Source organism: Capsicum annuum, chromosome 1 (assembly GCF_002878395.1).
Source record: "Capsicum annuum cultivar UCD-10X-F1 chromosome 1, UCD10Xv1.1, whole genome shotgun sequence".
Taxonomy (NCBI): Eukaryota; Viridiplantae; Streptophyta; class Magnoliopsida; order Solanales; family Solanaceae; genus Capsicum; species Capsicum annuum.
The window spans coordinates 51,051,241-51,123,329 of NC_061111.1; the positions used below are offsets into that span (position 1 = coordinate 51,051,241).

The window sequence follows — 72,089 nt, forward strand, 5'->3', positions numbered from 1 at the left end:
ACCTTTCTTTATGTTCTAGATCATACCATTGTGTTTTCCATTTGAAAGTTATCTAGATTCCTTCTTACTCTAATTTTATTAACTATGTCTCATTGTCGAGTCGATTCAACTGCAGAATCTTAGAGTCTAAATAAGGTGGTCCCTCTAATTGAGTTATAAAAGATAATGAAATTTCACAAGGACTTGAAAGAAGTCCATCAATGCTTTAAAGTGTATTGGTTTAATCTTATACCCGTATCTTCATCAATTGGTCATTTGAGCCTGAGGCATGAAGTGTATTCATCCCATTCAAAATTCTTATTGCAGATGTCAAGCTTTAGGGTAGTGATATATGTCAGAATATTGGAATAGTATTTCCACCTGATTAGTAGTATGTGATAAGATGTCATACCCTATTGGTAGTAATATTATCTCGAAGTTAGTGACATGACGTCACAAGCTTAGAAGTCTGAATGAGGGTAATTTTATTTAAAGGAGCTAGTTTAGTTGTATAATCATTGATTGAGAGATGGTTTGCCATTTTATAGTGATAGACGAATATGGAAGCAATGTATGTAGATTGTACGGTAGTCTGTGGAGGAAGTATTTGCTATGATTATTATCTATTCAAAATAGGAAAGAAGCCAAGCGTGGATAATGATGATGGTTATAGAAATCCCTTATAGGCTGTGAATGGAAACGCTTAAATTAGCCAATAAGTTATAAGTATAGACACATTGTTGTATATGGAATTTTGAAGGTAGTTGTGATGTATGCATGGGTAAGTACTATGATGTGAGAAAGTGGAATATGTTGATAAGATCATAATGGGTTATAATATACGATTATGATCGACTATCCCTATTATGTGACTTTACCCCCTTGATTGTCTTTTCTCTAGTCGTTGTAAATTAGTACTATATGTGAGAAGGTATGTAGTAGATTTTAAGGAGTAGTAGTAATGTCATGGAGAGGATAAACTTATGGGCCATAGTTAAGTGAACTATGAGACTTAGGTTGACATTTCTATTCGATTGATTAGTATAGTATATGGCATGCTCCATATGATTGGTGTTGTTAGACAATAGGCTTGAACTTTAGACGTGGAGTGTAGTAGAGAAAATAGTAGCTCGAGAATGATAATACATGTTTATTGGGAATGAATTAGTTGGTTTTGTGGAATGTTCAAAATAGCCTAGGTTAGCAACTTGCGGAATAAGGAGTAGATAATTGACATATGTATATAGTCATGAGGACTAGTGTTAAAAATGGTGAATTGTGATTAAATCATTAAGTGGATAAGGGCGTAAGTATATAAGAATAAGTTGTCTCCCAGTAGCATGTTGTTAGATAAGGTTTTATGTGTATGAGTGTCATGTACACCCAGTCTATGTTTTGAAGTTTCTTAGTGTGGAAAAGTCTAGGGAGTTGTTGTATAGTGATACGTAGAGTTGAATTGAGGGAATATAAGTAGGCATTAGGCGCGTTTGGTATAGTTTTAAAAATTTTGTTAAGTTGTAAGTTATGTGATTAGAGGTGTAATCTTAAGTATTCTAAGGAGTTAAAGATGAAGTGTTAAGTGTTTAGAAGCATAAATGTCTATGCCCATGATAATGTTAGTCGTAAGTCGATGACTTTGGGGGTTAGAGAAAGCTATGATTAGTGTCCCCGAAGGGGGATGTCCTTAAAAGAAATTAGTGTGTTTTTATTAAAATTATTGTGGAGAGTTGTGATTATAGATTTTATAAGGGGATATGTCCGCAAGGCTAGAATTGTGACATTGATCTAAGGGGTGATTTTGAGTTAAGGTAGTTCTCAAATTTTCTCAATGTGGCAAGTTGTGGGGAGGATTCATGACAAACCTATTCCTACTCAAGCATGCTCCCCCTACTTCAATTTAAGAGATTATTCTTCTAATGTCTTACGTCATGTGTTCAATTCATGCCTATGGTTCAAGTTCTCTATGGACTTATGTTTATGAATCGACCTCTAAACCAGAAGCAATAATGTCTCTCATTAATCCAGTTTTTCATATATTCAAGCTCTGTGTTATGATGCTCATTATCCATAAAGAAATCTACGTCTTATATCATGCTTAGTTCTAAGGGAACTATGCTTTCTATATGTTACTAATTTATTTTATGCCGGGATAAGCCAAAGTGATAAAAATTTATGCAAACTCATGGCAAATTTCAGTTCTTTAAATGAGGAGTAATTGCGTCAAGTGGCAATCTTTGTCTTAGTTGTTAACTACATAAATTCCGACTTCATGCTAGCTAACTCTTGATATATGCATCAATGTTTTCTCGATGTGCTCTGTCTTAAGAACTCATGTTGTATTGTGTTTCTGCCGAACGACTCTCTACTTATGATCCTGACACTTGATATAGGAAGCACATCGTAATGGTATCGTATCTTTACCTCATGCCCACCTTGAGTGGATCAAAAGATATGGGTTATAATTGAGTAGTGTTTCTCCCATTCATGATGCTTGTGCTCGAGTCCCTTAATGACCCTCCATATGTTAGTATGATGGTGGTTATGGAAGCGTAGTAATGTGTTAGGAAGGAGAATAGATGTTCTTGAAGGTAAAATTTTTTTAATGTTATTTTGTGAGTTATGGATATAGGACAAGGGGGAAGAAGAAGATGAACTTTCCTTATGTGAAATAGTTAGGAAGGAGATATATGGAAAAAATCTTTATAAGAATGATTAAATTTGGTGGTTTTAGTGAGGGAATCCATGAAGTGGGTGCAGTAATGATAGGCTTGAATATTGTGGTTGATGAAAACACAAACCAATATGCTATGTGGTTAGTACTCCCTGAATTTAAAATTCGAGTGTGTTTGATAGTAGTGATAAGGTGCAATAATATTCTTAATGGAATGTAGAGTACAGGGTCCCGTAGCTTAAGCTAGCACCTCTTTTCTATGGGTTAGTTTAAAAAATAGAAAAATATGCAGTGGGACTCAAACTCTTGTGGGTAGATGTATGATGGTAGAAATTTAAGATGGAAAGGACGAAGAATGTTATTTAATGTTGGGGCATAGACGAGTAGTGCCTTTAAGTTTAAGTCTATTCATTGTATCATTGAAGGTGGAGAATACTTCTATCCCTATCTTCCATTAAATCTTATTTCATGATTATTACCAATGTAAATTAGGTCTATTATCACCAAATAAACTCATACACTATGTTGTTATAATTATGATCCCTAGAACTCATGTGCAAGGTTACCTCTATGTCAATTCTTAGTATCTCACATTTCGTGCTCACATGTTTCACTATGGGTTATCATGAAGCTCATTTCCTTTGGATATTTTGTTGAGGAAAAATAATCAATGCGAGGTTACATTCTTTATTTTACACTTTTAGAGCTTCAACAAGTCCCTACCCATTATTCAGGAATGAATTATTTTAAGGGGGAGATAATGTAACACCCCACATTTTTGAGCTAGAAGTTGAACCGTCATTCCTATGGGTGTAGAATCTAATCCCGAGATTTATATTTAAATTCATGTGTCATGATCTTTATCCTCATATTTGAAGTGCTTTCGAGGTGATAAATGTTCATAGGAATCACTTAGAGCAAAGTTGAGCTAAGAGCCTTTGATTTGGCTAAATCTTTGTATTCAATTCTACAAGGGTCTACTTTGAACGTGTATAATTTTCTATACACATAGAATTTTTCATCTCAAGACCCTCCAAATTGCAGATAATTGAGTTATCTTTCAAACAATACCTATTTTGCCTTCATCCGGCACCCGAGTAAAAAGTTATGACATTTTTTGTGAGAGACAGTTAGCCGATGAGATTAAGACGCGGCGCGCAGGTCTCTCAATGCGATAAGCGACACAACACGTTTCTCTCCCCAACGCAATATTTGATGCGACCTGAAGTTGTTTCACGTGTTGTTTGAATTCCTCAAGGGTCTAGGGGTACTTTGGTCATATTGCCTCACCCAAAATCTGTCCGTACCATAAGATTTCAGCCCCAAGGAGCATGAGTTGCCTCTTTATTAAATTTTCTCTCAAAGAAAAACCCTAGCTACCTCCCAAGAACAAGATTTAACTCATCCTCTCCTAAACAAGAATTCAAGCCAATTAACTTCAAGAATTTGAAGGAACTAGTCAAGATTCAAGTTTCATTCTTCGAGCTAAGTAGTCTAAGGTATGTGGGGTTTTTATACACTAGATGGGCATGGTGAAATTATTTTTAATAATGTTTGAATGTTAAGAAACTATGTATTTACAAAGGGTTTTGATTTTACATTGAAAATTATGCATTATGAACCCTTTTGATGATAATATTTTGGTCTTGAGTCCTTCTCCTTGAAATTGATTGTTACTCGTATGTATATATGTATGAATTTGATGTTAGGAAATTTGAATTGAGATCATTAATATTTATACTCCCTCTCTTGTTATGAAGCATCTTGATTTCATATGTTATGAATTATTCAATTGCATATTGAGAAGCATGATACAAATGTCTTTACTATTGTTTAAGACTTGATTTTTGTTACAATATGAAGAAAGGGTGTTTCTTATAAATATAAATAAAAAGAGATGATCTAAAGAGTTGCATGTTTTGCTACAAAGTAATGGACCACCATATGTTTAAGAATTAAAAGAGAGAATCTTTGCATAAGTTTCACGTATTTCGATATACAAATCTTATTGCACTGTTTGGATGACTTGGTGGTCTAAACCTTATTTTGAATGAAAGAGTGGTAACATGATAATGTATGGCTTAGAGATATGACTTGCAAGTATTGGTATAACGATACCAAATAGAAGAGTTCCATAATAGAACTAGATTTCTCTTCAGATTTTGATTTCAAAGAATGCATGTGTTAAAGAGTTAAAAAAATAGGCTTAAAGAGAGTTAGGTGGTTACCTAAAAAAGGCATTTGAGTGTAATGGCTCATTGTTGGAAATCGTGTTTTGCCAATACAGGTTTATTACGTCCCCAAGAGGGACCATACACTTGCCTAGTTCCCTTTGGCGTACTGGAGGCAGAGACTCCAACCCTTGCGGAAAACTTGGGTTGGGTTCTTGCGGCTTAGTTAAGGGTGGATTCCATATAGATCGTGGGATTGTAGAGTTATCGGGTGTACCACCTAGCTCAAAAGTAAGATAAAAAGTGAGTCTTGGTTTCAAAGAAATGTTTCAAAGTCTTTTAAGTATGCTCATGTGTTTTCATACATAGTATGTAAAATATTTTATGAATTGCTCTCACTTATGTTGTATAAAAGTTTGTTATTTTGGATTACTCTACGTGCTGGTACATTTGTATTGACCCCCTATATTTCAGGATCGGAGGCAATGTCCCAGGGTCCTGCTAAGTAGAAGACCAGTTTATCAGACGTTTTAAGTTGGTGAGCCTCCTTATTTTGGAAGGCCTAATTTCATGTGTTGTTTTTATTTGGACATGGTTTATGATCCCACTGGGGGCCTTGTCCCAGTTTTCAGACAAATGTTGTTTTTAGTTGTTAGCAGAGATTTCGCAGACTTATGTTAAACGATTCTTGGGTTTTATCAAACTTGAGCCTGTATTATTTAGTTAATGAAATCAGATGAACATGTTTCCATTTTGTATTTCCACATTATATATTTTTATGAATTATGCATATGATTGCCAGTTAGAAAGGCTCTTGGGCCTTTGTGGTTTGGGATACCCGTCGTAGCCAGGTCCTCGACTTGGGTCATGATAAACTTGGTATTAGTGCACGGTTCATGGTTCCAAGGTATCTACAAAATCGCATTGGGTAGATTCCTGTTTATGGGTGTGTAGCATGCCACACTTCTAAGGAGGAAGTTACTAGGTGTTTAGGAATGTTTTACCTTTCTTCATGTTCTAAATCGTGCCATTGTGTTTTCCATTTTGGAAGTTATCCAGATTCCTTCTTTACTCTAATTTTATTAATTATGTCTCTTTGTCGAGTCGATTCAAGTGCCGAATCTTAGAGTCTAAATAAGGTGGTCCCTTCTAATTGAGTCATAAAGATTATGAAATTTCATAAGGACTTGAGAGGAGTCCATCAGTGCTTTAAGTGTATTGATTTAAGCTTATGCCCTTATCTTCATCAATTGTGCATTTGAGCCTGAGGTATGAAGTGTATTCAGCCTCTTTCAAAATTCTTGTTGCAGATGTCATGCTTAAGGTAGTGATATGTGTCAGAAAGTTGGAATAATATTTCTACCCGAGTAGTAGTATGTGCTAAGGTGTCATACCCTATTGGAAGTAAGATGATCTCAAAGTTAATGATATGACATCACAATCTTAGAAGTTAGAATGAGGGTGACTTTTGTGTAAAGAAGCTAGTTTAGTTGTATAATCGTTGATTAAGGGATGGGTTGCCATTTTATAGTGATAGACTAATATGACAGCAATATTTGTAGATCGTATGGTAGTCTGTGGAGGAAGTGTTTGGCTATGATTATTATCTATTCAAAATAGGACGGAGCCTAGAGTAGATAGTGATGATAGTTATGGAAATCCCCTATAAGCTGTGAATGGAAATGATTAGATTAGCCAATAAGTTATAAGTATAGACAGATTGTTGTATATGGAATTTTAAAGGTAGTTGTGATGTATGCATGGGTAAGTATTATGTGAAAAAGTGGAATGTGTTGATAAGATCGTAATGGGTTATAATATAAGATTATGATCGACTATCCCTATTATGTGACTTTACCCCCTTGGTTGTCTTTTCTCTAGTCGTTGTAAATTAATACTACATGTGAGAAGGTATTTAGTAGATTTTGAGGTGTAGTAAATTTTGAGGTGTAGTAGTAATGTCGTGGAGAGGATGAACTTATGGTCCATAGTTAAGTGAAATATGAGACTTAGGTTGACATTTCTATTTGATTAATTAGTATAATATATGGCATGCTCCATATGATTGGTGTTGTTAGACAATAAGCTTGAACTATAGATGTGGAGTATAGTGGTGAAAATAGTAGCTCGATATTGATAATGAATGTTTTATGGGAATGAATTAGATGGTTTGGTGTAATGTTTGAAATAGCCTAGGTTGGCAACTTGTCGAATAAGGAGTGGATAAATATGATATGTATATAGTCATGAGGACTAGTGTTAAAAATGATGAATTGTGATTGAGTCATTATGTGGATAAGGCATAAGTATATAAGAATAAGTTGTCCACCAATAGCATGTTGTTAGATAAGGTTTTATGTGTAAGAGTGTCATGTACACCCAGTTATGTTTTCAAGTTTCTTAGTGTGGAGAAGTCTAGGGAGTTATTGTATGGTGTTATGTAGAGTTGAATTTAGGGAATATAGGTAGTCAATAGGCACCTTCGGTATAGTTTTACAAATTTTGTTAAGTTGTAAGTTATGTGATTAGAGGTGTAATATTAAGTATTCTAAGGAGTTGAAGATGAAGTGTTAAGTGTTTAGAAGCATGGATGTCTATGCCCATGATAATGTTAGTCGTAAGTCGATGACTTTGGGGGTTAGAGAAAGCTATAATTAATGTCCCCGAAAGGGGATGTCCTAGAATGAAATTAGTGTGTTTTTATTAAAATTACTGTGGAGAGTTGTAGTTATAGATTTAATGAGGGGATATGTCCGTAACTCTAGGATTTTGACTTTGATCTAAGGGGGAGATGGTGAATTAAGGTAGTTCTCAAATTTTCTCAGTGTGGCAAGTAATGGGGAGGAGTCATGTATAATACCCCGTATGCTTCCTAGTTCAATTCAGATCATAAAGTATACATGAGAGGCCTAAGACCTTAAAAATTTAGCCAAGTGTTGAAGACTTAATCTCATTTTTGGCCTCTAACTTTGATGATTTTATTCCCGACCTTCCTGACCCCGAAAAGTTGGTTTATATGTTAATTCATGATCAAGGTTGTTGATAGTTCATTTCGGGTGAGTTTTGAATTTTTTGCACAAGGTTTGAGGTTTTTTTGGATGTTCAAAACAGCAAGTCAATGTGATAAGGTTGTATCGCATCGAGAAATGCATTGGCCAGCAACACAATGCGTTGCCCATTACATCGGGTTGAGCGACGCGGCGCGTATCGCGTCTCTAGGCATTTTTAGCTCATTAAATCCTGAGTCCAGGAGGGTATTTTAGTCTTTTTCCTTCACTTTAACATGGGATTTAGGTCCCAAAAGAGCATCTTTGCCTCATTTTTCATAATTCCCTCAAATTGAAATCATCCTCTCTCAAGAACACAAACCCTAGCCCTTCAAGCTTCAAGTTCAATTCTTAAGAAAACCCTCAATAACTTCCAAGAATTCATCAATTACGGTATGTTAAATGTTCATCCATGGATCCTTTTAACCCATGGAGTCCACGAATCCAAGTTTAAGTTTAAAGTTATGATTTCTTCATTTTCCAATGAATTTTGCCTATAGATTTCCATGAATTTCAAGTTTATATCATATTTCCATGAAATAGTTATTGTTACTAAACCCTACATGTTTGAATGTTGTTGTTCGTTGATTTAAGCCTTATTTTGGGGATTTAGTATCAAAATCATGCTATTACTACATGTTTTAAAAACTACTTCCATGCTTAAACCATGCATTGTAAGTGTTTGACGAAATGCCTAAGAGATGAATTTTGTGCAATAACTATCTATTATGCTTCCAGAGTTTTGTTATACTTTTACTGTAAATATTATCGAGTCCTGGGGTTTATGAATACCCGAAACTTAGTTGTTTATATAGTCTTAGCATTGTCAGTATGTTTTCAGGCATAGCATTGACAGTTCAATCAGTACATCAATCAGTAAGCTCAGTTCAGTTCAGTAATTAGAGTCAGTTCAGTTGGGAGTAGGATTTAGCACCGAGCGAACCATGGATAGGGCCTCACCTTTCAGTTAAGGATGTGACCTTTAGTAGCAGTCCCTGTGTTCAAGAACTACTTAGCCAGCGTAGGTTGAGATGTTAACTTACCAGTTGATGGTTGACATATATCTCACTAGAGCACCTGCCAGTTGAGGGTGACTCTTTAGTCCTTCAGGACTTCACTTTAATGGATCCACACATCCAGTGTTAGTACCTATGGCATGATACTAACACCCTTCCAACAGGGGTTATAGGTTGGACCCCATTTAAATTATTTTAGGGCATGTCAGGTAGATGATAGCTTCCACAGTTTTAGTCCAGTACTCAGCTTCAGGTTTGTTTGACCATGGCATATAGTCACTAGTTGTACAGTATCAGTATTTCACTATGTCAGTTTATAGGAGATTCCAGTTTCATGTCATATTCTTGGTCATGCATTCTTAGATTTTACAGTTTTCATGCATGCTATACGTCAGTTATCTCATATCATACTTACAGTCAGTTCGTATTCATGCACATGAACCTATGTATATCAGCCTAACCTATTTAGCATACCAGTACATTAAAAGTACTGACCGTATACTCATTTCTTGTGCTATGATGTCTCATATCATAGGTTCGTACGCTCAGGTTCCCAACCACACCTAGACCTCCCAGGGCATCAGCAACAGTAGCAGTGGTGAGTCCTCATGTTTCGAGGACAATTTATGTTAATTTTAGTTCAGATCAGTAGTCAGTTAGAGTTAGTTAGGGACTTATCCTATCAACTCCATAGTCAGTCAGTTAGAGGCTTTCGGACACTTTCAGTCAATTATTCAGTTGTCAGATATTATTGAAAATCTTACAGTATTGTTTTCAGATAGATATTTTTAGTATTTCAATTTAGTATTTTTTTTGTATTTAAAACCTTATGGAATTTTCAGTTAAGTTCTGCACATGTTCTTCGTTATTTTATTTAGTGCTCACAGCAGGTACCAGCATGGGTTAGCTTATAATCCTTCGGTTAGCTTATAATCCTTCAGGGTTGTAGGCACAGTGTGGCATCCAAGGTGTACTCTCAAGGTGTTACAAACTTGGTATCAGAGTCTAAGGTTTTAAAGTTTCCTAAGGAGTCTAAAAGCTACATTGAGTAGAGTCTTGTGCATGGGTGTGAAGCGCGCCATACTTATGAGCAAGAAGCTACAAGACGTTTTAGGAAAAGATTTCCTTCTTTCAGTCTTCAGGTTATGCAATTGAGCATGAGCTCAATTCAAACTCTCTTTCTAATCTAATTTCTTTTCTATTTACAAAACATGCCTCCCAGGAAGACCAACGAAAGAAGAAACATAAATCAGCCCGCACCTCCACCTGTTCAAGAAGATACCCTAAATGAGTTTGTCTCTTACGCCAAATTTAGGAAGGTATTCACTACCTTAGCTCACTCAGTAGTGGCCCAAAATAATTATCCGGATACTGTACCAGCCATTTCGATAGCTAATACTATCGCAGCTAGGATTCGAGATATCGCCCGAATGAACCGTCCTTTGTTTTTGGGATCTAAGTTTGATGAGGATTCGCGGGAATTACTCGACATAGTTCAGAAGGTAACTGATATTATGGGTATGACTTCTAGTAAGAGTGTAAAGTTGGGTACTTACTAGTTGCAAGATGTTGCTCACGCCTGGTATAAGTAGTGGAAGAGAGATAGAGGGTCAGATGCAGGACCTGTTGAATAGGAGGAGTTTGCTATAGATTTTCTAGACCGATTCTTAATCTTAGAGTTGAGGGAATCTAGGGTATAGGAGTTTGTTTATCTGAGGCAAGAAAACATAATTGTGAAGGAGTATTCTCTTAAGTATACTTGGTTAGCTAGGTATGCTCCTAATGTTCTGTCTGATGATAGGTCTAGGATGAGTAAGTTTGTCTCTGGTATAGCTGATATCATGATTAAGGAGTGTAGGACCACGATGTTGATTAAGGAGATGGACTTGTCTAGGTTGATGGTCCATGCTCAACAGATTAAAGAGTAGAAGTGTAAGGAAAGAGAGAGGGAAAATAAGAGGACCAGAACAGGTAGCTTCAATTTTGCTCAGCTAAGGTCGGAGGGTGGTAACCATCCTTAATTTTGTCAGAAATCTTCAACCCCAGCTTCATCTTCAGCTAATGGACAACACCAAAGCCTAGAAATGATAATTGGGATAGGGCGCTAGGCCCTAAACCCCAGGGATGTGTGAATAGTGGTCGCACAAATCATCTTTGCTAGAAGGGCAGTAGAAACCATTGGGGTGTGGTTAGAGCTGAAGGTGATATATGTTTTAGGTGTGGAGAGTTAGGCCACAGGATCAGGGATTGCCCACAGAGTGGTCAACAGGGTTAGTCTAGTCGGTCCCCAGTTTTATTTGGTCGCCTGACTCAACAGGGTGCCATTTTTAGTGCCACCAGTGGTCAGCACCCAAACAGATTATATTCACTTCAGTCCTGATAGGATCAAGAAAATTCCCCTAATGTGGTTACTGGTACGTTACAGGTCTTTCATTTACATATTTATGCTTTATTAGACCCCGAAGCTTCTTTTTTTTGTAACTCCTTACATAGGTGTTTATTTCGGCGCCAGTCCTGAAACTTAAGCAAAACCCTTCTCATTTTCTACCCCAGTAGGTGTCTCTATTATAGCCAGGCAGGTATACAGGAATTTTTCGATCCCAGAAAGTCACTTTACTTGATCTTATGGAATTAGATGTGTCTGATTTTGATGTCATTCTCAGCATGAAGGAGTTATGATAAACCTATTCCCTCTCAAGCATACTCCTCCTACTTTAATTTAGGAGATTATTCTGCTAATGTCTTACATCATGTTTTCAAGTCATACTTATGCCTATGGTTCGAGTTCTCTATTGACTTATGTTCATGAATCAACGTCCAAACTAGAAGTAATAATGTCTCTCAGTAATCCAGTCTTTCATTTATTCAAGCTCTATGTTATGATGCTCATTATCCATAAAGAAATCTATGTCTTATATCATGCTTAGTTCTAAGGAAACTATGTTTTCTATATGTTACCAATTTATTTTATGTCGAGATAAGCCAAAGTGATAAAAATTTATGCAAACTCATGGCAAATTTCAGTTCTTTAAATGAGGAGCAATCACTTCAAGTAGAAATATTTGTCTTAGTTGTTAACTACATAAATTCTGGCTTCATGTTATATAACTCTTGATATATGCATCAATATTTTCTTATTGTGCTCTGTCCTAATAACTAATGTTGTATTGTGTTTCTACCGAATGACTCTCTACTTATGATCCTGACACTTGATATAGGAAGCACTTCGTGATGGTATCGTATCTTCACCTCATGTCCCACCTTGAGTAGATTAATAGATAAAGGTTATAATTGAGTAGTGTTTCTCTCATTCATGATGTATGTGCTCGGGTCCCTTAATGACCCTCCATATGTTAGTATGATGGTGGTTGTGGAAGCATAGTAATGTGTTAGGTAGAAGAGTAAATGTTCTTGAAGGTGAATTTTTTTATGTGATTTATTGAGCTAATGCTATAGGAGAAGGGGGAAGAAGGAGATGAACTTTCGTTATGTGAAATAGTTAGGATGGAGATATATGGCGAAGATCTTTGTGAGAATGATTGAATTTGTTGGTCTTAGTTAGGGAATTCATGAAGTAGGTGTAGTAATGATAAGTTTGAATGTTGTGGTTGATGAAAGCACAAACCATTGTGCTACATGGTTAGTACTCCTTGAATTTAAAACTCGAGTGTGTTTGATGGTAGTGATAAGGTGAAATAATATTCTTAATGAAATATAGAGTATAGGGTCCCTTAGCTTAAGCTAGCACCTATTTTCTAAAGGTTAGGCTTCAACATAGAAGAACCATGCAGTGAGACTCAAACTCTTGTGGTTAGATGTGTGATGGTAGAAATGTAAGATGGAAATGACGAAGTATGCTATTTAATGAGGTTGCATAACTGAGTAGTGCCTTTGAGTTTAAGTGTATTTGTTGTATCATTAAAGGTGGAGAATACTTCTATCCGTATCTTCCATGAAATCTTATTTCATGTTTATTACCAAGGTAAATCAGGCCTATGATAACCAAATAAATTTATACCCTATGTTGTGATGATTATGATCCCTAGAACTCATGTGCAAGGTCATCTCTATGTCAATTCTTATTATCTCACGTTTCGTGCTCACACGTTTCACTAGGGATTATCCTGAAGCTCTTTTGATTCTTTTTGATATTTTATTAAAGAAAAATGTTCAATGTGAGGTAACGTTCTTTATTTTACACTTTTAGAGCTTCAACAAGTCCCTACCCATCATTCGGGGATGAATTATCCCAAAGGGGAGATAATGTAACACTCCGCATTTTCGAGCTAGAAATCAAACCGGTGTTCCTACGGGTGTGAAATCTAATCCCATGATTTATATTTAAATTCATGTGTTATGATCTTTATCCATGTATTTGAAGTGCTTTCGAGGTGATAAACGTTCACAAGAATCACTTAGAGCGAAGTTGAGCTAAGAGCCTTTGATTCGGCTAAATTTTTGTTGTCGCTTCTACAAGGGTCTACTTTAAACATTTATACCTTTCGATACACGAAGAATTTTGCAGCTCAAGACACACTAAATTATAGATAATTGAGTTAGGTTACCAACGATACCAATTTTGCCTTAATCCAATACCCAAGGAAAAAGTTATGACATTTTTTGTGAGAGGCAGTAAGACGATGAGATTGGGACGCGGCACATCATTCTCTCGATACGATGCGTTGCTCTCCCCAATGCGATATCTGACATGACCTAAAGCTATTTCATGCGTTGTTTCAATTCCTCAAGGGTCTAGGGGCACTTTGGTCATATTTTCTTATCCAAAATCTGCCCATAACACAAAATTTCAGCCCCAAGAAGCATGAGTTGCCTCTTTATTCAATTTTCTCTCCAATAAAAACCCTAGCCACCTCCCAAGAACAAGATTCAACTTTTCCTCTCTTAAACAAGAATGCAAGACATTTAACTTCAAGAATTCCAAGGAACTAGTCAAGATTCGAGTTCCATTCTTCGAGCTAAGTTGTCTAAGGTACGTGGGATTTTTCTAAACTATGTGGGCATGATGAAATCATTTTTAATAATGTTTGAATGTTGAGAAATCATGTATTTACAAAGGGTTTTGAATTTACATTGACAATTATGCACTGTGAACCCTTTTGATGATAATGTTTTGGTCTTGAGGACTTCCCCTTGAAATATATATATATATACATACATATATATATATATATACATACATATATATATATACATACATATATATATATATACACATACATGCATTTGATGTTATGAACTTTGAATTGAGAGCATGAATATTTATACTCCCTCTCTTGTTATGAAAAATCTTGATTTCATATGTTATGAATTATTCAATTGCATATTGAGAAGCATGATACAAATGTCTTTACTATTTTTTAAGCCTTGATTTTCATTATGAACTTAAGAGAGGGTGTTTCTTGTTAATATAAATGAAAAGAGATGATTTAAAGAGTTGCATGTTTTGCTACAAAGTAATAGACCACCGTATGTTTAAGAATTGAAAGAGAGAATCTCTGCATAAGTTTTACGTATTTCGATATACAAATCCTATTGTACTGTTTGAATGACTTAGTGGTCTAAACATTATTTTGAATGAAAGAATAGTAACATGATAATGTATAGCTTAGAGATATGACTTAGAAGTCTTGGTATGACGATACCAAACAGAAGAGTGCCATAATAGAACTCGATTTCTCTTTAGATTTTGATTTCAAAGAATGCATGTCTTAAAGAGTTAAAAATGGGCTTAAAAAGAGTTATATGGTTACCCGAAGAATGCATTTGAGTGTAAGGGCTCATTATTGGAAATTATTTTTTGCCAATACAGGTTTATTATGTCCCCAAGAGGGACTATTCGCTGGCCTAGTGCCCCTTGGAGTATTAGAGATCGAGACTCCAACCCTTGCGGTAAACTTGGGTTGGGGGCTTGGCCACCGAGTTAAGCCAGAAGTAAGATAAAGAGTGAGTCATTGTTTCAAAGAAATGTTTCAAAGGCTTTGAAGTATGCCCATGTGTTTCCATACATCGTATGTAAAATGTTTTATGAATTGCTCTCACTTATGTTATATAAAAGTATGTTATTTTGGATGGATCTGTGTACCAAAACATTTGTATTGACCCCTATATTTCAGGACCGGAGGCACAGTCCCGGGGTCTCGCTAAGCAGTATACCAGTTAATCAGACGTTTGAAGTTGGTGAGCCTCCCTTACTTCGGAAGGCCTTATTTCATGTGTATTTTTATTTGTACATGGTTTATGGTCCGATCGAGGCCTTGTCCAATTTTCAGATAGATGTTGTTTTTAGTTGTTAGTAGAGATTTTGTAGATTTATGTTAGATAGTTCTTGGGTCTTATCTAACTTGAGCCTGTATTATTTAGTTGATGAAATCAGATGATCATTGTTATACCCCATTTTAATATGGGTCAAATCGAGGTACAACATATTTGAAAACTTCTAATTAGAGTTAAGGAAGTCGCCACCTAATTAGTTCTATGGTGAATTAGGACACCTATTATATACTAAGCGATCTAAAAAATAAAGACTTCATTTTAAGGTCTACTTAACTAAGTGATTCTAGGTAAGGGTTCTAATTATCCTACAGAGAAGGGATTAGGCATCCTAAAGTATCCGCTAACTACGGTTAACCAGCCAAACTTAGGTTAATAAAAGAAATTAAAAAGAAAACATGAGATGAGAAAGTAAACGTTGTTGAGAAAAGCTTATTTCATCTGATAAAGGAATAACTATATTTTAAAAGACTTGATAAAATTTGTTTATTTACAAAGTTATTAAAGGGTTGCCAAAAACATCTTTTGATTAAAGAGAGTTCTAAAAATCATTATTTTCTGAATAGCGAAAAATAAATATCAAAAGTATAATAATATCTATTTTGTAATAATATGACACATTTGAAGGATAAGAAGTCTGAAAAGTAATATTTTACCAATTAATTGAAAATCAATGAATCATAGTATAATCTACTAATTTAAAGAGCCACAATTTTTAAGGAAGGAGAATTTTGAATATCGATTCAGGAAGAGTCAAAATCATTAAGAGAAATTACATGGTATCCCTATATTAAAAGTATTTTCATTATGACTTACCACGTAAAATAATTATATATTTTGGAAATAGGTATATACTATGCTAGCAAACTTAATAGCCGAAACTAAAACAAACTTGAAACGATGAACTTCGAGAATAAAATTTATATATCATAAATACTTTATTTTTTGTTTTTGGAAAAAAGATATTGAACGATAAAAGTAATTTGACCTAAAGATGTCATTATGCACGCATGTATAATATATATATATATAAACATAAGAATTCCTTTTAAGAGTTGTTTTATTCTAAAAGGTATTTCGTTGTGTTTCATCATAAAAAAGACTAACGTTAATGCTAAAAAGTCGTTTTAGTTTTCTTACTCTTAACAAATATTTTTGTATGTGTCGAGAAAGCCCATGCTATTAAATACCAAAGATATTCGAAAGCCCATGCTATTAAATACTAAAGATATTCGATTACTTACTAGTTCTAACCTCCTACAGATACGAATTATACATCTTAAGCCTATAATTACGCTAGTTCAATGTCCCAAGAGGGTGGGGAGTAGTAATTAAAAAATTTAACTGTCATACTAAATGGTCTTCACTAATCCAAATGAGAGCAAACAAAGCACAAATTTCACATAATAATAGAACGAAATGTTAAAACAAAAGTAATAGCATGCATATACAGGAAAGGATAATGCTTGGAATAGGGGAAAGAGAGAATTGATTGTTAGTGGGTTTAGTTTAAGGAATAAGAAATTTGACTCCTTGATCGGTTGAGAGGTAGCGTGGGGTCTCATATTGAGACTCGATGCATGCAAGAGAGTGTAGCTTTGAGACTCCCAATTGTTGCTTCAAGTGTATATGCAAAAGGAAAGAAAGATAAGAATTAGAAAAGAGAAATCTGATTCTCCAAAAGTGTATAGAAAAATCAATGAAAGAACTTGCAATAAAATTACATAATCATTTAAATTATAGCAAAAATAAGCCATACAAAAATAGACCATGCTACAACGCACCAGTGTATTCAACAAACAAAGATTTTCCATAGAAAGAAAGGTTAAAAAATTAACAAATATTGATTTTTATGCAAATTTTCACACCCATTTAAAATGTTCATATTCCCAGTGTACATGCTTCATTACACTAAGCCACAAGCTAGTTAACGCCCCAAGGTATTAGTCTTACGATGTGAGAACTTCGTTTTAGAAAAAAAAAAAAAAAAGAAATTCAAGTAAGCTGGGATCTGCTAGCATTGAAAATGTTTAATAAACAGAAACGTAGGGAAGGGCACAAAGTCATAATACTCACGAGATCACAAGTATCTTCCCTAGCTAGTTATAAATTATATGTGGCAACATTTGAAAACTTATTCCTAAGTTACCTATTTTGAAACAAAAGAAAATTTTAAGTCATCCTTTTACCTACTTAAACAGGGGAATTCAATATTCTACATCCTCCGCAAACACACAATAAAGTCGTTCAACAAATAGCATAATGGGTGTAGATAAAGACTAACATGTCGATTTCTAAAAGAACAACTTTAACATCATATTTGGGTGCAAACAAAGGACTGCAATGTTGTTTTAATATAACTCATCAATTAAATTCTGTTTCATATAGGCACATACTCCAAACACAGCTTTAATATTTAGTACATAGTTACCTACTAGCAGAGAGAAGAAAATTGGGATTTACCTCTTGTGGAGCAGTGAACTAAGATTGTCAACGTCGAGTCTATTCGATCTCTCGAACAAATTTAGAAGACCCTAAAACACCTCCGTTTGACAGAAAAAAGAGAGACAACAACTTTCCTCAGAAAATGTAAGTAAATAGTTAGAGCTTGAGGGAGTAAAGTAGCGACTAAAGCCTCTCAAGGCTGCTGCAAGGAAGTGAACTGGACAACTTTGGATCACGAACCCGAACACTGGATTTTACGATTTCAAACTCGAAAGTGCAAAGAACATTGAAACTCAAAGACTGGACGCTTTAGGAGAAAAGTTTTTTTTTTGCTTTGTATTGTAGTTTAGAATTTGTCGCTTTTTTCCACTGCTTCCAAGGCTCACTGATCTCGTGGTATTTATAGATGGAAAACTAGGGTTCTTGGGGTTTCTTTAGGCGGGAATTTAAAAGATGAGATCCGTTTGAAATTCGAAATTGGGGTCAAATTTGTTCATGTGATTTTCATAGCCATGACACAAGAATGGGGAAGCAAACTCCAACCATGGTGAAAGAAGTCTGCAAATTTACCGAAGAGGGAAAAAGAACGTTGAGACCCTTTAGAAGAGAGAAAAATGTGTATTGAATAAGAGAGGGAAACTTAAGCCTAGTTTTTAGGATTTTGAGGGTATTGTTGGTGTTTTGGTTAGAATAAGTGAGGATAAAATAGGAAGTTTGCTATAGTTGGGAATTAAATGAGTTTGACCGGCCTATTGAGATGAGACATGTGGCGAGGGAGGTGCTAAGTGTGTGCAAGGGTGTGTGGGGTGTGTGCTAAGAGGGTGTAAGTGATTGTTAGTGTCCTTTGTGGAGCAAAGGTGGCGTCCACGTCGTGCATGACGTGGACGAGGAGTGAGAGAAGAGTGGGTTGGTGGATTGGACTTGAATTTTGGGCTGAAATTTCATGAAATTTAAAAGATGGGTTGATTTAAAATACATTCTTTCTTATGCTCGTTGGGCTTTCTAAATTAAATTAAATAACAATTTTAACAAGAATATATTATAAATATCCAAATAAAATGACAAAAATCATTTGATGCTAAAAATATAGATGCTTAAACAAGGTTGCACGTTAAAACGATAATTTAATAAAGAAGAAAGTCTCAAAATACTTATTCGATAAAAATGAATGTTCTTTTTTGCGAAAGTTTAGGAAATGTGATGCTGATTTAAAATATGACCAAAATAGTTGTAGTAGATGAGAAATAATAATAACAATAATAATAATAATAATAATAATAATAATAATAATAATAATAATAATAATATCGAGGATTCTTAATTTTAAAAATAATATAAATAGTTGCAGGACTTTTTTAAACTCCTAATTATAGGAATATCATACATATATATATTTTTCAAGCTATCAAAATTATTTAGAAGCTCAGAGGGATGATTTGTAAGAAAGACGGGACAAAATTGGGTGTCAACAACCATGTTTCCATTTTGTATTTTCGTATTTTATAGTTTTATGAATTATGCATATGCTTGCCAGTTAGAAGGGCTCTTGGGACTTTATGGTTCGGGATGTCCGTCGCGGCCAGGGTCTCGGGTCGGGTCGGGTCGTTACATGATTTTTGGCAGTAATAATTAGAGTTCAATTTTTTACTACAAACTATATAACGGCTTGAATTTGAACATATGAAATTACGAGTGTGTTATTTTATTAACAATCTCCAAAAGCCTTGAAATTTTGGATTAGATGTTCAAATGTTTAAGTAGAGCAATCTTTAATTCCATTGAGTTGACATCATAAGGATATTTATGCTAATTAATCACATCATCAAGGACAGTCTTAATAGACAAAACATTTAGCTTGCTATTGAAATTTATTACTTGATATAATGATGAAAAATATAAGATAATTACGCTATATATGTAACAAACACTTCAGAAACATCACAAACTACGAAAGTAAAAGCTATTCTTTGCATCCCAAAAACTCAGCAGAGTTGAATCTTGCAATAAAGTTTAGAGCTTTAAGGATGAAGGAGGTAGAAACGTGATCTTCTGAAGGATAAAGATTAAGTTGAATGCCTGGAAGTTACACACTAATATCTTTTCTTGTGTCTTTTCATTCTCGTAATAATTCCGTGTTCTAATACTACAACCATCCTCGACAACTATTTTGTAGATTATGTTGACAGCATTATGCATATTATGGACAGTCCAATAACTAGACCACAACCGTAACCCATGAGAACCACCTGCCAACTGATCATTGCTGAATCTCCTTCTTCTTCTTGATCTAGCTCAACTGGAGTTGTCACTTGTGGTACCCCAGCATCACCGCAACTATCTTTTGAGAGTGGAAACCCACATAACCCATCATTCCCTTGGTATGAACTGTTCTCAAATGCATCAAACTGTTTACCTTTGGGGATGCATCCAACAAGATGATCATGAGAGAGATTTAACACTTCAAGAAATGTGAGGGATGCGAGTAGTGGTGGAATTCCTTCGCTGATTTTGTTAGATGAGAGATCCAATGATTCAAGTACAGATAAATGTTGCAACGACGCTGATATATTACCTTCCAAGCCATTATGAGATAAGTTCAATGAAGGAAGTCCAACGAGATCTCCAATAATGTTTGGAATGTGACCTTCAAATCTATTCCTTGAGAGATTGATAATACTGGTTTTACTTGTCAAAACTTGAACAAAAGCAAGATCTGATCCCTTCATTGTAATTGTCAAAGAATCATCATATGCTGAAAAATCAACTTGTATCTTCTGCTCGTCAATTACTTTCATGGCACGGAAATTTGGAAAAAGATTTACTAGTAAATTCCCAATAAATCAGTTGGATGAGAGATCAATAATTCGAAGTTGTGCAAACAAGTTTCTAGAACATGAATTTTTAATGGGCCCATGCAACTTAATAGAAGTCAGCTTTAAAATCACCAAACGCGGTAGGATTCCCAACCATCTTAGAAATGTGTCATCCAAGTGATTGTTACCTAAAGTTAGAAGTACCAAATCTTAGCAATTGATCAAAGAAGCTGGAATTTTCCCCTCTAGCTTATTCCCATCCAATTAAATAATGTGGAGTTGGTTTCCAAATATAAAAGTTGTATTAATTATCCACTAAGACTATTGTTGCTTAAATCCAAAACCCAAATTTCACTCATCTCACCCAAACATTGTGGGATTGTTCCGTTGAACCTATTGCTTCCTAAATCTAGCACTGACGGTTTTTTCAGATTGCAGATGGCCGAAGCAATCTGACCACTTAGATTATTTTGAGAAAGAATGAGATAATTAGTCCTTACTGGTCTAGGAGTGACTTTGGAATATCACCATCCAGCTGATTTTGTTTTAGACTAATGTAAAACAAAGTTTTGGACTTGAACTCCTAAATTTTTCCACTGAAATGGTTATCGCTCAAGTCTAAATAAGTTAGTGATGGGAGGGAGAATATCTAGGATGATGTAGTCCCACTCAAGTGGTTTGATGACAAGTAGAGTGTTTGTAGGTTTTGCAGACCACTTACATGGGAAGGAATTGGATCAGTTGGGGAATTGGACGAAAGATCTAAGACTTTAACTTGCGTCCAGCTTCTGTTAAAGGATAAGAGCTCAAGTTTTCCATTGAAGTTGTTCCTTCTTAGGTATAAGTTCCTGAGATTTCAAAATCCGAAGAACAGGGAAATTGGTCCTTCAAGATGATTAATACCAAGGTTCAAACCCTCTATGTTGGTGAGATTACATAGAGGTCTAGGAATGGCCCCTGAAAGATTGGAAGAACTCATGTACAGGTAACACAATAAAATTAGATGGCTAAATGATTTAGGTATCCTACCAGTGGCATTACTTCATGGGCTGGGTATTGAATGATAAATAAAGAGATTCCAAGTTTGAAAGGTGGAAAATGTAAGGATTTAAAAAGATTGTATAACCTAAACAATCTAATATATAATCCTACCAATCATTCTGGAATATGGAACTACATGATTTTCACACAAATAAAAATTACAGTAATTCAGTAAAGAATTACTTACTTGAATTCTGCATAGTCTTCTTGTTGATTAAGATTAACGGAAGCACAAAATAGAAGTGTTGTTTCTCTCTCTTTACCTTACGTTTCAGAATAATATTTGATAGAACTTATTCTTTTTTGGTAGAGAGGAGACCCCTTTTATAATACAGAGAATAGACAGTTATGTTTTAACGTTCCATCAAAGTGATTTGTTGATATAATAATTATCCCACTAACATTCAGTAATTATCCCACTAAGAGTAGTCAGTAGTTTTAATCATACTAGGTAACTTCCCCATACAGATTTAGGATTTAACTTATTCAGTTATTATTAAATAAAAAATAAATTAATTATGTGGGCCATAGAAACTTACATTCTCCCACTTGGCACACACAATGTTAATTTAGTGATTTAATATGTACGTCAATCATGCACACAATTAACATTAAATCCAACATCATTTGTCATTGTTAAATAAATCAACTAAAATAAGTCATGGCAGTTGTACGTCACTTTACTTGGCATAATTCTTTCCATGTACTACAATATTAGTCTATTACCTAACATAATCTTTCAAATACATAATGGGTCCAACAATAATACTTAAAATACTTTATCTAAGTCAGAACCTGTCATCATCATTCATAATATTATGTATACAAGAGAAAACAGGTAATAGCAGAAAGATATATAATTTGAGCTCAAAGTGTCAATTACATAAACATAATAAAGTCTTTACATAAAATTATTCATTGCTATCAATAAAACCCATCCTTTCAACATGTTCAACAAATATTTTAGGCGGTCAACTTTTCGTCAAAGAATCAACAATCATAATCTTGGTGCTAATATGCTCAATTGACACTTTATGTTTCTGGACTTCTTCTTTAAGCAAAAGGTATTTCAATTTCATATGCTTAGCACCTTTTGATTACTTATCATTTTTAGAGAAGAAAATTGTGGCAGTATTATCACGATAAATTTTTAGTGGCCTGGCTATATTGTCGACTAGTCCAAGTCCTGAAATAAAATTCCGTAACCAATTATCCTAGACTATGGCCTCAAAGCATGCCACAAACTCAGCTTCTATAGTGGATGCAGCTATACCAACTGCTTCCCACTCTTCCATGATATTGCTCCTCCAGCTAACAGAAATAAATATCCAAATGTGAATTTTTTTGTATCCACACAGTCAGCATAATCTAAATCTAAATATCTCAACCACATCTAGATGATCAGATCTTCTATAAGGGAGCATATGATCTTTCATTCCTTGAATATCCCAACACTTTCTTTGCAGCCTTCCAATAATCCATTCCAGGATTACTTTGTTATTGACCCAGCATTCTAACAGCAAAACTGATGTCTGGTTTTGTTTATGTTTGGGCATACATTAGACTCCTAACTATTGATGCATAAGGAATATCTTTCATTTTCTTTCGTTCCAAGTCATTCTTTGGAAATTGATTGAGACTAAACTTATCTCCTTTTTGAATTGGAACGGGATTTGATGAGTATTTTTCTATTCTAAATCTCTCAAAACTTTATTAATATAGGTTGACAATCCTAATAATCCTTGTGATCTATCTTGAAATATTTCTATTCCAATTCATAGATGTCTCTCCCATATCTTTTATTTCAAAATTGTTAGAGAGATATTTTTTGGTATCATGCAACAAACCAAGATCATTAGTAGCTAGCAAGATGTCATCAACTTACAAGACTAACATAATAAACTTATTCCCACTTACCTTCAAATATATACACCGATCAATAGTGTTTTCTTTAAATCCAAAGGTCACAATCGTTTCATTAAACTTAAGATACCGAGAAGCTTGCTTAAGTCTGTATATTGACTTTATAAGTTTACACACCATGTGTTCCTTTTCTTTAACAGAAAACCCCTCAGGTTGATCCACATAAAGTTCTTCCTCCAAATTTCCATTCAGAAAGGCTATTTTCACATCTATCTGATGTAGCTCTAAGTCATAATGAGCTACCAAGGCCATTATAATTCTGAGTGAATATTTTCTAGAAACAAATAAAAACGTCTCTTTATAGTTAATTCCATCCTTTGGAGTGAAATCTTTGGTAACAAGTCTGGCCTTGTGACGTTCGATGTTGCTAGTTGAGTTGCATTTGGTCTTAACGACCCATTTACACCCAACTCTTTTGCAACCTTTAGGTAATTCAACAAGGTCCCAAACTTTATTTTGTTCCACAGATGTTAACTAATCTTTCATAGCATTTATCCATCTATCAGAATCAGTGCTTTCAATGGCTTGTGAAAATGAAACTGGATCATTATCAATTTCCAAGTCAGTTTCTGACTAATGTAGATATACCAAATAATTGTTAGAAATAGTAGATCTTCTTTGTCTTTGAGATCTTCTTGATGCTACTTCATGTGGTTCATCAGTTATGGCTTCATTATGATTAGTAGGAGCATTAATTTGTTGTTCCTGTTGATTACTTTATTGTACAACAGCTTCAGGAACAACAAATATAAAAGAAGTACAGCATCGAGGAATTTGTACCCTATCTTCTTTAATTTCCACGTTACATGGTTTTTCGATCCCACTAACTTCTTTATTCTCAAAGAACCTAGCATTTCTAATTTCAACTATTCTCGTACTATAATTAGGACAACAAAATCTATACCCCTTTAATTTTTCTGGATAACCATTGAAGAACCTACTGATTGTTCTTGAATCCACTTTCTTTTCTTGTGGATTGTATACTCTAACTTCTGTCGGGCAACCCCAAACATGCAGGTGCCTCAAACTAGGTTTTCTACCAGTCCACAATTCAAAAAGAGTCTTTGAAACTACTTTACTAGGAACCCTATTTAGCAAGTAAATGATAGTCTTTAAAGCATATATCCATAACAAAGGAGGTAAAGATGAATTACTTAACATACTCCTAACCATATCCATTAATGTATGATTATGCCTTTTTGCCACACCATTTTGTTGTGGTGTGCCAGGCATTGTGTATTGAGCACATATGCCACATTTTTTGAGAAATTTAGCAAATTGACTTGGGTGTCGTCCAGTTTCATCATATCTTCCATAATATTCACCACCTTTATCAAACTTGATTATTTTCACCATTCTATCTAATTGTCTTTCAACCTCAGTAATAAATGCCTCTAAGGTACCGCTTGAGATTTTTCATGCAACAAATAGATATATCCATAACATGAAAAGTCATCAATAAAAATGATAAAATATTTTTTTATTGAAAGATGTGACATCAAAAGGACCACATATATCAGTGTGTATAATTTTAAGAAGTTGTGTGATTTTTGTGGCTTCTTTCTTTGTGTGTCTTTTTTGTTTTCCCTTTATACAATCTACACAAATGTTAAGGTCAGTAAAATCTAAATCTAGAAGAATTTCGTTCTTAACTAATCTTTCCAATCTTTCTTCAGATATGTAATCTAAATGTTTATACCACAAGTAAGAAGATTGCTTATTCACCAAACTTCATTTGTTTCCAATATTATGATGCAGATTTAATAGTGTTTTAAGAAACAGATTATCAAGATTCAGTTTGTATAAGTTATCATAAAGAGTACCAGTACCAATGAGATAATTATGTTTAAACAAACTAAAACATCTATTACTAAAATTAAAGGAATATCCAGTCTTATCTAACTTAGACAAAGAAACTAAATTTCTCGAAAGAAAAGGAACATAAAAAGTTTCAACCAAATCTAAGTGATGCCCGGTATCGAGAATCAAACGATAAGTCCAGACAGCTTCAACTGGAGCCTTCACTCTATTCCCCATGTAAACATATCTTCCATTCTTATTTATGGTTTGGATTGTAAGGAATTCCTGCATAGTATTAGAAACATAAATAGTACAACCATAGTCAATCCACTAAGTATTATAAATAACTTCAGTTAAATTTGATTCGAGACATGTAAAAGCACTAGGCTTACCTTTCTTCTCAAACCATGCCCTACGTTTCAGGCAATCTTTCTGAAAGTGTTTAGTTTTTTCATAGAAATGACACTTACCATTCTTGTTTCCTTTCTTATGTACTTGAGATGAGGACTCATTAACATTAAGTTGTTTTTATTTTCCATTACCATGTTTTTTTTCTTTCTTTTCAGTTCCTTGATGATTTACAAAGTTAATAGAGTGGGTTCCTTGATTCTTCAACTTCGTTTCCTCTTGAACCAGCATACCATAACATTAATGCATGTTTCATTTGTCTTTCATGGTGTTATAGTTTATTTGAAAGGACCATACTCAGACAATAATGAGTTGATGATGAACTGCACGAGGAAATTTTATTCTACTTTTATTCCTAAAGACTTAAGTCTTACTTCTATGTTTGTCATTTCAATGATATGCTCATGTATAGTATGTGAACCATCAAACTTCATGGTGGTCAAAGTGCCCATTAGTGTCCCAGCAAGAGACTTATCAGCAGTTTGGGAAGATTCTTCCACAAGTTTTAGAAGTTCTTTTGCATTTTCAGTTTTAGAAAGAGTAGTTTTAATGTTGCCCACAATATTCATTCACGTGAACATTAAGCCTAATCTGTTAGACCGATCTCAATGCTTATAATAGGACTTTTCTTCATCACTGCTAGTTTCAGTAATAGCAGTTGGCTTCTCAGAGTAAAGTGCAACATCAAGATCTAAAATCCCAAGATGGAATCTAATGTGTTCGGACCAATCTGAAAATTAAGTCCGTTAAAAGTTATAACAGAGGCAGAGTGTGAATGAAGGGCAAGTGTTGCAAGTAGAATATGCTCATTTGTTAATAATTTGAGGTACGAGATTAAACATATTATCAAATTTAGAAGTGACTTATTTTCTTAAATATATATTGATGTTCTCCTTTAGGTGAAACATCAAAATACAACTTTAAATGTAATGATGCTTAAAAGTACATTTAATACAAATTGATAATATTTAATGCATCAATTAATAATACTTACTATCTTTGGATAAATAAATAAAATTAACGATACATCAAAATTATCTCTTTAATATTTATTGGTTATACGAACAAACAATCAACCTTTGGGTGATCCACAAATGTCTTATAACCAAAAACTTTACTTTACCCACAGATCAATTATAAGCATCAAGATTAATGAGTAATTAATTTAAATTTAATATTTATTTTGAAATTAATTTCATAAATATCCGATCCCTTTGGTGATTAACGATTCTTACAAATATAATTTCAAAAATAAATAAATTAAAATAATAATTTTTATTTTTTTAAAATTTAAGCCACTGTATAAAAATTGGGTACAAATGTTTGAAATCCAATGAACGGATTGGCCATAATTTCAACAACTTTGGTAGTCTTAGTTACTTCCAAAGTTTCTTTTCAATTGTTATAAGATTCTGCATTTAAGAATAAAAATTGCAGAGAAAACATGCTCCCTCCAAATTTGATCATAAAAGACAAAATAACCAAAAAAAATTAATTAACAAATAATTGTGTTTATCTCATTCTTATTATATAGTTACAGTAATACACATTTTATGTGATAGACTAAATATAACGTCCCACATTTTTGAGCTAGAAATTGAATCATCGTTTCTACGTGTATAAGCTCTAATTCCATGGTTTATGTTTAGATTCATGTGTCATGATCTTTCTCCTAGTATATTAAGTAATTATGAGGTGAAAAATATTCATAGAAATGGCCCAAAGCAAAGTTGAGCTAAGTACCTTTCATTTATCCAAAATTGGATATTCGATTCTATAAGGGTCTACTTTGAATATATATAACTTTTGATACACATAAAATTTTGCAGATCAAGACCCACCAAATTGTAGATAATTTAATTAGCTTTCCAACGATATCAATTTCTCTAAAATTTGATAAACGAGAAAAAAGTTATGGCATTTTCCATGTGAGGCAGTAAGCCGACGTGATCTTGACGCGTCGCATCGACTGCGCCCTGACATGAAACCTGACGCAAATTTCACCCAAAATCCATTTCTAAATAATAATTTCCAAAGAGGTAAAATTGATAAAACTCTATTTAAACAAAATCTTGACTCAAATCTTCTTATTGTGCAAATTTATATTGATAATATTTTTTTGGTAGTCCTAACATCTCCCTATACGAGAATTTTGCTATTCTGATGAAAGGAGAATTTGAAATGAGTCTTATGGGAGAACTCACATTTTTCTTATGATTACAAATCAATAAGAACATCCAAAGGTACTTTCATCAGTCAAGCTAAGTACACAAAGGAACTCATCAAAAAGTTTGACATGGAAGAAGGAAAGGCCTATGGAACTCTGATGAGCCCATCCACGAGTCTTGATTTAGACTCATCTGGAAAAAATGTTGATGAAAAGACATACAGAGGAATGATTTGATCAAATCACTATATGACCGCTAGTTAACTAGACATTATGTTTAGCGTATGTAAGTGTGGCAGGTTCCAGTCATGAAACACCCCGTATATTTCAAGCTAGAAATCAAACCATCATTCTTACATGTGTAAATCATAATCCCGTGATTTACTTTTGAATTCATGTGTCATGATCATTATCCTAGTGGGGAAAATCTTTTTGAAATAGAAGATGTTTATAGGAATCATATAACACCCTGTGGTTGTAACATTCTTTTGGTACGTACAAAAATAGCCTTTAGGACCCCCGTAGTGATAGTAGATCTGGTGTTGATGATGTGGGAGGTGTTAGGGGTGTTTTCGAACCTCAAAAGTAAGTAGGCATTGCAAAGTAGGGCCTAGGCGATGGCTAGGCATCGTATTGACATCACCTACCATCACTAGCAAGGTTATGCCATGGGTTAGGTGCCTCCCAACCTAGGTTAGGACATGGGATAGTGTAAAGCCCCGATTCCATACCCCAGATGCTACACGGTGCTTACGACCCTGAAGGACCATAAGCTAACCCATGACTGACATCTGCTATGAGCACTGAATAATATTACTGTAATAAATGAGGAATTAGGCTAAATTTCCATAAGGTTCAAAATCTAATTAATGATAAATAATGACATCTAGTAAAAATATTTGAAAACTAAACACTGTCTGAACTGGTCTAGTCTAAAAGCCTCTAACTGAATTGTCTAAATATGGAGTTAATGGAAAAATCCTCCCACTAACTGCATCTACTGAAATACTGCATCTACTGAGAAACTAAAATAATAAAATATCCTTGGTAGATGAGGACTCACTACTAACTCTAACATTGCTGGCTGAATCTGAATCTATCTATACACAGTCGGGAACCTGATCGTCTGAACCTATGATATGAGACATCATAGTTCAAAGAAAAAGGTATCCGTTGGTATATGGAATATACTGGTATGCTAGATGAGGTAAGGATGAATGCAAGGGTTCATATGCACGAACAATAACTGACTGAATGCTGTAGAGCAATCGAATATGAGAGTACATGGATAACTGACACTGTTGTAAATACTGAGTATGTAATACTGTTCACATATATATATATATATATATATATAGATATTGTGTCTGATCTTTTTTGAAGCTAAGTACTGAGTTCTAATAACTGAGTAACTGATATCTGAAGTTACTGATAACTGAATTACTGATACTGAGTGACTGTGTTTGATAGTCATGATTCTATAGAGCTGAACCGAATTCTAAGATGAGACTAAAACAGTGACTGTGGGAGGTAATCATCTAACCGACATACCCCAAATCTAAGCTGATAGGGGTCCAACCTATGACCCCCATTAGAAGGGTGCTAATACTGTGCCACGGGTACTAACACTGGAAAACCAGGATGCCAAGCCTAACTGATAGGTGACACCTGGGTGGAGCCAAGCCTAATCTAACAGGTAACCCCTGGGAGGTAGTCAAGCCTAGTCTAATGGGTGACTCCTCATCCTACGCTGGCTACGCAGTTCTGGAGTACAGGGAATGCTACTAACGACACTGCCTTTCTAATGGGGAAGTTGTCATCCTTACACTCACTTGGTGCTAAATTCTACTCCCAACTGAAAGACACTAAACTGAGTATATGGAACTAGACTGGACTTATACTGAGTTTTTTGAGTATTCTTGAGTTCTGTAACTGACTGAGTTCTACTGAGTTTTGTAGCTGACTAAATTCTCCTAATCATGACATGATTGATACTATTCTATAACTGACACTGGCTCTAGGTAAATAGCTAGATTGTTGGGTATTAAATACCCCCAGGTAGCATAAAAAGAAAGGCATAGCATAACTTTGAATAATATAACAATGTTCACTTAGGAATAATTCATTCATAGAGGCATTTCATCAAACACTTGTAATGCATTAACTTGTACATGAATAGGGAATGCATGCTATCATGTTATAATGACACTATTTAATCTACATAGGCATATTATTCAAACACATGGGGAGCATGATTAGGTTATACAATAATCAACACATGTAATTATCATGGCTACATCAAACAACTTGCAAATTGAAGGGTTTATCATGAAGATCATCTAATTCAACACGTATAATGAGTAATTCCACAAAAGATTTTAATTTAATCATGGACTAAGACCCAACAATAATATAAACATGAATTCAACTCAATTCAAACATGGAAATCATAAATATAATATCTAGAGTATTTAAAAAAGAACTTCATGGTGAAAGGAATCCATGAATGAACACCTAACATATCTGATACGAAGAGTTCTTGAAGGTTCTTAGAGGATTTCTTGAGGATTGACCTTGATTTTTAAAGCTAGAGTTTTTGCCTCTTGAGAGAGAATGATTTATTTCTTGGAGAAAGTGAGAGAATAATGACATAATAGGGTATTTAGGGCATAATTTCATGTTTAAGGTTGATTTGGGTCATGGAAAAAGACCCTAGTACCCCTAGAAAAGATTTTAAAATTGTTACTGAAAACCCAATTTGGGCACCTAGCGCGACACGTCACAATCGTGTCGTGCCACAGGAAAGTGGACAGCTGGGAACTAGTCTTATGGCGTGACGCGACGCCATCATAGTGTCTCACTGGATGGGAAACTAAGCCTTTGCGTGACGCGCCATTATCGCCAGAACAATACTGGAAAAGTGACAATTGAGAAATTGGCTGGTGGTGCGACATGGTGGTATCACGTTAGCTCACTGGAAAATGACCATTGCCATTTGGTTGGTCTCCGTGACGCGCTGGATTCCAATTTGGGATACTGCTTTACAAAATATGTTATAACTCTTCGCCCAGGTATCAAATTTGGGGAAACTTTAAATCGTTGGAAAGCTAACTGAATTTTTTATGCATTGACAGGCTCTAAACTAAAAAATACTGAGTATTTCAAAAATTTTATATAGGATAACTCATGGACCAATATTTAGTTTAAGCTAGGAAAATACAAGGTATTATGATATCTCCCCCTTGGGAATATTCTTCCTTGAATGAGACTGATTTAGCTGAGCAATACTGATAGACTGAGTTTACACACTGAACATGCACGCTGAAACATGACTACATGACTGAACTATTGACAAAATGAGTTCTTATACTGAACATGCATATCTGATGCATGGAATACATGACTGAAGCTATTGATAAGCTGAGTTTCATACTGAACATGCATATCCAATGCATGAGTACATGGCCAATCTGATTCATGAATGAATAATTGAATATGCAATGGTAATGGATAATAAGTTTATAACTGTAACTGGATCATAGAACTGAGTAAATCTAAGGAAGACTGTCACCTTAATCTTAGAATACTATTGAACCTGAGATCATTTACTAAACATGTATGAATGCGAATATGAGAACATGACTGAGTTTGAAACATGCTGGCTATCATAAACAAAACTGAGCCCTTAAATACATGCCATGACTTGGGAATGGTCATACGGTGGAGATTAGAATGGGAGGGTCAACTTATGAGTACCCATTACTCCAAACTGGATTTGTTGTGTGAAGAGAAACTGAAAGGTTTAGGACATAAAAGGTCGGGGGTTATAGTATAGTACATCTCTCCCTTGGGACATTATGTCCCCCCCCCCCCCCCGAAGAATGCTGACTTGGCTGGGACTCTGAGGAAAAACTGAGACGATGCATGAGGCACCTACGAACTTAATTGTGACTGAATATCTAGGATCTGAAACTGAAGCATGATATATGAATTGGGCTGAATTCATAACTACTAGGATGCTCCATCTTTGAATGGGCATATTCGTTAGACTTCGAATAGGGCGACTGGGAGGAAAGATAAGAAACCATACGAACTTGTCTGCCTGACTACTAAACTGAATTCCTGGCTTCACGGAATAACTCATAATGAAAAATTATACTCAACTGGAATATTTTCTTACTCTCTTTCTATAAAGTTCTACTGACTTTAGGGAGCAAGGAAACATTGGCATGGTCTGAATAAGACATCTGAATGAGAATTCACCACATGGCTAAAATTTTGTAATATGGGCACTAATAACTCTACCTACTAAGGTCTGTACTAGAGTAAATTCTCCCACTATGTTCAAGCCTACTCAAATCTCTTAAATGCATTTAGCCACTTACGCATAAACATGACATTCAAGCCTATTTTCATAACTACAGCCTCATGTAAAACTAGTATGCAACAATCTTTTCTTAACATGAAACATCTACTCCCTCCTTTCTAAAAAACTACTCATCACTATATCATTTCATAAAGAGTGTTCACTGAAGGTTAAAACATAGGGACCTGAAGCATGAATGGACACTATATTGAACTTGACACTTAATTGAGGCCTGAGGAATAGAACATCAACAATCTCAGACTTTATCAAGAGATCTAAACTGAGGATATACGTGACAAAATATGAATTTAGATGATTATTAGGAGTGTATCAGGAGTCATGGGAACTAAACATACTATAAAGCATGAGTACATGAGTCATGAGCTGCATGACCTGAGTTTAGAGTTTCTATTTTCATGAATTGGAACTGTTCATACTAGGAACTGTAAGTGTACATGATTTTTGATAAAGTTCACAAATAGGAGCTTTGATCGTAGAGCTTACATGTAAGGCAGAAGTAGATATCATGATAGCTGAAGTGCAAAACTTTGCACTGAGGTAAGGACGGGTTGGGCATCAACCTCTCCTACTACTTTTCTACACATACTGACATTACTACTAAAATTTGAAAGTCTTACTTGGTTACTTGTTCTACCATCTCCCCCTTAGCTTAAAGTAGCTATTCTAAGTCTGTGAACCCCTTAATAAATTCTAAATCAAACTGAAACCACTTTACTCTAGATCCCGAGATATAACAACACTCATAAACACTAAACTCATACTGAAGGACTACTCCTGATAATGTAAGGTCCACTACTAGTACTTTCTTTTGATACATGATTCTTAGTTTTCTATTGCCCCGATAATCATCATATAGAAACCTCAACACTGACTAACTTAGAATTCTCAACTTCTCTTTATACTAGTTCAATCTAGAGATTCAAACTTAAATCAACTAAAACTAAGGTGCCACCCCTTCATTCAACGACTGGTTCATTAAGAAACTGAAATAGAACGACTCCATTACTGAAATTAACTGAAGGGATTTTCTGAAATACTGTAACCGAGCAATTTTGTATACTCGTCTGGCTGGAATGGATTTACCTACTGAGGAAAGCACTAAGAAAGGTTCTGTTAAGATTTCTAGTTTGACTTAAAATTGACTGCTACACAAGGAGTTACAAAAGACAAAGAAGCTCTTCGATCTAATAAGGCATTAGTATGTAAAGAAAAGATCTGTAACGTACCAGTGACCTCTTCAGGAGAAATTTATTGATCTTGTCTAGATTGAAGTGCATAAATGCTATTTGGGCGTTGCCAACTAGCGGCACTGGAATTTGCACCCTCTGATTTAGGTGACCAGACTGAGCTGGAGAACGATTGGACTGACCTTGTTGGCCTAAATACCTTCCCTTCTGAGCCATTACTCTACACTCCCTCATCCCGTGTCTTGTCTTATGATATCTAAAACATACATCACTTCTAGCTCTACACGCACCTGGGTGATTTCTACCATATTCTTTACAAAGCAGATGGGTACGACCACTGCTCATACTACCCTGAGTTTTAGAGCTTGGTGACCCATCTCGAATGTCATTCCTAAACTTTGGTACTGGCGCACTAGCTAAGGACGGAGCTGGAACTGAAGACTTTGGATAAAATTGGGAACGATTAACGCCCTCTAGCTTAAGTTGATTGAAATTAAAACTACTTATTCTAGCACTCTTGTTATCCCTCAACTTATTATTAAGCTTCTACTTCTTAATCTTTTGAGCATGGACCATAAGCCTGGATATGTCCATCTCCTTGATTAGCATTGCAGTTGTGCACTTCTTAACCACACTATCTGACACCCCAAACACAAACTTGCTCATTCTAGACCTACTGTGTCCTACTACTTGGGGAGCATACTTGGATAACTGAGTAAACTTAAGTGAATACTCTTTCACACTCATACTGCCCTGCCTGAGTGTAATACCCCGAGAAATTTTTCGTTGAAATTTTGTGCGTAAACGTGTTGGGTTCTATCTTCTAGAATGAATTATAAATTTTTCGAGCAAAATGTCTTAGATTATGACCCACTATTGCATAAAGTATCGAATAAGCTTTCCAAATATATGTGGATCATCCAAAACGGACACCCGAGCGATGAGTTATGAACATTCTGATCGAACTGTGAATAGTAGTGAACAGTAAAACGCGCAGGAAAAAGAACTGAGGCCTGGCGTATTTTTGCTCCAACTTTAAATGATCATAACTCCTTGTACAGAATGATCTAGGTTATCTACTATATATAAATATAAATATTTGCGAGTCCTCTTACCAATGAAATTGGTTTCATTCAATTTGTCTATCGGAGAAAAACGTTATGGTCGATCTACTTAGCCTATCAAAAGAAAAATTTTGGATTAACTTCAAATGATCATAACTCCTCGTACCCAATGATTTGGGTGAAATAATACATATTAATGGAAATATATAAAAGTCCTCTTTCTAATGAAATTGGTTTCATCCAATTTGGATATCGAAGTAAAACGTTATGGTTGATTTACTTCACACTATCAAAATAGTCCAGCAAAGGATAGATTTGAGAATTATTTGATTTTTAGGAGTGTTTTGGTCATTCCCCCCACCCAAAATCCATCCAAACCCTATATTAAAGCCTATTAGAAGAATTATATGTTATATTTCATCAAATTCCCTCAAAAATAAAACCCTAAGCTCCTACATCCAACTTCAACAACCTCCAAAGTTCACCATTAATTCTGCAAATTTATTCAAGATTCCAAGTTCCTAGTTCAAGAACTCCAAGAACCATCATTCAAAGGCACGATTAATATCTCAAAAATGAGTATCGATCTAAAGTTCATCATTCAAGGTATGTGGGATTTTTCAACAAGAACTCTCTTTTGTTCTTGTGCCCAAAAGTAATTTTTTTTACAAAGGCATGATTTTTATTTGATTTTTATGAATTTGAAGCATGAACCCATATCTTATGATGATTATTATGAAATCTTGATGTCTATGATTTTGAAAGATGAATTTATATGTGTGGAGATATAAAGCATGAATCTTGAACGATATTTATCATGATTTTAATAGTTGAGTCATGAATCCCCATTGGAAATTGTGTTTTTTTAGAAAGTGTGTGTTATAAGCACGTTGATCTTAAATATTTGAGATATTTTGAATGATTTGACCTTTTGGTCTTAATGGAGTTGTTTTGAACTCGAGTGTGAAAGAAATCCACAACGTGGTTGATTTTGATAGATGGGAAACATGATGGCTCCCGATGTATGTTTATATATTACTGAAATTATTTTGTTGTGGATTGTCTTTGAAATGATCTGAGCTAAGTCTGGGAGAAATCTTTAGCACCGAGTGGGAGGTATAAAGTGACCTTACTTCTCTAGAACTACGTGCCCCCGTAGGAGTGATCCTGAGGCTGATTTATATAGTGATCACTAGTTTGTGTGGATTTGATATCGATAGTCCTACTCTAATGGCAAGGATAGGACCGCTCTCCCCAATGTGGGTTGTACGTTGGAATCCATGTAGCTCATATGGTTTGTGTCAGTTATAGGATCTCCTAGTGTGTGTGTGTTTCCTTGTGTCTATGGTGAATGGTGAAGTGATTTGAAAGCGGAATTGTGAAAGTTATTCTTTTGAAAGATTTAAATGATATTTACATTATGAGAATTGATATTATTGATGAACTGAAAGTGATTGACAAATTATATGATGACTCACATGTGTTATTGTACTTATTTCATCCTTTCATGATTATGATGATTTTCTTCGGGCTATATAAGTCTTTTATACATCCTGCATATTTCTTATAAATATTTATGATGATGATGTTTATACAACTGCATACACCCCCATATACTCGATTCCTTTCCATGGTACTGACCCACATCTTTGGATGTGGGCTGCATTTTCTCAGAATGTAGGTTCAGGTGCTCAGTTCTAAGTTCGACGGTGATTCTTCGGGCACACTGTTCTATATTCTCTGTTGTGGTAAGTCCTCATGTTCCGAGGATGTGATGTCTGATATTGGTTTCACATAATTGTTTACATTTGATAACTGAGTATGAGTCAGTTGGGGCATGTCTCAATAGCTTACTGATTTTATTGATTTTCTTAGAGGCTTGTCAGACTAGTATAGGTGTTGGGAGTTGACTAATAAGTCATATTTTGTTATCTTTCTGAAATTCTTTTATTCTTGGATGATGATTACTCTGTTGATATTTGAGGGTTATTTATGGAAACCCTGTTGATTTGTGTTGAACTAAATGAAAATGGCTGAAAGGGTTAGCTTGGGGCTACTCGTAGACTCAAGCACTGTGTGATGCTCCAGGACCTGTTTTTCGGGGCGTTAAATTGAGATTTATGAACTCTAACACTTTGGCTTCTGTCAGTTCTAAGGGAAAAAATTTATCAAAAAAGCAGTACAAACTCTTCCCATTCTATGGGCTCTACATCTATGCCCCTGTCTAGCTTCCACTACTTAAACCATGTATGAGCTACATCTTGTAGCTGATAGGCATCTAACACAACACTCTCACTAGAAGTCACTCCTATAATAGTTGTGACTTTCTAAACCTGATCGAGGAACTCCTATGGATCCTCTTCTGACTTAGATCCTGAGAATAGGGGAGAATTTATTCGGGTGAAGTCCTGAATCCTGGATAGAATAGTATTGGCCACTGGGTTGGCCTGAAAAATAGCTGGACGTTCATTCTGAGATACCACAGAATAGGCTAGAGTGGTGAATCCAGCTCTAAATTCTGCATGGGAGATATGCTCATCCAGGGGATCTATCTGAATGGGTTGAGGTGCTGACTGATTTCTAGTTCTTCTTTTGCTAGTCTTTTTGGGAGTCATGTTCTGTAACTGGAAGGATGAAAAGGATTAGACTGAGAGTTTAAATTGAGCTTATGCTCACTCGCGTGACATGAACACTAAAATAAGGGAAGCTTTTTCTAAAACATCTCATAGCCTCCTGTCCATACGTGTGGCGTGCTACACACCCATATACAAGACTCTACTTAATGAGGCTTTCAGACTCCCTAGGACTCTTTTGAACCTTAGGCTCTGATACAAAGTTTATAACTCCTCGAGTCTATACCCCAGACGCTACTCAGTGCTTATGACCCCAAAGGACCACAAGCTAACCCATGATTGATATCTGCTATGAGCACTGAATAATATTACTGTAATAAATATGGAATTAGGTTAAATTTCCATAAGGTTCAAAATCTAAATACTAATAAATAATAACATCTGGTAAAAAAATCTGAATACTAAACACTATCTGAACTGGTCTAGTTTGAAAGCCTCTAACTGAACTATCTGAATATGGAGTTGATGGGACAATCTCCCAACTAACTCTATCTACTAAAATACTGCATCTACTGAGAATCTAAAATAATAAAATATCCTCGGTAGATAAGGAATCACTACTAACTCTGACACTGCTGGCTGAATCTGAATCTGTCTATACGCGGTTGGGAACTTGAGTGTCCAAACCTATGATATGAGATATCACAGCGTAAATAAAAAAGTATATATCAGTACATGGAATGTACTAGTTTACTAGATGAGGTAAGGTTGAATGCAAGAGTTCATATGCATGAACAATAACTGACTGAATGCTATAGAGAAACCGTATATAAGAGTACATGGATAGCTAACACTCCTGTAAATATTGAGTATGTAATACTGTTCACATACATATATATATACTATATCTGATCTTTTCTGAAGCTAAGTACTGAGTTTTGATAACTGAGTAAATGATATCTGAAGTTACTGATAACTGAATTACTGGTACTAAGTGACTGTGTCTAATAGTCATGATTCTGTAGAGCTGAAATGAATTCTAAACTGAGACTAAAACTAAGATTATGGGAAGTAATCATCTAACCGGCATGCCCCAAATCTGAGCTGATAGGGGTCCAAACTGTGACCACAGTTGGAAGGGTGCTAATACCGTTCCATGGGCACTAATACTGGAAAACTATGATGCCAAGCCTAACTGATGGGTGACACCTGGGCAGAGCCAAGCCTAATCTAATTGGTGACCCCTGGGAGGCATTTAAGCCTAGTCTGGGGTGACTCCTCATCCCACACTGGCTACACAATTCTGGAGTACAGGGACTACTACTAATAACTCTGCCTTTCTGACGGGGAAGTCATCATCCCTACACTCGCTCGATTCTAAATACTACTCCCAACTGAAAGATACTGAACTGAGTATACAGAACTGAACTAGACTGATGCTGAGTGTAACGCCCCAAAAATTTGTCCTGAGACGTCACACAGTGCTTAGGAACACAAGTGATCCCAAGTTAACCCTTCTAATGGAATACTACTAAGTAACTGATTAAATATGAATGAGTGATTGAGTTTATTGTGCGGAAACATAGAGAAATGCTGAAATCTGTAAATCACAATACTGATACCACTTTTACATTCTAATAAAATTTGAAAAGAAAGGCTGAAATTACAATATTGACTCTTACTGACATCTGTGAAGCCGCTACTATACTGACTCTAAAAAGTTGGGAAGCTACTCCAACTATCGCTAACCAATACATATGAATAAGAAAACACACAACATAAGTAAATCCAACTAAAGTCCCCAAAGTAGGAGGACTCATCACCTTGCTGGCTGGAATCTACAATTGTCTGAGTTTGAAAGTGCCTACTAGATCTTGTACCTACATTATGAGACAATGTAGCATATAGACATATATGTGGATCAGTAATTTAAGGATGTACTGACTATATGGGGGTGTATGCATTAATTCAACAATATCATTACTCTTTATAAAACCATGCATGCTGATATAAATAACTCACATAGCTTGAACAAATCTGAAATTTAAATCTCATAAATCATGAATAATGAAACATGTAGCATAAATCTCGTGAGTCATTATACTTAGTTCTAAAATCTCTATTCTCCTCTTATTCTCAAAGCTTGTATGAAAAAAGGACTCTTAAAACAATAACTTCCAAAACTTATGCTTTTATCTTGAGGAGGATAGGACTTTGGGAAGACAAGGACTTGGGAACTTTAGGACTATAAAACTTTGGAGACTCTGGGAACTTAGGAGTTTCTTCTAAACAAAATAAACCAGGTGAGCTGGCATAGAGCTCAATGTCTTGCCCACGTGGGGAGAACTATTCTACCCTTGCCATTGGAATAGAACCTTAACTTTAGTGATCACTATATTAACCCACTTGGGGTAAATTATAACCCTATGGTGGCTCGTAGTTTTAGGGCATGAGACCTTGGAATCATACCCAACTTGGTGATCAATACTACTCCGATACTTAGGCTCAAAACTTTTAGGAAAAATCCACCTTAATTAGTACAAGGGTTTATAAATAAAACCAATTATGATTATCTTTTCTTTAGATCATAAACTGTATGAATAATGTGGATCCCTATCTTAGCTTGGTTCAATGGATCAACTTTCTTTATCAAAATTTGAAAATAGCTAATCATGTGATGCTTAAATCATGATCATTCTTGAAGTTTCAACATACTAACTAGAACTTAATGGCCCATGCTTTAATTTCATATCAAACACCATAAGGCTCATGCTTTATAACACAATTATTCATAATTCAACTAAAAATCTAGAAAAATATGATCATGTGCATAAATATTCAAAAGTAGACATGTAACTCAATATCCAAACCACTTAAAAACTCAAAATCATGCAATTAGAAACATGGGGTATAAACCCTAACTTTAATTTCATGGAAATCATATCAAAATTCAGAAATTTATAATTTAAAGTAAGCTTTTAAGCACAAGAATGATAGAATTATTTTTGTTCAAACCCCACATACCTTATTTGTCTTGATTAAATGGAACAAGTTGACTTTTAAAGCCTTGAGAATATTCTTGGAGGCTTTTCTTGAAGGTTCTTGAATGGTGATGTTTTGATTCTTGAGTTTTCTTGAAGAAGGGTTTGAACCTTGTTCTTGAGGGTTGATCTTGAAAGGAACCCTAATTTTGATGCTATGGATGAATATGGAGTTATGTTCTTTTATTTGATGTAATTAGGTATTAAAAAGGGTGGAAAAGACCTAAAAATCCCTTTAAAAATGGCTTTTAATCACTAAACAGAGGTGTGGGATGGTTTGGGCGATGACCCGTCGCCCCAGGGATGGACCGTCCCTCAAACCATCGCTTTATGGCCAGAAAATAGGCTTACTGCCTCAGTTGCGATGGTTTGGGTGATGGTTCGTTGTTGGTGTGACGGTCCATCGGCCTTTCCATCGCACTTTGGCAGTCCAGATAGCTCACTGTAAAATGGACATAACCTTTTACCCCGATAATAGATTTTGGAGAAATTGGTATCGTTGGAAATCTACCTTTTACCCCGATAACAAATTTTGGAGAAATTGGTATCGTTGGAAATCTAATTCAATTATCTATCTTTTGGTGTGTCATTCACTCAGAAATTCATAGTATAACGAAATATATGCTCGTTTGAAATTGATTGTACCAATATCCTTCTCAAGAATTCAATCGGTAAGGGATGTTTTGATTCGCCTAATAGCTAGAAAATATTTGAGGCTTTAATATACATCAAACTTGATCATAAAACTACCAATTCACTAAAATTTATTTCTAATGAGTTTGAAGCATGGTTCTACTATCAATTGGAATTCTTGGGGTATTACAACATCTCCCCCTTAGAAATATTTGTCCTCAAATGAGGTTGGCTAGCTGAGAAAACTAAGGATGCAAAGCTGAAATAAATTACTAAACTGATTCAACATCCTTCTAATCCTTTAAGTACTTCTATGAATGCATGAACTTATAATAAGAATAGCTATATAGCTAAATCTTTGATTAGAAAAGAACTGAATTCAGGAAGACTATCACCTTTGGCTGGATCTGAGTTCGCAGAGAAGAGATGAGAGGTTTATGACATTAAAACTCGAGGTATTACAACACCCCCTCCTTGGGATCATTCATCCCCGAATGATACTAATTTGGTTGAAATACTAGAAAAGGCTAAGATGATATACAAGATACTTACAGACTGAACCATGACTTAATGTCTGAATCTGAAACTAATGCATAATACATGTACTGAACTGAATTTCACAATCTACTTGGATGCAAACAAACTATCTCTTGAAATAGTCATACTCACAAAATTTTAGGTAATGAGACTAGACCAAATCGGAAGATGTAAACTAGATTTCTGGCTGCACGAACTAAATCATATTGAATGCTCTCTCCCAACTAAGGTATTTCTTCAACACCTTTCTAAGAAATTTCTAAGGCCATTAGGGAGTAAGGGGCACTAGAATGATCTGAAAAAAACCTCAGAATAAGAAATTACAACATTACTCCAAATATAGCATGGGACATAGACCTATGAATCATAAGTTGGGATAGAAGTACTAGGCCTCAAGCAATGCAACTTCTCACTTTAAAGCTTATCCACACTTCTAAAATACTCTCTAAGCTAAAATTTTTCCTTAAACACCATACTCATTGACTCAACTTATAATTCTCACATGGCCTTTGACAAATATATCTACCAAAGTATAACTAAACCTAACTCTCTAGTTATGGTCAAGCCTAACTCAAAATCACAAGGTATCACACATAACACCATAACATAACACCAGTCAAAATCATGAATTCACACGCATCTGCACTTTTCACAACTTCTTATCTCCAGAATAATCCTCATTACCACTCCAACAGCTACAATTCACCTAGTACTACACATTCACTAACGCTCAATGCATCCCTCCGCATGTATACAAACATGACATTCAAACCTATCTTCATAACTCCATATGTACTTCTAAACAAACACTTATAAAGCATCTTTTCCATATCCTACAAACCTATATCAAGAACAACTTCCATGCGCTATTCTTAAGAAGACATACATAAAATTTAAACAACTCACACATAGCATATAAAACTTTAACTAACCATGACGTGTATCAACAACTTGGTCTCAATCCTACTTCACATTTATAGCCTTAGCTAAAATAAGCATACAACAATCTTCTATTAAGAAGAAATGTTTGTTCTCTCCCATTTAGACAACTGTTTGTCATCACTATCTTAACCTAAGAAAAGAAAATAAAAGGTTAGAACATGAGGACCTGAAACATGAAGGGATACTGTGTATAACTTGACACTCAACTGAGGCTTGAGGAATAGAATGTTTAACATCATGAACTCATCAAAGAGGTCTGATCTGAGGACATGCATAATATAAATCCAAATTTCATTGATCATTAAGAGTATTGCTTGAGTGCTTGAACTGAACATACTGTAAAGCTTGAGTACATAAGCCATGAGCTGCATGACCTAAATTTGGAGTTCATCACTTATGGAATGTGATTCCAGCTGCTGAAAGAACTGGAGCTTCTCATTTTGGGAACTAGGAAGGTACATGATTCTCTATCATATGCATGAAGGTACATGATTCTCTATCATATGCATGAACATGAACTATGATTATGGAACTGAAACATAAGGCATGAGTAGGTATTGCGATAACTAGAAATACTAAAATAAGAATAGGTCGAGCATCATCCTCTCTTACAAATTTTCTACTTTTCACAGGCATTTCAACAAAAATCTGGAAGTCTAACTTGGTTACTCCTGCTGTCATCTTCCCCTTAGACTTAATCCATCACTCTAAACTTCCCTCATACTCTACTAATATCACATCTCTAACTTACCACATCACCAACCTGTAACCCATAAGTTAACTGATAAGAACACCATATACTACTCAACCTCATTCATACTTATCAATTTAAGGGGTACTACTAACCACACAACACTTAATAGGTTTTAAAAATAATGAAGCCCTATATCACCTTGGGCACTCTTCTACATCATACCTGTAACATCATACTTCATTGTGAACAAATAAACTTAAGCTTTTGCATACACTGTTTAAGTCTACTAGATCACTTCCATACAACTAGCCACACTAACCAAGAAATTATTACATCCACCTTGTTAATCATCTATTATTCAAACTTAGTGTCTGGTGCTAGGCATGATTAACCTCACATACTAATCTCACTTGGAATATATAGAATAAAACATCAAGAAACACTAGTCCACTAGAACTTTATAGAAATAATATTCGATCATAATCATATAGCCTATCTTATAATAATACATTAATACATCCTTCTTATACAAATCATTGCTATTTACCCTTCTATACATCTAAATTACTATCATAGCGCTATAAATTTCAGCTAAGCTCCTTTTTGCAACCTCTAGGGAAGCCTAAATTAATGATACTAAACCACAAAATACTTTATTAATATCCTATACTTTCAATCACAATAAATACCATCAAAAACTCCTTCCATACTTCAAGCAAACAACAATTTACCTTAAATAATAACTCCCTCTCTATACTCTACCAAACTAACATACAGGAACATATCAGCATAATGCAAAAGCTATAACATGCATAAATTTATCTCTATACTTTTTATCAATCATCATGCTCACTCTTCTTGCAACTACTCTTCTATACATATACTTCCAACTCTAATAAGGGTCTACTATTCATAAATCATAAAACAGAAGTTCATAATATCCCTCAAATGCATACTATACTTAACAGTCTAGGTTCATACTATCTCCTCTTATGAGAATTATCTGTATTAAAAGGGTCAATGGGCAATCTAAATACATATATAATTCTGCATCAATTGAATAACTCATAAGAATAAGGACATAACTTTCAGCTTGAAGGACTTATGACACACTAAAGAGCTCCTCTCAAACCCTTTAGGTATATTCTGATACTTCTTGCTAGCAAATCTGAGAGCATTATCAGGGGAGGAAATTAGAACTTGCTAATTATGTTATCTCAAGAATAATGTATAGATAGGGAAATATAGATTAACATTATGAATTCTGAGAAGGGATCTGAAAGAACATCTGACTTGGGCTTAGCGCACTATTTCTATGAACATGAATAAAGTTCTTCAAAACTCAAAACTTAAAAGCATTGATAAGATACTTTTAAGACTACGTATAGTCCTATAACTATCTGTTGGGACTGTCTGAGAAAGCCCTATCTATAAAGATTTAAGCTTGACTATTTCTATTACCTTGAAAATAAGGCAGAGATGGTCTGAATAGAGCAAGATGAAAATCTATATAAGTTTCTTAGAGAACCTTTCTATAGCACAATGTGAGACTTGAAAGAAGCGAAACATTTCCTAAATTCCCTATAGCCTCTCGAATAAAAGTACAGACGTCTCCGTACCATTCTGCAAGACTCTACTAGACACGGCTTCGTAGATACCCTAGGACACTTGAACTCTGTGCTCTAATACCAAGTTTGTAATGCTCCAAAAATCTTTCTCGGGACATCACACGGTGCTTAGGACCACAAGTGATCTCAAGCAAACCCTTCTAATGGTATACTACTAAGCAACTAATTAAATATGAATGAGTGATGGATTTTACTATGCGGAAACATAGAGAAATGCTGAAATCTGTACAACACAATACTGATACCACTTTTACATTCTAATAAAGTCTGAAGAGAGGGACTGAAATTACAATACTAACTCTAACAGACATCTTTAAAGCCTTTACTATACTGACTATAAATAGTTAGGAATCTACTCCAACAATCGCTAATCAATACATATGAATAAGAAAAGATGCAACATAACTAAATCCAACTAAAGTCCCAAAAGTAGGAGGACCCATCACCTTACTGGCTGGAATCTGCAACTGTCTGAGTTTGAATGTGCCTACTAGATCTTGTACCTACATTATGAGACAATGTAGAACATATACATATATGTGGATCAGTACTTTGAGGATGTACTGAGTATATGGAGGTGTATGCATTAAGTCAACAATATCATTACTCTTTATAAAACCATGCATGTTGATATAAATAACTTGAATAAATCAGAAATCTAAATCTCATAAATCATGAATAATGAAACATGTAGAATAAATCTTGTAAGTCATTATACTTAGTACTAAATCTGTATTCTCCTCTTATTCTTAAATCTTGTAAGCAAAAATGAATCTTAAAACAATAACTTTCAAAACTTATGCTTTTATCTTGAGGAGGATATGACTTTGGGAAGACAAGGACTTGTGAACTTTAGGACTATAAAACTTTGGAGACTTGGAGACTCTGGGAACTTGGGAGTTTTTTCTAACCGAAATAAACTATGTGAGCTGACATAGAATCCAACGTCTTGCCCATGTTGAGGAAATCCAACGTCTTGCCCATGTTGAGGAGAACTATTCTACCCTTACCATTGAAATAGAATCTTAACTTTAGTGATCACTATCGTAACCCACTTGGGGTAAATTATAACCCTACGGTGGCTCATAGTTTTGGGGCATGAGACCTTGGAATCAAGCCCAACTCGGTGCTCAATACTACTCCCATACTTGGGCATAGAACTTTTAGGAAAAATCCACCTTAATTAGTACAAGGGTTTATAAATAAAACCAATTATGATTATCTTTGCTTTAAATCATAAACTGTATGAATAATATGGATTCCTATCTTAGCTTGGTCCAAAGGATCAACTTTCTTTATCAAAATCTAAAAATAACTAATTATGTGATGCTTAAATCATGATCATTTTTGAAGTTTCAACATACTAACTAGAACTTAATGACCCATGCTTCAATTTCATATCAAACACCATAAGGCTCATGCTTTATAACACAATTATTCATAATTCAACTAAAAATCTGGAAAAATATGATCATGTGCATAAATATTCAAAAGTAAACATGTAACTCAATATCCAAACCACTTAAAAACTCAAAATCATGCAATTAGCAACATGGGGTATAAACCTTAACTTTAATTTCATGGAAATCATATCAAAATTCAGAAATTTATAATTTAAAGTAAGCTTTTGAGCACAAGAATGATAAAATTATTTTTGTTCAAACCCCACATACCTTATTTGTCTTGACTAAATGGAACAAGTTGACTTTTGAATCCTTGAGAATGTTCTTGGAGGCTTTTATTAAAGGTTCTTGAATGGTGATATTTTGATTCTTGAGTTTTCTTGAAGAAGGGTTTGAACCTTTTTCTTGAGGGTTGATCTTGAAAGGAACCCTAATTTTGATGCTATGGATGAATATGAAGTTATGTGCTTTGATTTGATGTAATTAGGTAGTTAAAAGGATGGAAAACACCTAAAAGTCCCTTTAAAAATGGCTTTTAATCACTAAACGGAGGTGCGGGACGGTTTGGGCGACGACCCGTCCCCCCAGGGACGAACCATCCCTCAAACCATCGCTTTATGGCTAGAAAACAGGCTTACTACCTCATTTGTGATGGTTTGGGTGATGGTTCATTGCTGGCGTGATGGTCCGTCGGCCTTCCCGTCGCACTTTGGCAGTCTAGATAGCTCACTATAAAACGGCTATAACCTTTTACCCCGATAATGGATTTTGGTGAAATTGGTATCATTGGAAATATAATTCAATTATGTATCTGTTGGTGTGTTATTCACTCAAAAATTTATAGTATAACGAAATATATGCTCGTTTAAAGTTGACTGTACCAATATCCTTCTCACCAATTTAATCGGTAAGGGATATTTTGATTTGCCTAATAGCTAAGACATATTTGAGGCCTTAATACACACCAAACTTGATCATAAAACTACCAAATCACTAAAATTAATTTCTCATGAGTTTGAAGCATGGTTCTACTATCTGTTGGAATTCTCGGGGTATTACACTGAGTTTTTTGAGTTTTTCTGAGTTACTGAGTTCTACTAAGTTCTGTAGCTGACCAAATTCTACTGATCATGAAATGATTGATACTATTCTGTAACTAACACTAGATTTAGGTAAACAGCTACATTGTCTAGTATTAAATACCCCTAGGACTCAATATCATAAAAATAAAGGCATAGCATAACCTTGAATAACATAACAATGTTCACTTGGGCATAATTCATTCATAGAGGCATTTCATCAAACACTTGTAATACATTAACTTGTACATGAATAGGGAATACCTGCTATCATGTTATAATGGCACTATTTCATTCACATAGGCATATTATCAAACACATGGGGAGCATGTTTAGGTTATATAATAATCAACACTTATAATTATCATGGCTACATCAAATCACTTGAAAATTGAAGGGTTTATCATGAAGATCATGTAATTCAACACATATAATGATTAATTCCATGAAAGCTTGTAGTTTAATAATGGACTAAGATCCTACAATAACATGAGCATGAATTCAATTCAATTCAAACATAGAAATCATAAATATGAGATCTTGAGTATTTAAAAAGGGTTCTTAGACTTCATGGGTGAAAGGAACCCATGAATAAACATCTAACATACCCGAGACAAAGATTTATTGAAGGTTCTTGGAGGATTTCTTGAGGATTAACCTTGATTCTTGAAGCTAGAGTTTTAGCCTCTTGAGAGAGAATGATTATTTCTTAGGAGAAAGTGAGGAAATAATGACATAATAGGGTATTTAGGGCATAATTTTGTGTTTAAGGTTGATCTATGTCATGGAAAAAAACTCTAGTACCCCTGGAAAAGATTTAAAAATCATCACTGAAAATTCAATTTGAGCACCTGGCGAGATGCGACACAATCACGTCGTGCCACTAGAAAGTGGACAACTGGGAACTAGGCTTATGACGTGATGTAGTGCCATCGCGGTACCTCATTAGATAGGAAACTGGGCCTTGGCACGACGCGCCATTATTGCAGAGCAATACTATAAAAGGGATAATTAGGAAATTGGCAGGTGGTGCGATATGGTGGTATCACGTTATGTTACTAGAAAATGACCATTGCCATTTGGATGGTCTCTGCGACACGCTGGGTGCCAAGTTGGCACACTGCTATATAAAATATGCTATAACTTTTTGTTCAGGTATCAAATTTGGGAAAACCTTATATCGTTGGAAAGATAACTGAATTTTCTATGAATTGGTAGGCTCTAAACTAAAAAATACTGAGTATTTCAAAAATTTAATACAGAATAAATCAAGGACTGAGAGTTAGTTTAAGCTAGGAAAATACGGGGTATTACAGATAGACGTCGTCCAACCTATGTTAGGCAACGGGTTAGGCGCTGCCCAACCTAGGTTAGGCCATGGACTGGACACCACCTAACCTATATTTTACAGCGTAGGGGCTCTATTTTTTAGTTATTTCAAGGGAAAAAAGGTCTTTTGACATCGCATAACCGTCCCTAAACATCATTTCAAGAAATTAAGGCTCCTAAAAATATTTTTAATCTCTATCAAATCCCTAAATTATCTTCTAAAACACAAGAGGAGAAAAACCAATCTAGGGATCCACATTCAAGATTAAAGGGTCAATGTTTTCGCAAGTTTCTTCGTCTTTAAGTTATGTGGGACAACCCTAAACTCCATGGTAATAAGTTTTTTATTTTTATCAAGTTTTGAGGATCTATAATCTTGTTTACAAGGAATGTTTGATATTTTTTCGAAAATCATGCATCATAGAATCATTTTGATGAAAATATATGTTTGTCTTGAACTATTTTTCAAAAATTTTAAATATAACAACGTATATATGTTTAGATTTGTAATGAAGAGTTTAATTGAGAGCATGAATGATATAAACTCCCTCTCCTTTCATGAAATCTTTGATTGCAAGTGTTGTGGATTATTTAAATGCATAAATTTCTTAACAAAAACTAAAGGGTGAATTCTTTACTAATGATCGTGGAATGTTATGGTTTGTGACATGTTGAGAGGGTGTTTTTGAAAGTAAAATTTTATCGTATCAAATTATCAATTTCCAGGGATTTTGAATAACGCAAACATGATATGACCAACTTATGATTATACTATTAATAGGAGAGTGTTTTGATGTAAACTCAAAAGAAAACTTATTTCATAACTCTCTCTCACTTGATGTTTAAAAATTATGGATGGTCATTAACATGAGGATAAGTGAAAAGAGATATAGATATGCTATGATATGATTTGAATGTCTTGCAAGTCAGGGTATGACAATAGCCAGTGATGACATGCCCTTAACAGAAGAAGTCTTGAATGATTTGACAGCATGAAACATGATTTTAAAGAACTAAAAGTTTTTCTTAAGAGAGCTAGTTGGTTACCTGAAGAAGGCATTTGAGTGCAAAGGGTCATTGCTGGAAACTGTGGTTTATCGATACGGGTATTATCCGAAAGGGGATAAATTTTTGGACATCATACAAGGGTAATGCCATGGTACACTTGTAAGGAGGTGTACCATATCATGAAAACTCCAATCCTTAAGGCAAACTTGGATTGAGGGCTTGGCCGTTAAGTCAAAGGCGGATTCCATAAAGCCTATGGAATTACAGATTGTAGGGTGTACTAACTAGCTCAAAAGAATAATAAAGAGTGAGTCAAGGTTGTCAAGAATTGATTTGAAGTTCACTATAATATGCCCATGCATTTTTACTTGTGTTATGTTCATTACTATTATGAAATGCTCTTACCTATATTGTATAAAAAATATACTATTTTGGGTTATTTCACATATCCGTACATTTTGTATTGACCCCCTATATTTCATGATCTGAAGCTCAGTTCCACGGTCCCGCTAAGCAGTAGATCACCATCGGAAGTTTGGAGTTGGTGAGCCTCTCTTATTTCAAAAGGCCTAGTTTCTTATGATGTTTATATTTGGTTCTAGTTTATGGTCCGGCCGGGGGTCCTTGTACCAGTTTCAAATATGATATTTTTTTGTATTGTTAGAGATTTTTCAGGCTTGTGTTAGATATTTTGAATGTTCATGAACTCACATTAGTATTGTTCAATAATAACAAGAAGATGACCATGTTTCCATTTTGTTATCTTTTTTTGCAATTCTTTATGTTATATGAATTAAGAATATGGTTGTCAATTAGTAGGGCTCTAGGTCTTACATGGTTTGGGATGTCTGTCGCAACCAAGGTCCCTGTAACGCCCCAAAATTTAGTTTCCAGGATGCCACACGGTGCTCCGAACTACAAGTAGTCCTGAGCTAACCCTGGCTACTCTTCTACTAAATCTAAATCTCAACATAAGGGAAATATGAATATGGTAATAAATGCAAAAATCTTAAATGAAACATACTAATCTCATGAGTCTTATTAAAACAATACTGAAGGATCTGAATATTGAATCAAAAGTCTAAAACTGAATATAGTAGTTCAACAAGCCTCTATGACTGGGTCTAGAGAGTCACTGGGACAAGCCCCAGCTGACTCATACTGTCTAAAATGAATAATGAAACATCTACTAATAAACTGAAAATCTGGATAGCTAGTCCCCGAACTATGAGGACTCACCAACTGCAGGAATATAGATGAGATGCTCAAAAATTACTCACGTTGCTGAAACTGAGCACCTAAACCTACATTATGAGACATTGTAGCGCATAGACATATATGTGGATCAGTACTTTGATGATGTACTGAGTATTGGGTGTAAATGCAATAAGAAAATAATGTCATCACAATTTATAAAATCATGCATGCTAAATGTAAATAACTCACAGAGACAGATACTGAAGATCATAATTCATGAATAATAAAGCATATAGTATAGATCTTGTGAGCCATTACATTCAGTTCTAAAATCTGTTCTTTTCTGAAAACTACTACATTATATTGTCGACTGTAAGGGGAATAATTCACCTCAAGACTTTAAGAGTCTTAAAACCATAGTTTCCAAAACACATGCTGTTATCTTAAGGCTTTAAGACAATAGACTATTTTAAGAGTAGGGAACATCTTTTTGGGAGGTTCTTCTAACCGACATACACCATGTAAGCATCCATGGAGTCCCACGTCTTTCCCTTATTGGGTAGGACTGTTCTACCCTTGCCATCGGAATAGAACTTCTTATCTTATGTGATCACAATCTTAGTCATCCATGTAAAAATAGGGATAGTCTTAATCCTATGGTGGCACGTAGTTCTGGGGTATGAAATTGTAGTAACATACCCATCTCGGTGCTAAATACTACTCCCATTCTTATGCTCAAAATCTAAAGAAAATCCACTTCAAAATAGAACAAGGGTCTACAAGAAAACCAATTATGCTCTTTCTTTTCTTTAAATCTCAAGTCATATGAACAGTGTGGATTCTTTATCTTAGCTTAGGACCAAAAGGTCAAATCTTTATCAAAAATCTAAGAATAATCTTATCATAGGGTGCTCATAGTACAAATAATCTTAAAATAGCAATCTTAATTAGGGCTTAAAGACTCATGCATCAAACTCAAGTTAAAACACCAAAATTCTCATGCTTGATAATGTAAATAATTATAAATCAACTCAAAATCTAGAAATTTCAGCAATATGCATGAAAATATGAACATAACCATGGAATTTAACTTCTAAATCATTGGGAATCTCATAAGCTTGTAAATAACAATAATGGGTATAAATCCTAACTTGAATTTCATGAAAAATCATATAAATTTCAGTAAAATCTAAATTTAAAATAAATTTTGGGCACAAAGATGAGAGGATTACACTAGTTCATACCCAACATACCTCAATTGATTAACTAGATGCTAAAACTTAAACTTGGATCTCTATTGTTGGTTTGGAGATGAATTCTTAGAGTTCTAATTGGGGATTCTTAATTGTAACACCCTGCATTTTTTTTGAGCTAGAAATCGAAGTGTCGTTCCTACGCGTATTGACCCGAACTAGATGATTCTTTGTTAATATATGTGTGGTGATAAATACTACAGTGTGTGAATGCCTTTGGATATGAATTGAGGTCACAAAAATCCCCTAACTCAAAGATGATTTGAAAACAATTCCATCGAGTACGTTTTAGTAGACACTTCAACTTGGGTCAACTTTCGTCGAGCATAACTTTTGTTATATAATGAACTGGGTGGCCTTCTATATATCAAATGAAAGGTCTTTGAGTCCTATCTCAAAAGAAAATGATTTCTTCAAAATCCAATATCGAAGTAAAATGTTATACCCAATTTACTTCAGCATGTTAGCCTGTCAAACCGAGGGACTGCTGTGGCATTTTTGATTTCCCTAGGGGTATTTTGGTATTTTTGTCATCCCAAACTTCTTCCACACGATTTAAATCATACAAACCACTCTATAATCCATTTCTTTTAGCAGTTTTAATCTTTCAATTCCTCTCCTCTCTCAAGAGTAAAATAGAAACTAGGTTTTCTTTCAAGATCAAGAATCAATCTTGTAAGTCCAAGATTTCCAATGAACAAATCAAGATTCGAGTTCTACTCTTCAAACCTTGTAATCTAAGGTACGTGGGGTTTTTCTAAATCTACATGGGCATGGTAAATTCTTATTAATCATGCTAAAGGTTTAGAAATTATGAATTTACAAAAAGAGGGTTTTGGATTTATAATTAGATTCATGCTTTAAAGTTTTTGATGATATTAATTTGGTCTTAAGGCCTTTCCCCCAAATCTGATTTATAACCATATTTATGTAGATATATGTATGAGTTTGATGAGTTTGAATTATGAATTGAAAGCATGAACTATTTGAAATCCCTATCTTATTTACAAGTCTCTTAACTTCGTAAGATATGATGTGTTCGAAATGTGATATTGGAAATATAATTTAATATAAAAGCCTTGACTTTGTTTATAAATTGATTATGATTTTTGAATTGAAGAGAGATGGTTTTACATATTGGTAAGTACTGAAAAAAATTTCATGGGTTGTTGAAAATCATGACCACCACATGTTTGTTGAAATGATTGAAAAGAATGACCTTTGCGTAATTTGATAAATGTTTTGGAAGAATGAATCTTTCAAAATTGTTTGAAGTATGGTGGTATAACCTTTGTATTTTGAAAGAGAAAACTGTAAAGGATATTTTATGGCTCAGAATTATGACTTGCTAGTCTTGGTATGACGATACCAAATCAGATAAAGTCATGATAAAACTCAGAATAGGATACAGATTTCATTTTAGATTTCAGATTTTGAATTCAAAAAGATGCATGTTTAGAATGGGTTAGAAACAAGGCACTAAGAGAGTTAGGTGTTTACCCGAAGAAGGTACGAGTCATATAATTCATTGCCCGAAACCGTGTTTTGTCGATACAAGTATATTATTATACGCTAGCCTAGTGCCCTGGGGCATATCAGATTCAGATACTTCAATCCTTACGGGAAACTTGGGTTAGGGGCTTGGCCTTTTAGTTAATGGCGGATCCCATATTGCCCATGGGAAAATTTCAGATATGTAGGGTGTACCACTTACCTCAGAAGTAAAAAAATAAAGAATGGTTTTATATCTACAGATTTGCATTGAGTGATTATTTTAAGTTGCCCATGTGTTTTAAATTATTTCTTGCTTAACATTTTTATGAAATGATCTCACCTATGTTGTATATAAAAGTACATTATTTTGGATTGCTCTACGTACCAGTACATCTGTATTAATCCCCCCTTCCATCTAGGATCTAAGGCACAATCTCAGGGTTCAGTTCTGCAATAGGTTTGAGTGCATCAGAAGTTGTAATTGGTGAGCCTCCCTTACTTCAGGAGGCCTATATTATATCTTGTTATTGTTATTTCATTTTGATTAATGGCCTGACTAGGGGATTATCCCAGATTTTAGACAAATATCATTTTTAGTTGTTAGAGATTTCACAGACTGATGTTAGACATTGTTTAGAGGTTTAAGTTTCCATTCCAGATTGTTCAATTGAATTATGATATCGACCATGATTCCATTTTATTTTGTATTTCCGTAGTTCCCCTTTGTAAATGAATGGTGTATATGTGTAACACCCCGAAAAATGGGTCCCGAAGCGTTACACAGTGCTTGAGACTACGAGTAGCCCCAAGCTAACCCTTTGAGCCATTTTTATTCAGTTCAACATAAATCAACGGGGTTTCCATAAATAACCCTCAAATATCAACAGAGTAATCATCATCCAAGAATAAAATAATTTCAGAAAGATAACAAAATACGACTTATTAGTCAACTCCCAACATCTATACTAGTCTGATAAGCCACTAAGAAAATCAATAAAACCAGCGAGCCATTGAGACATGCCCCAACTGACTCATACTCAGTTATCAAATGTAAATAATTCCTTGAAACCAACATCAGACATCACGTCCTCGGAACATGAGGACTCACCACAATAGAGGATGTAGAACAACGTTCCTGAAGAATCACTATCGAACCTAAAACTGAGCACCTGAACCTACATTCCGAGAAAATGCAGCCCACATCCGAAGATGTGGGTCAATACCATGGAAAGGAACTGAGTATATGGGGGTGTATGAAGTTGTATAAACATCATCATCATAAATATTTATAAGAAATATGCAGGATGTATGAAAGACTCACATAGCCCGAAGAAAATCATCATAATCATTAGAGGATGAAATAAGTATAATAACACATATGAGTCATTATATAGTTTGCCAATCACTTTCAGTTCATCAAGAATATCAATTCTCATAATGTAAATATCATTTAAATATTTCGAAAGAATAACTTTCACAATTCCACTTTCAAATCACTTCATCATTCACCGTAGACACAAGGAAACACACACACACTAGGAGATCCTATAACCGACATAAACCATGTGAGCTACATGGAGTCCAACGTACAACCCACGTTGGGGAGAGCCATCCTATCCTTGCCATCAGAGTAAGACTATCGATATCAAATCCACACAAACTAGTGGTCACTATATAAATCAGCCTCAGGCTCACTCCTACAGGGGTACGTAGTTCTAGGGAAGTAAGGTCGCTTTATACCTCCCACTCGGTGCTAAAAATTTCTCTCGGACTTAGCTCAGATCATTTTAAAGACAATCCACAACAAAACAATTTCAATAATATATAAATATACATCGGGAGCCATCATGCTTCCCATCTATCAAAATCAACCACATTGTGGATTTTTTTCACACTCGAGTTCAAAATAACTCCATTAAGACCAAAAGGTCAAATCATTCAAAATATCTCAAATATTCAACATCAACGTGCTTATAACACACACTTTCTAAAAAAAACACAATTTTCAATGGGGATTCACGACCCAAATATTAAAATCATGATAAATATCATTCAAGATTCATGCTTTATATCTCCACACATGTAAATTCATCTTTCAAAAACATAAACATCAAGATTTCAGAAGAATCATCATAAGATATGGGTTCATGCTTCAAATTCGTAAAAATCAAATAAAAATCATGCCTTTGTACAGAAAATTACTTTTGGGCACAAGAACGAAAGAGAGTTCTTGTTGAAAAACCTCACATACCTTGAATGATGAACTTTAGACTGATACTCATTTTTGAGATGTTAATCGTTCCTTTGAATGATGGTTCTTGGAGTTCTTGAACTAGAAACTTGGAATCTTGAATAAATTTGCAGAATTAATGGTGAACTTTGGAGGTTCTTGGAGTTGGATGTAGGAGCTTAGGGTTTTCTTTTTGAGAGAATTTGATGAAATATAACATATAATGCTTCTAATAGGCTTTAATATAAGGTTTGGATGGATTTTGGGTGAGGGGGAATGACCAACACTCCCCGAAAAATCAAATAATTCTTGAATCTGTCCTTTGGTGGGCTGTTTTAATAGTTTGAAGTAGATCAACCATAACGTTTTACTTTAATATCCAAATTGGATGAAACCAATTTCATTAGAAAGAGGACTCACAGAGCTTTCCGTTGACATATAGTAGATCACCCAGATCATTCTGTACAAGGAGTTATGATTATTTAAAGTTGGAGGAAAAATATACCAGGCCTCAGTACTTTTTCCTGCATGTTTTACTATTCACTACTATTCATGATTTGATCGGAATGTTCATAACTCGTCGCTCGGGTGTCCATTTTGGATGATCCACATGTCTTTGGAAAGATTATTCGATACTCTACACAATGGTGGGTCATAATATAAGACATTCCACACGAAAAATTTATAATTCATTCTAGAAGATAGAACCTAACACGTTTACGCACAAAATTTCAACGAAAAATTTCCCGGGGTATTACATCATCCCCCCTGGAAACATTCTTCCTCGAATGATGCTAGACATGCCAAGATTAGATAGGCAATAGAGCATACAGATGAAACCATTCGTTAGACTCATCACCACATCGTTTCTCACTCCGAATGCAACATAGAATGTATAAATTCAAGAAACTACAACTAAACACATAATAAATGACAACTGAACTGCTGCAACTTTTATCAAAAGTGCATGATTTAGGAAAGAACGGTACCTTCGGCTTGATTGGAGTTCGTGGAAAATAGGTGCGAGTACTTGGATTGCATATCCGCCTGAGCCTCCTAAGTTGCACCCTCAACAGATTGGTTTCGCCACAACACCTTGACCAAGGGAACTTCTTTGTTCCTTAGTCTTCGGACACTGAAAACAAGAATCTCAATAGGAATCTCATCAAAAGAAAGATTTTCTTGAATGTTAGCACTCACAGAGGAATCCACTACCACAGCATCGCTAATATGCTTTCTAAGCATGGAGACATGGAATATTGGATGAACAGAGGATAACTCGGGAGGCAACTCGACCTCATAAGCTACCTTGCCAACACGGCTAAGAATTTTGTAAGGACCAACATAACGGGGACTAAGTTTCCCTTCTTTCTGAATCTCTTCACCCCCCTCATGGGTGAAATTTTCAAATACACTAGTTCACCAACTTCAAACTCAAGGTCTCTCCTTCTAACATCCATATATGACTTCTGACGACTCTGTGCAGTTTTCAACCTTTTCCTAATCAACTTAACTTTTTTCCATAGCCTCAAATACCGAATCAGGACCACTCACAGCCGCTTCACCCACCTCGAACCAACCTATGGGTGATCTACACTTTCTCCCATATAAGGCTTCAAACGGATCCATGCCAATACTAGAGTGGAAACTGTTATTGTAAGCAAACACTATCAACGGTAAGTGATCACCCCAACGTCCCTTAACATCAAGTGCACAAGCTCTCAACATATCTTCTAAGGTATGGATGGTCCACTCAGCTTGACCATCGATCTGTGGATGAAAAGCAGAACTCAAAAGCACTTGGGTACCAAGACCTTTCTGAAAAGATTTCCAAAATTGTGAAGTGAACTGAGTACCCCTATCCAAAATGATAGACAAGGAAACTCCATGCAGTCTGACTAGCTCTCGGATATACAGTCTAGCATAATCCTTAGCAGTATATGAAGTATGAACAGGCAAGAAATGAGCAGACTTAGTCAACTTATCAACCACAACCCAAATGGAATCATGATGGCGTCGGGAAGGAGGTAAACCAATCACGAAGTCCATATTTATCTCTTCCAACTTCCAGGTAGGAATACTAAACTCTTGCATCATACCACCAGGTCTTTGGTATTCAACCTTAACCTGTTGGCATATTGTACACTTAGCTACAAATGTTGCTATATCTTTCTTTATGCCACTCCACTAATAGATTTCTGGCAAGTCTCGATACATCTTGGTGGCACCAGGATGAATAGAATATTTTGCCCCATGCGCTTCAGCCATAATCCTCTGTCTCAAATCATCAACATTTGGGACACACAATCTATCCTGAAATCTCAACACACCATCTCCCCCTTGGTAGAAAACCTCTACTTTTTGGTCCTTGACTGACTCCTTCAGTCTGACCAAACTAGCATCTAAGTATTGCTTTTCTTTCACTTCTAAACCAAGGAGGATTCGGAACTACTCTGATCCCCTATACTACCTTCAGCAAAGTCAAACAACCTAACCCCCAATCTAGCCAAACGATGTACATCACGAGCCAACTCTTTCTTACCTTCTACCATATGCGAAACACTACCCATGGACACTCTACTTAGGGCATCCGCCATAACATTGGCCTTGCCCAGATGATACAACATACTCATATCATAGTCCTTTAATAATTCTAACCATCGTCTTTGCCTAAGATTTAATTCTCTCTGGGTAAACACATACTGCAGACTCTTATAATCAGTGAAAACATCAACATAGACACCATACAAATAGTGTCTCCAGATTTTCAAAGCAAACACAACAGCAGCCAACTCAAGGTCATGGGTGGGGTAATTTTTCTCATGGGGTTTCAACTGTCTAGAAGCATAAGCTATTACCTTACCCTTCTGCATCAATACACAACCCAACCCAACTTCCGAACCATCACAGTACACCAAAAAAACATCAACACCATCAAGCAAAGTCAAAACAGGGGCTGAAGTGAGGCGAGTCTTCAACTCTTGAAAACTCTTCTCTCAAGATTTGGACCACAAGAACTTCACTTTCTTTTGGGTGAACTGAGTTATAGGAGATGTTATAGAGGAGAAACCTTCAACAAAATGGCGGTAATAGCCAGCTAAACCCAAGAAACTTTGGATATCAGTCGGAGAAATAGGTCTAGGCCAATTTCTAATAGCTTTGGTCTTTTGGGGATCAAATCTAATACCCTTAGAAGAAATGATATGACCCAGAAAAGCAACTGACCTTAGACAAAACTCACACTTACTGAACTTGGCAAACAACTAGTGATCTCTAAGGGTTTGCAAGACAGTTCGGAGATGATCAAAATGTCTATCCTCACTACGGGAGTGCACCAGTATACATCGATGAACACTATAACAAATATATCCAGATATGATCTGAACACTCGATTCATGAGGTCCATGAAAGCTGCTGGGGCATTAGTTAACCCAAAAGACATAACAAGAAACTCAAAATGGCCATAACAAGTTCGAAAAGTAGTTTTTGGGATTTCACACTCCCTAACTTTGAGTTGATGATAGCTGGAACGAAGGTCTATCTTTGAGAAATAACTTGCACCTTGCAATTGGTCAACCAAATCATCTATTCTCAGAAGGGGATACTTATTTTTTATGGTGACTTTATTCAGTTAGCGGTAATCAATGCACATACGCAAAGAGCCATCTTTCTTTCTCACAAACAACACAGGAGCACCCCAAGGAGAAATACTGGACCTTATATAACCCTTATCTAGTAGATCTTTGAGTTGCTCTTTCAACTTCTTAAGTTCTGCAGGGGCCATACGGTAAGGAGAAATAGAAATAGGTTGAGTATCGGGAAGAAGATAAATCCCAAACTCTATCTCTCTATCAAGAGGTATCCCTGGGAGATCATCCGTAAAGACATCAGAAAACTCATTGACGACATTAACAAACTGGAGAGTTAGAGTCTCAAACTATGTGTCTTTGACTCTAACCAAATGGTAAATACACCCCTTGGAAATAAGCTTTCTAGTTTTAAGGTAAAAGATAAAATGACTCTTGGGTGACACAAAATTCCCAGACCACTCAAACACGGATGCACCCAAAAACTGAAACTTGACCACTCGGGTCCGACATTCAATAGAGGCATAAGAAGAATACAGCCAGTCAATACCCAGAATCACATCAAAATCTACCATGTCTAACTCAATCAGATCAGCCAACAAGACTCTATGAAGAATGGCAACATGACACTTTTTATACACTTTTTGGGCAATAATCGAATCACCCACTGGGTTAGAAACTAGGATAGGCTACGGAATAATCTCAGGATTTATTTCAAAATTTACAGCAATCAAAGGTGTAACATATGAGAAACTGGATCCAGGATCCAAAAAGCATATACATCAAACTGAAATATATGAAGCATACCAGTAATAATATTGGGAGAGTCCTCCTATTCCTGGAAGGACGGTAAAGCATAGAATCTATTCTGGCACTGCCCACCAACATTGCTAAAAGAGGCGTCCTGAGCTGGGGCTGGGCGAGTCACTGGAACTGGAGCACTAACAGTCTGAGTCTGGGTCTGAGGGCGATAGTCACGATGACCTTTCTATCCTATGGACAATATCTAACTTTGTGACCCATGTCACCACACCGGAAATAGCCCCTCTTCTCACCCCAACACTCACCCGAATGAGCCTTACAACACTTAGGACACAGAGGATAATTTGGCTTACTTCCAGCACTGTACTGGGACCTGGATGCATATGACCTGCTACCTTGCTCCTGCCTACCTCTAGGCATGGGAGCACTAGCAGATGACGGTGTTGGTATAGATGAATGATCTTGATACTAAGGGCGACTCCCTCCTTGTGATCTAGTCTGACCCTGTCTATGCTGCTCGGACCTAGCACTCTTATTCCCTCTTATTCTATCTGTCTCCTTAATCTTGTCTGCCTCAATCTATTGGGCATGAGTCATAAACCTAAAAATATTCATCTTACTATTCAGCATAGCAGACCTACACTCCTTAACCACATAACTAGACACTCCAGTCACAAACTTACTCATACTAGCCTGATTATCAGCCACTAAGTCAGAAGCATACTTGGCCAACTGATTGAACTTTAGACAGTACTCCTTAAAAGTCATAGAGCCCTGTCGTAGGTTCATAAACTCTTCCAACTTTGCCTCCCTCATCTCCAAAGGGAAAAACTTATCAAAGAACGCATCCTGGAACTCTTGCCAAGTTATAGGGATAGCTCCATCACCTCTACCTTTCCTCCAAGAAACAACCTAGTCATAAGCAAGGTCTTTTAACCTATATGTATCTAATTCCACACTATGTTCCTCAGATACATGCATCACCTGAGTAATCTTCTACACCTACTCTAAAAACAACCGTGGATCCTTATCAGACTTGGACCCATAGAATTCTGGCAGATTCATCTGCATAAAGTCACAGATCTGGAAAGCAGCTGAACCACCTCTCTGCTACTGTGGAGCCGGGGCCGGGTTGGTCTGAACATTTGTAGTAACAGCTTGGGCTAGTGCCTGAAAGGCTACCCAAATTTCAATATGAGATACGGTTTCATTCAATGGGGCAGTGGGTTGAGGTTGCTGACCATCATTATTTCTTCTCGCTCAACGTGGAGGCATATTTCTGAGAGAAGAGAGCATGAATCAATAGTAGAGAAAGACACTTTAAGCATGATAGACTTCTGAAAAAAAGAATCACACTTTTTCCTAAAACGTCTTATAGCCTCTTGCTCATAGATATGGCGTGCTACACACCGATGATCAAAACTCTACTTAACGCGGCTTATCAGACTCCCTAGGACACCTTAAAACCTTAGGCTCTGATACCAAGTTTGTAATGCCTCAGAAAATAGGTCCCAGAATATGAGGACTCACCATAATAGAGGATGTAAAATAGCATACCCAAAGAATCACTGCCGAACCTAGAACTGAGCACCTGAACCTACATTCTGAGAAAATGTAACCCATATCAAAAGATGTGGGTCAGTACCATGGAAAGAAATCGAGTATATGGGGGTGTATGTAGTTGTATAAACATCATCATCATAAATATTTATAAGAAATATGCAGGATGTATAAAAGACTCACATAGCCCGAAGAAAATTATCATAATCATAAGAGGATGAAATAAGTACAATAACACATGTGAGTCATCATATAATTTGTCAATCACTTTCAGTTTATCAAGAATATCAATTCTCATAATGTAAATATCATTTAAATCTTTCGAAAGAATAACTTTCATAATTCCACTTTCAAATCACTTCACCATTCACCATAGACACAAGGAAACACACACACTAGGAGATCCTATAACCGACATAAACCATATGAGCTACATGGAGTCCAACGTTCAACCCACGTTGGGGAGAGCTGTCCTATCCTTGCCATCAAAGTAGGACTATTGATATCAAATCCACACAAACTAGTGATCACTATATAAATCAGTCTTAGGCTCACTCCTATGGGGGCACGTAGTTCTAGGGAAGTAAGGTCGCTTTATACCTCCTACTCGGTGCTAAATATTTCTTCCGAACTTAGCTCAGATCATTTCAAAGACAATCCACAACAAAATAATTTCAATAATATATAAATATACATCGGGAGCCATCATGCTTCCCATCTATCAAAATCAACCACGTTGTGTATTTCTTTCACACTCGAGTTCAAAACAACTCCATTAAGACCAAAAGGTCAAATCATTCAAAATATCTCAAATATTCAACATCAACGTGCTTATAATACACACTTTCTCAAAAAAATACAATTTCCAATGGGGATTCACGACCTAAATATCAAAATCATGATAAATATCGTTCAAGATTTATGCTTTATATCTCCACACATGTAAATTCATCTTTCAAAAACATAAACATCAAGATTTCATAAGAATCATCATAAGATATGGGTTCATGCTTCAAATTCATAAAAATCAAATAAAAATCATGCCTTTGTAAAGAAAATTACTTTTGGGCACAAGAACGAAAGAGATTTCTTGTTGAAAAACCTCACATACCTTAGATGATGAACTTTAGACTGATACTCATTTTTGAGATGTTAATCGTGCCTTTGAATGATGGTTCTTGGAGTTCTTGAACTAGAAACTTGGAATCTTGAATAAATTTGCAGAATTAATGGTGAACTTTGGAGGTTCTTGGAGTTGGATGTAGGAGCTTAGGGTTTTCTTTTTGAGGGAATTTGATGAAATATAACATATAATGCTTCTAATAGGCTTTAATATAAGGTTTGGATGGATTTTGGGTGAGGAGGAATGACCAACACTCCCCGAAAAATCAAATAATTCTCGAATCTGTCCTTTGGTGGGCTGTTTTAATAGTTTGAAGTAGATCAACCATAACGTTTTACTCTGATATCCAAATTGGATGAAACCAATTTCATTAGAAAGAGGACTCACAGAGCTTTCCGTTGACATATAGTAGATCACCCAGATCATTCTGTACAAGGAGTTATGATTATTTAAAGTTGGAGGAAATATACACCAGGCCTCAGTACTTTTTCCTGCATGTTTTACTATTCACTACTATTCATGATTTGATCGGAATGTTCATAACTCGTCGCTCGGGTGTCCATTTTGGATGATCCACATGTCGTTGGAAAGATTATTCGATACTCTACACAATGGTGGGTCATAATATAAGACATTCCATACGAAAAATTTATAATTCATTCTAGAAGATAGAACCCAACACGTTTATGCATAAAATTTCAACGAAAAATTTTTTGGGGTATTATAACATGATTGCAAGTTAGAAAGTCTCTCGGGCCTTCATGGTTTGGGACCCCTATCACGGTCAGGGCCTCGGTTTGGGTCATGACAAACTTGGTATCAGAGCATGGTTCATGGTCCTAGGGTGTCTGCAAAATTGCGTCGGTGGAGTCTTATTTATAGGTATGTAGCGCGCCACACTAATAAGCAGGAGGCTATAAGGCATTTATGAATATCTGTCTTTCTTCATTTTCTAGTTCGTGTTATGGGGTCAGAATGTTCCTCTTTCATACTCTAATATGTGCCATGGTGTCGCCCATACGAAAGAAAAGTTATCCTAATTCTTTTCTTACTTTGATGTTCCATAATAATGCTCTCAGATTTACTAGCAGAAACTTTAGAAGTCACACAAAGGGCTTGAGAGGAGCTCTCTAGTGTGTCATAAGTCCCTCAAGTTTAAAGTTATGTCCTCATTCTTATGAGGCGTTTAGTTAAGACAAAGTAAGATGTGTATTCTGAAGTCATTGAATATTGTGTGTTAAGTTTCTATCTTTTTTAATCTTGTTATCATTGTGTTGTTGAAACTAAAAGTCTAGTGAAGCCATGTGGGGCTCTTTCGATTCACTAGCATAGTTACTTTGTTATTCATCTCATTTTCCTGTTCAAACACAAAATCAAAGTCTAGTGAAGCCATGTGAGGCCTATTTCGATTCACTAGCAACTTGTCGTTCATCTTGTTGTTCTTGTGTTGGTTGGAAACTAAGGGTTTAGAGGTGTAGTGACAAGAAAAGTGGTAAGGGAAATTTATTGAATATATATAGCTGAATATTTTTGTATATGATTGAGTTAGTAATGAAGTCATATATCCTTGTGTGTTAGGTTAGTAGAAGGTAGAGAAGGAGTTATTGGTTAAGGTAAATTATTTTTTTGCTTGAAGTATGAAAAGAGTTGTTGATAGTATTTGTTGTGCTAGCAAAGTATAGGTTATTGGTGAAAGTACTTAGTGGATAAATGTTATTAATTCAGGCTTCCTTAAGGTTGCAAGAGGAAGTTTAGTTGAAACTTATAGAGCTATGAAAGAAGTTTAGGTGTATAGATAGGTAAATATTAATAATATGTAGAAGAAGAATGCGTTAATGGATTGTAAATAAGATAGGCCATATGATTATGATTGATTATTGTTATTATGAGATTCTAGTGGGTTAGTGTTTCTCGATGTCTTATTCTATAGCTTCCTAGTGAGAATTGTATGTAAGGTGTGTTATTATATAAGATTAAGGTTGACCATGTCTATTATATGACTTTACCCCCTTGACAATCTTTTCTTTTGTGGTTGCAAACCAGTACTTCATGTGAAAAGGTATGAAGTGGATCTTAAGCTAATATAGTGATGTCATAGAGGGGATTATGATTGTAGGTAGTAGTTAAATGAAATGAGTATTTGGAGTTGATTTCTCAATTAGATGGACTGGTATATTATGTTGCGTGCTTTACTTTATTTGTGGTAGATATTTGATGCTAGATTATAGGCTTGAATTGTAGATGTAGAATATGATAGTAAGAATAGTATCTTATGATTAATGATGTATGTTTTATGGGAATGAATTAGTAGGCTTGATATAATTTGTGAAAGAGCTCAGGATAATACTTGATAAAAAGTTTAAAGTTTACGTGGTAATTGTGAGGTATATGTATATATGAGGAATAGTGTTAAAATGATGATTTTTGGGTGAGTCATTAAGTGGATAAGGGCGTAAGTATATAAGCATAAGTTGCACCCCCCCCCCAGTAGTATGGTATTACTCGTTAGGTAAGATTTTATGATATGAGTTATACGATTAACGGTCTAATGTTAGAAAGTTAGTAATAAAGAGTGGATTTTTATTTGATAAGGAGTGAGGTTGTATATGCTCTTGGGACTGCGAGTTGTGAGTTGATGATGATAGAGGATGGTGGAAAGCAATGCCCTCAGAGTATACTTAAAAGGGGAAAGTGTAGCATTTATGTGTATAAATGTTTTGCATACCTAGTTTGTATTCTTGAAAATTGTGGTATGGAGAAGTTTGGGGAATTATGGTATAACGTTATTTAGAGTTGAATTAAGAAAATATGAGTGGGCAATATGCGCCTTTGGTATAGTTTTACAAAGTTTGTTAATTTGTAAGTTTATATGATTAGAGGTGTAATGCTAGTATTCTAAGTAGTTGAAGAAGAGGTGTTGAGCGATTCAAAGCATAGACGCTTATTCCCATAATGATGATAGTCATGAGTTATGATTTTGGAGTTATAGGAAGTCATGATTAGTATCCCTGAGGGGGAAATGTCCCAGAGAGGATTTACTGTCTTTATATTAAAAAATGAATGAGAAAAGTTGTATTCATGCATATGTCGATATCCCTTGGTGATAGGGCATGTGAATGCTTACACTCATGGGAGTGGAGGTTGTAGAGTGATGGCTATAGCTAAAGTTAAGAGTATCATTTACCGAAAACCAAGGCCTTCGAGGTATATATCATTAGGGAGAGTTAGAGTTTAAGTATATGGTGATGTCTCTTTTATGTTGAGAGTTGTGACTTTGATCTAGGGGGAGATGGTGAGTTAAGGTAGTTTTCCAAATTTTCTCATTGTGGCAAGTTAATGAAGAGTCATGATGAACCTACTCCTATTCAAGAATATTCCTCCTACTTCAGTTTAGGAGTTCATTCTACCAAGGTCTTATGAATTCAAGTCCTGCCGATGTCTAAGGTTTGAGTTCTCTATGTATGTCATGCCTTAACCTGACGTCCAAACAAGAAGCAATAATGTTCCTCAGTGACCCAATACGTATCCAAGCCATATGTTATGTTGCTCATGATCCAAACCTATGTCTCACAACGTGCTTGGTCATAAGGAAATATGTTCATGTATGTCACTGAATCATTTTATGTTGGAATTAGCCAAAGCGGTAAAGTTGTCCGAACTTATTACTATTTCAGATCTGAAAATGAGAAGCAATAGCTTCAAGTATTCACCTTTGTCTCAATCATTGACTTTATGAATTTGACCCTTATGTTATATAAATCATGAGATTTGTGCACCCATGTTTCTCACCGTAGTCTGTCCTAAGAAATCATGTTGTGTTGTGGTTGTGCCGAACGACTCTATGCTTACAATTCAGACACCTGATATCTTAAGCACCCTGTCTCTCTTCTATTGTATCTTCACTTTATGTCCCTCCTTGAGTAGTATTATAAGTATAAGCTATGAATTGATAAGTGTTACTTCCACTCATGACATTTATGCTCGGGTCCCTCAATGACCCTCCATATGGTAGTATGATGGTAGTTATGGAAGCGTGGTGATGTGTTATGTAGAGGAGTAGATATTCTTAAAAAAAAATTAGTGTGAATTCTTGAGATAAGGTTATAGGTGAAAGGGGAAAAGAAGGAGATGAACTTTTGTTATATGGAAAAAGTGAGGAAGGAGATATATGGCAAAAATTTTTGTGAATGTGATTGAATTTGCTGATCTTAGTGGGGGGAATCCACGAAGTGGGTGTAGTAATAATAGGCTTGAATGTTGAGATTGATGAAAACTCAACCCATGTACTATGCGGTTAGTATTCCTTAAATTAAAACCCGAGGGTGTTTGACGATAGTGATAAGGTAAGGTAACATTCTTAATGGGATGTAAAGTACAAGGTCCTATAGCTTAAGTTAGCACCTTTTAACTCCGAGTTAGGCTTCAATATAGCAGTACTAAGTAGTGGGACTCAAATTCTTGTGGCTAGAAGTGTTGTTGGTGATTTGTAAGTTGAAAAGTGTGAAGTATGTAATTTATTCTTTGGGGCGTAGACAAATAGTGTCTACAAGTTTAAGTATTTTCATTGTATCTTGTAAGATAGAGAACGTTCATATTCTTATGCCCCCCGAGAATCTTATCTCATGTATTGTACCAATCTTAATCATGGTCTATGATCATCAAATAAACCCCTACTATGTGTGGTGCTGATGATGATTCATAGAACTCATGTGCAAGATCATCCCTATGTAAAGTCTCATTGCCTCATGTTTTGTGCTTTCACGTTTCGCTAGGGCTTATCATGAAACTTGTTTGATTCCTTTGCATATTTTGTTGAAGAAAAATATTCAATGTGAGACTGTGTTATTTATTCTAAGCTCTTAGAGCTTCTAAAGGTCCCTAACCATCATTCGGGGACAAATGATCCCAAGAGGAGATAATGTAACACCCCGCATTTTTTTGGGCTAGAAATTGAAGGTCGTTCCTACGCGTATTGACCCGAACTAGATGATTCTTTGTTAATATATGTGTGGTTATAAATCCTACAGTGTGGTAATGCCTTTGGATACTAATTGAGGTCACAAAAATCCCCTAACTCAAAGACGAGTTGAAAACAATTCCATCGAGTACGTTTTAGTGGACACTCCAACTTGGGTCAAATTTCATTGAGCATAACTTCTGTTATATAATTAACTAGATGGCCTTATATATATATCAAATGAACGGTCTTTGAGTCCTCTTTCCAATTCAATTGATTTTGTTGAAATCCAACATCGGAGTAAAACGTTATACCTAATTTATTTCAGCATGTCAGTCTGTCAAACCGAGGGACTGCTGCGGCGTTTTTGATTTCCCTAGGGGTATTTTGGTATTTTTGTCATCCCAAACTTATTCCACACGATTTAAATCATCCAAAACACTCTATAATCCATTTCTTTTATCAATTTTAATCTCTCAATTCCTCTCCTCTCTCAAGAGTAAAATGGAAACTAGGCTTTCTTTCAAGATCAAGAATCAATATCGTAAGTCCAAGATTTCCAAAGAACAAATCAAGATTCGAGTTCTACTCTTCAAACCTTGTAATCTAAGGTGAGTGGGGTTTTCCTAAATCTACATGGGTATGGTAAATTCTTATTAATCATGTTAAAGGTTTAGAAATTATGAATTTTACAAAAAGAGGGTTTTGGATTTATAATTAGATTCATGCTTTTAAAGTTTTTGATGATATTAATTTGGTCTTGAGGCTTTTTCCCAAATCTGATTTATAACCATGTTTAAGTAGATATATGTATGAGTTTGATGAGTTTGAATTATGAATTGAGAGCATGAACTATTTGAAATCCCTCTCTTATTTACAAGTCTCTTAACTTCGTAAGATATGATGCGTTCGAAATGTGATATTGGAAATATAATTTAATATAAAAGCCTTGACTTTGTTTATAAATTGATTATGATTTTTGAATTGAAGAGAGGGTTTTACATGTTGGTAAGTCCTGAATATATATATATATATATATATATATATATATATATATATATATATATGAAAAAAATTTCATGGGTTGTTGAAACTCATGACCACCACATATTTGTTGAAATGATTGAAAAGAATGACCTTTGCGTAATTTGATAAATGTTTTGGAAGAATGAATCTTTCGGAATTGTTTGAATTATGGTGGTCTAACCTTTGTATTTTGAAAGAGAAAACTGTAAAGGATATTTTATGACTCAGAATTATGGCTTGCAAGTCTTGGTATGCCGATACCAAATCAGATAAAGTCATGATAAAACTTAGAACAGGATACAGATTTCATTTTAGATTTCAGATTTTGAATTCCTAATGATACATGCTTAGAATGGGTTAAAAACTGGGAACTAAGAGAGTTAGGTGGTTACCCAAAGAAGGCACGAGTCATATGATTCATTGCCCGAAACCGTATTTTGCCGATACGGGTATATTATTATATGTTGTCCTAGTACCTTGGGGCGTATCAAATTCAGATACTTCAACCCTTGCGGCCAACTTGGGTTGGGGGCTTGGCAGTCGAGTTAATGGAGGATCCCATATTGCCCATGGGAAACATTCAGATACGTAGGGTGTACCACTTACCTTAGAAGTAAAAAAATAAAGAATGGTTTTACATCTACAGATTTGCATTGAATGATTATTTTAAGTTGCCCATGTGTTTTAAATTATTTCTTGCTTAATATTTTTATGAAATGCTCTCACATATGTTGTATATAAAAGTACATTATTTTGGATTGCTCTGCATACCAGTACATCTGTATTGACCCCCCCCCCCCCCTCCTTCTTAGGATCTGAGGCACAGTCTCGGGGTCCAGTTCAGCAATAGATTTGAGTGCGTCGGAAGTTGCAATTGGTGAGCCTCCCTTACTTTGAAAGGCCTATATTAGAACTTGTTATTTTTATTTTATTTTGATTCATGGCTCGACTGGGGACTTATCCCAGATTTTAGACAAATGTCATTTTCAGTTGTTAGAGATTTCGCAGACTGATGTTAGACGTTGTTTAGAGGTTTATGTTTTCCATTCCAGATTGTTCAATTGAATTATGATATCAACCATGATTCCGTTTTGTTTTGTATTTTTGTAGTTCCTCTTTATAAATGAATGGCGTATATGATTGCAAGTTAGAAGGGCTCTCGGTCCTTCATGGTTCGGGATCCCCATCACGGTCAGGGCCCCGGTTCAGGTTGTGACATTAATCTTGTATTTCCATGGAGGAATTTGGATTCTTGGGGAGAAAGTTTGTTGAACTAGGGTTTTGCTTGAGAGATATTTGATGAAAAGTATATGTAAAGTGATTTGGAGGAGTTTAATTCATTGTTTAGGACAGATTAGGGGCTAGGAGATTACCAAAATGCCCCTCTTAAACTCATAAACAGATCTGAAAAAAATGACCAAAATCCCAACTTTTGGTTGCGCCACTATCGCGCCAAGCCACTGGAAAATGCCAACTGAGAATATGCATGGTCATGCAACGCGGTGATATAGCGTTGCCACCTCGGATGGGACCTAGAAACTGGCGTGATATGCCAATATCGCGGACCCTTAGTGGAATTGGACAATTAGGGATTTGGCCCTCTCCGCGATGTGCCAATATCGTCGAGGGCCACTGGAAATCGACAAATGGTAAATTAGACCTCTCCGTGTCGTGCCAAAATTGCAGTCTCACTGAAAATTGATAATTGTTATTTTATGCTTCTCTGCAATACGCTAAGGGCCCAAATCATGGTATTTTACGACTGAAACTTAAAATAGTCATAACTCCTTCACCAAGTGTCGGATTTAGGCAAATTTAGTATCGATGGAAAGATTATTCAATTTTCCATGCAATAGAAAGTCTAAATCTGAAGAATTCCACACAAAATAAATAGTATTCATTTTGAAATCTATCCTTTAACATTCTAGGGATGAATTCAAGCAAAGAAAAGTCTCGGAGTATTACAGACCCGGCTCGGGTCGTGAAAAACTTGGTATTAGAGCACGGTTCATGGTATCAGGGTGTCTGTGAAGTTGCATAGAGTAGAGTCCTTTTTATGGATGTGTAGTGTGCCACACTTATATAGAGGAAGCTACTAGGCATTTAGGAATGTCTCTCTTTTCTTCATGATCTAGATCGTGCCATTGTGTTGTCCATATGGAAGTTATCCAAATTCCTTCTTTACTCAGATTTTATTAGCTATGTCACATTGTCGAGTCGATGCAAGTGTAGAAGCTTAGAGTCTAAATGATGTGGTCCTTTCTAATTGAGTCATATACGATTATGAAGTTGCATGAGGACTTGAGAGGCATCCATAAGTGAATTAAAGTGTATTTATTTAAGCTTATACCCCTATCCACATCAGTCATGTGTTTGAGCCTGAGGTATGGAGTGTATCCACTCCCTTTTCTAAAACCCTTATTGCAGATGTCATGCCTAAGGGTAATGATGTATGGCAGAATGTTGGAACATTAATTCCACCCAAGTAGTAGTATGTTATAAAGTGTCATAACCTATGAGCTATAATATGGTCCAGAAGTTAGTGATATGAGTCACAAGCTTAAAAGTCTGGTGTAATCTCTTTCATGAATTGTAACTGGCCTGAAGATTTTATGGTCATCTTTGAAGAAGCAAAAAGGATCTCATCTGAACCTGACTCAGTATCATCTAATTTTTGTCCCCTATCCCTGTGTTTTAAGTTTCACATCTTGACCCACATAATTGCAAACACACTGATTCCGTGGAAGGGATACCTCAGCAACATTACCTGTCGTGATATCTTTATGTTATATTATCTGGTTAAGAAACATAAAATCAATTGGGCAACCTAGATTCGTGAGTATATTCTTGAGAGTGCAGCAGATGTTCATGCCTCTACCAGTTTGCCATATGGCCTGTTCATTACTCAGATTGTCCTGTATTACTCTATTGATCTCTCTAATTACACCCCCTTCTCCATAGTGGAAGTCATTGCTACTTATGACTCAAAAACTTTTGCCAATATGGTCTTTGTTTTGGTTGAAATAAACGGTGTAAGAAGGATTCTGCCTACGCAAAAACTGAACTTCCTAAGGTAAGTAAGATTGTTTCTAACCCCACAATTGTTGTGTTGAAGGAATGGGAGGAAATCAAAGATTGCTTTAAAGTTTTTGAGAAAGGTGTCATCATGCTCCAAGAGTCAACTTTTAAACTTCTGGACCTTGGAAAAAGCACCAGCACTGATATAGGCATGGTCCGGCTGGAACTCGACGGGTTCAAAACGAAAAGCATCAAGTTTTTTAATCGAGTGTTCACTCGCATGGACTCCCTCAAGTCCCAAGTCCACTCCTTTAATGATAATTTTGTTGTTTCTATTTAGAACTCCTACTCCTCCTTCTTTAAAAATATTGAGAAATCCTATGAAAAATTTGTCATAACATGCACAATACCCTAACATACTTTTTGGCTAAGAGGTGAATGATGCCTTTTTATTCAAAAGTGGGTCCTGCCCCTTGTTTTTGGTGGGTTGTAAGATGTTTTTAACACGCTATTGGCAACACTTCCTTGTTTTTGCCTAGTATTTGGTATTTAATCAGCATATATTCTCTGCTATGTGTATACTGCTTTTTTTTTCTTGTTGTGTG

The 72,089-nt window shown here is 35.4% G+C and overlaps 1 pseudogene; it reads right to left on the bottom strand.

The window, feature by feature from the left end:
* Positions 1–19,710: 19,710 nt before the first annotated feature.
* Positions 19,711–23,649, bottom strand: LOC107843483 (annotated as a pseudogene).
* Positions 23,650–72,089: the final 48,440 nt, after the last annotated feature.